The sequence below is a fragment of the Alexandromys fortis genome, unplaced genomic scaffold, assembly GCF_014885135.2.
Source record: "Alexandromys fortis isolate MF-2015 unplaced genomic scaffold, M_Fortis_MF-2015_v1.1 scaffold_97, whole genome shotgun sequence".
Taxonomy (NCBI): Eukaryota; Metazoa; Chordata; class Mammalia; order Rodentia; family Cricetidae; genus Alexandromys; species Alexandromys fortis.
Window position 1 is genome coordinate 4,675,162 of NW_026067981.1, and position 71,228 is coordinate 4,746,389.

The following is a 71,228-nucleotide window of genomic DNA, read 5'->3' on the forward strand; positions in this document are numbered from 1 at the left end:
AAACTGAGACCACCCAGGCACCACCCAGGAATGGACCATCCAAAGGGAAAGTACCTAACATTCCAAAGGAAATTCCTAACATTCCAGCCATTGTAGATAGGATCACATGCTGTCCCTTAGCCCAAGACACATCCACCCCCTTTTACCAAGACACCCCCTAGACAAATGTCAGCCAATCAGGGGTCTTGAATCTTGGAAATTCCTCACCCCAACCTCTACTATGATAAAAAAGAAAACCTCACCCTAACTGAGCTAGGGGCCTCTGATCATGCCAATGTGTTGGACACATAGAGAGTTCGAGATCAAACTTGAATAAAGGCTCTTTGCTTTTACACATGAGATTTGGTCTCTGTGGTGGTCTTTTGGGGGTCCCTGTGATCTGGGCATAACAGCACCCATAGGCTTGTAGCCATACCATAATGCAAAATGCATTTAGTCTGACTTCAAAAGTACCCAATTTTTAAAATCTGTTTCAAAGTCCAAAGTTTCTTCTGAGACTCATGGGAATATCTTAACTATAGCCCCCTATAAAATCAAAATCAAAAAAAAAGATCACATAAATCTAAAGGAGAAAAAGAAGTGTAGTGAGGAAACACTGAGCCAAAGAAAAGACTAAACTCTAGTAGGGCAAAACCCAAATTCCGCATCTCTATGTCAATGTCCAGGAACATAGATGAGCCTTTCCTTCCAGCTTAGGTGACTGCAGCACACTCCTCTCTCTACCATACTGCACCTGCGGTCTTCCCTGGCAGGTATCCCACGGCTCTGGTGTCTCCAACGTCTTGGAGTCTCAAATACAAACCCAGATTTTACCTTCATAGCTTCATACAGTAACCGCTCTAGGCCTCTACTCAAGGACTCCCATGCAACACACCTGTTCTTGGCTGCTTTCCTTAACCACAAAGGAAGATTCCACAACCCTGTTCTTGAATCCTTCTTGACTCTATATTTAGAACCACATGGAGAAAGCTACTGAGTTCTTCTGCTTGCTGGGTCTAGAACCCAGACCCCTCCTTGAATTACATTTGCATAAGCTTTGTTGCTTAGCATTTTTTAAATTCCTTTTCATAAGTTGGAGCTTAGCTGGGTGGCATCTTGCTCAATTAGGTCTTTCTTTAAACTTTTTTTCCCTTGAGCATAGGACTTGGCCCCAACATTACATTTCCTGGTGCTCTTTTTCTTCCTAAACGGTACCGTTTGTATTTCTCTTTGCCCACTGTGGCAGTTTGATTGTATTTGGCCCTCTTAATCTCATAGGGAGTAACACTATTAGGAGGTGTGGCTTTGTTGGAGTGGGTATGGCATTGTTGGAGGAAGTGTGTCACTGTGGGGGTGGGCTTTGAGGTTTCTTATGCTCAGGATACCGCCCAGTAAGTCAGTCAACTTCCTGTTGCCTGCAGGATGTAGGACACTCGGCTATTTCTCCAACACCACACCTGCCTGCCTGCAGGCCACCATGTTCCCTGCCATGATGGACTGAATTCGTAACCTCTGAATTATAAGCAAGCCACCACAATTAAATGTTTCCTTTATAAGGGTTGCTGTGGTCATGGTGTCTCTTTACAGCAGTAGTAACCCTAACTAAGACACCCAGCTTGCTCCTTTTCATTGTAGATTTGTATAAGAGTGACCACTAATCACCACGTGATAGAGTCAATACTAGACTGTGTTGAAACTGGCTCTGTCAATGACATCAATCCCAAACTCTTCCAGTTTAGCCTCAGGCAGATTTTTAGGACAAGGGCAAAATCCAGCCACATTCTTTCTCAAAATATCATAAGAATGGCCTCTTGTCTATGTGCTAATATTGTTCTCCTTTGAAATCTTTTGAGCTGACCACCACAGTCCATATCACATTCAACAGGACTGTCTTCCATGCTCCTATTAGGATGACCCAGGAATCCTTGGTTAAAGTAATTATTGCTTTTCTAGCTCAAAGCTCCACATTCCTCTAAACAACAGGCCTGTCAGAGATGTCCACTCCATGTACCAGCTTCTGTCTCAATTATGGTTCAATTTCTGTGAAGAGACACCATGACCAAGGCAAGTTATAGAAGAAAACATTTAATTAGGGGCTGTTTATAGTTTCAGAAGGTGAGTCTATGAACACCATGTTGGGGACATGGCAATAGGTAGGCATGTGCAAGAGTATTAGCTGAGAGCTACATCTTGATCCTCGGTGATCAGGCACACACACACACACACACACACACACACACACACACACACACACACACGGGGTGGCGGTGGGGCTCTGACTGGGCCTGGCGTGGTGTTTTAAAACTTCAAAGTCCACTCCCAGTGACACACCTCCAACTGGAGACCCAGTACTCAAACATATGAGACTATGGGAACTATAGTCATTCAAATCACCACATCTACCAAAAAGAACATAAATTTAAAGTCATTAAAGAAACAGGAAGTTAGGTTATATTATATACACCAAAGTCTTTCTTCCTCCCCTGTCCTTGCCGTAAATGAATGACTGGCAGTGTGATTTCAGTGTAACTTGTGATATGTAATGTGAGGTTAAAAGATAAGATGATGTAAAAGTTGAAGTTTTTGAAGATTTATATGGTTTGGCTTGGCCTCCTTGGGTTGCATTACCTGTGTTTTTAACTAGAGTTCTATATTGGGATTCAACCTAACATTAACATGAGTTGAAATATAGGTACACAAGTAAGTTATGCAAAATGTAGTTTTGCAGAATTTATTGTAGAGGCAAACATTTAGAAAGAATAGACAAAAGGTGAATAAAAGTCATGAAGTTATGACATATTCTTACTGTGATGTCTTTACATGGAGAGATATGAACAGTGTAAACCAAAAAAAAGCAATTCCCAGAACTATAGATTGTTCCACTTTGTAGCAATGAAAATTATAATTATGCATAGTTAAAGATACATATTTGCATCTTTATTATATGCACAGAGGAGAAAAGCTGAATGCAAAGAGTATCTCTAGCCATTGCAGTGAAGAAAAGGAAGCCTCTTCTGGCAGATTCTGAAATGCTGAGCATGGGCACATGTGTAAAATATTAATGAATGAAAGACACAAAATTACAGTTAAGGCTCTTTCCCTCTTCTTCGTACCAGCATCCAACTCACTGATAACTGTTTCTTGTTCCTTTTTCCAGAAGCTCTTGCAATACACACAACCCCTCATATATGCATCTATTTTTCTGTCCCTCTTGTCTACATTGGAACCGATTTCTTTGCCTGTTGAGAATTCTGAGCCACCTCATTGTCCCATTGTCCTCTCAGAGGCATCATGAGTCCACATCTGAATTTTCTGTTAGGCAAGCTGTCCCTCCTAATGAATACTGGGTATTTTCAGTGTTTCACTTTTGTAAAAGCAATAAAACAAAACCATTCTCATGGATACATTTTTGCTAATCATACGCAGCTGTATCTATGACGTAAACTTCTGGCAAAGGGATCATCAGTAGGAGATATGCATTTTACACCTTGACATGCTTTGCAAATTCTCTAGAAAGGTCACATCAACATCCATTTTCACCAGTAATTTGTGAAAGGCCTAGCTTTGGGCTTGTAGCATTGGGCGTCATCTTGTAGCTATGCTTGTCAATCTGAGAAGCAAGAAACAATTCTTCTGTTCACAGTTTTATTCAATTAATTGTGAGTGAGAACATGCTCATTTTTCTCAGAGGCTTTGGGCCATTCTCCTCCTGGACTGGCCATCCTTTTCACAGGGACTTGTAAAGGCTTTTTTTTTTTTTTTTTTTGATAACTGAAGAAGTCTGACACTTTGTCATTTATTTTGTAGATACCATGTTCCTGTTTGTCATTAGTCTTTTGATTTTTGTGGCATTTTCTCATGTAGCTTTTTTGAAATAGTTTATAAACAAATACATTGATTTAAGATAGAAATACAAATTAATTACAAAATAATCCCTCACTAGCTCAGAATTGCGTATAATGAAGGGTTATTTAGGAGTAGATGCACAGATCACAGTCCTCTGCACAAACAGGGAACGGGAACTGAATCCAGAAGCCAGGAGAGAGAGAGAGCGCGCATGAGTGAGCTTTATGTCAGCATGTATAATATAAGAAGTCATGCCGAGTGGGCTGGTATCTTAAAGGCTACTGACTGAAGGAGTCCCTACAGCAATTGATTATATTTTTATGACTTCTGATTTTGTTCTTAATTTAAAACAATTTATTCACCACAGGGGATACATTCTTGTGATTTAAAGTCTTTTATGCTTAAATCACTTATCTGCCAAGCACTGACTTTAGTGGGGAGAGAAATACTTTTAGCTTTGTAGGCATTTTTATAGATAGTTTGAGTTTTCTAAAATGAGTGTACATTTGTTTCTATAATTTAAAAGTTCCAGGAAATCAAAAAAGACAGTAAGGCATGACGACCCAAAGGATGAAGCCGGGAGACAGAAAGAGCAGCTAGTTTAATAGACGTGTTTATTCAGTACACTGACCACCTATAATTTACCAGGTCTAGTGCTGGGTCCTGATGACATAATACAAGCCCAGATTCAAGAACGGACAATGGTAATCAGGAGGAGGAGAAGCACTAATGGAGTGTTTTAAACTGTAGACCAGTCACCATGACAACAAGAGCCTGCACCATCACTATGGAGGTACAGTGCTAGAAATTAGGACTGGAGAGAGTGTGATTGGTGAGGATTTTGAAAAAGGTACACAGGCATGGTGTAGATGTTTCAAAATCGTGCTTTTATTTGTCAAACAGGTTATTTTTTTTTCTTTTCTCTTCTGGGGAAGCTAAAGACAAAACTATGCAGATTGAAAACAAGTATGAGATTTACAAAGCCGTTGCTATGCACAGCTGTCCCAGCTAGGGAACAACGCATAGCCTTTGACTCAGAGAACTATCAAGCAACATAGCACATATTATATACTCAGTGTCCTTGTGCCCTGACGCTCTGCTTATGCTGTTTATTGGAGAGCCTAGGGCTTCTGTTTGTTTGATTGATTGCTGAAATGGGATTTCTCTGTGGTCCTGGCTGTCCCAGAACTTGCTCTGTAGACTAGGCTGTCTTCCAACTCAGAGATCTAGCTGCCTCTGCCTCCCAAATTCTGGGATGAAAGATGTGTGCCACGTTTTCTTCCTATAGCAACCATAAAGATTTCTGTCCAACATTTAAAGCCAGAGAGAAACCGACACATTTACACGCTGCTTGGTTCCAACAGGGAAAACTGTTCAGGATTTGAATTAGCAGGAGTGTCCAACATTTTGACATTGAAAAAAAAAAACATGTTACCACCTATAAGTTTATTATTGGGTCACGTTTACAGTTACCCAGGGTAACAAGCAGCCCCTGGACCCCAGGTGGGACGTGCATATTTGGTTATTCTGCTATGTGACAGATTTCATTTCTTATGAACACAAGTGAGGTCACATTTATCATGTCCAAATAATAATATTATTCCCCCTACCATACCCCTTCCCTTCACTTAAGACTTCCAACCTCACTTTGGGGGTCACTGGGAGCTTGGACCACTCCGGGGTAGAGGGAATACACACAGGCACTATTTGTCTGAGACAATACTTCTGCCGCTTCATGTTCTGGGCCTTGCTCCCTGCTTGTTCCCATGGTCACTGCTGGCCTATCCCTATGCTGTCCAGCTGCAACTCAGCATGAGGATTATCACTGCTCCTCTCTTGGAAGCCCCTGCTTAGACCTGCCCTGATTCCTCCAGCACAAGCCAAGACCGATCATCGCACTGAGAGCTATCTATCCGAAAGCTCATGTACACATAGGGGAAAAGGTGGAAGAAACCACATGCACGAATTTGTTTTACACCATGTCTCTGTCCACAAATGTAACGAAGGCCCTGCCTTCCAGTGCTGCACAATGCAGCTGTTACAGTGACATACTTCCTGTAATTTTAGAGTGTCCACTCTTACTAGGAAACAGCCAAGTGCATCACTCCTCTGAGGGAGAACATTTCCTCATCTTGGAGTTAACTGTTAAGATCTAATAACCGTGGGGTTTCAGAGAACTGGTACACAGTGAGGGTGGCGACAGATGCCATCGGCTGCACGGATTGTAGCACACCACATCGCCTCAACTTGTACTAAAGGAATCTGTGAGAAGGGTGCCTGGCCATCTCTAAAGGACTTCACAGTAGACCAGAGGAGCTCCGGTGTGGACTCCAGAGCAAGACTGCCTGGACCGAAGCACGGCTCTCCCAGATACTAACCACACACTGGTGGGAAAACGACCTCATTTCCCGCAACTGCTTAGTGTCTCCCTGTGTTCTAGGAACGATGATAATCTACTCCACTAGTTTGTGGTAAGTAAATCAATCACTGCCAAATCCACACACTATCTGGGCGTCAGGTTCCTCCTTCTACAGATTCGATCAACTTGAGACTAATTTTTTTTTTTTAAGAAAATTGTCTGCACTGTAAGTAGGAATGTCTTCTTTCTTATTTATATCTCAGTTTTTTTTCTTTCTCTTGTCTCATTGGGGTAGTGAAGTCTTGGGACACTTTGCTGAGTAAACAGTGAAGACAGGGGGCTTCCTTATCTCAGTCTACATTTTAGAGGAAATGTTCTCACTTTGCCCCCATCAGTACATCGCTGGCTACAGGTTCGCTCTATATAGCCTTTCTTATGGTGAGCTATGTCTCTTCTATTCCTAGTCTCTTCAAGATTTTTATCATGAAGCCATGTTAAAATTCATCAAAGCTCTTTTCGGCTTCAATTGAACTAAATACATAATTTCTGTCCTTAAGTGTACTTATGTGCTGCATTGAATTTATCGATCTGCATATGTTAAACCAACTCCTGCATCCTTGGAATGAAACCGGCCTGGTCATAATGTCTGACCTTTCTAAAAATATATGATATTTTATTTACTGAGAATTTATGTATTCATACAATATAGTTTGATCAGACTCACCCCATCCTGCTCCTAATTCTCTCAGATTCTCTCTGCCCCTTCTAAATTCCCTGTCTTCTATTTTTTATATATATAAATAATTCACTGAGTCTGACTTTGCTGTGGGAACTCCTTCAACCAATAGCCCTTAAGATACCAGCCCACTTGGGTGTGGTCTTCTATACCATAAATGCAGCCATAAAGCTTGTGCACTCTCTCTCTCTCTGGATTTGGTTCGTGTTCCCTGTTTGTGCAGAGGACTGTGAATTGTGAGTCTACCCCTAAATAAAGAACCCTTTATTATACTCAATTCTGAGCTAGTGTGGGACTACTTTATAGCGTCCATCATATGACTTGTGTTGCCGATATACTAACAGGTGTGGGACAAGCCATTGGAATATGGTTGACCTATTGGAGACCCTGTCCTTAAAGAGAACTGACTCCTCCTCCTCTGAAGCCAACTGTCAACAGGTCCTCAGCAAGGGATGGAGGCTCATGGGTTCCTCCTCACTGCTTGCTAGAATGTGAATTGGCTTGGTCTTGTACGGGCCATCACGGCTGCTGTTGAGTTCACGAGTGCCATGGTCCTGTCATATCCAGATGGCATCATTTGCTCTGGTCCCCCTGACCTCTTACTCTTATTAGATTTTACCCTGCTTTTATGATGGTCCTTGAGTCTTGGCACGAGGTGGTAAGGTATAAGACGTGGATGTAGCTGAGCACACTTCAGAAACTTATTCTCTGCTCTTTGACCAGTCATGGGTTTCTCTGTTGATCTGTTGCATAGAGATATTTCTCTGGTGAGATCCAAGAGCTCATCTGAGCTATTGGTTTAGAAATGTAAACTTAACGGGCAATTTGATATTGTTTTCATTTAGCAAACCAATAGAAGTAGGCTCATCACTGAGGTCTATGTATGATCTTAATGTGTTCTTGAATTTGATTTGCCAGAATTTTATTGAGAATTTTTGTATGTAGATTAGCCAGGGAAATTTGTCTAAAGATTCAGTTAGAAACTTTTAGGTCTACAAACACTTTCAACTAAGTAGCAGAATATAAAAGCAGCACACACAAAATTAATAGCTTTTCTGCGCACCAGTAATGACCATGTGAGAAAGAAAACAGAAAAAAAAGGGAATTCCATTTACAATAGCTTAAAAAAAATTCCTAGGAATAAAGTTAGCCAGATAGGCGAAAGATCTGTACAATGAAAACTTCAAGATGCTTGAGAATGAAGCTGAAGAAGCCACTAGAAACAAAGCCATCATGGTACTGTACAAAAACCTGCAGAGCAATAGATAGATCAGAGGACAACTGCTTCCACATAAAGCCTGAGACAGCTTGGGAAGTAATTCTAGAACAAAATGACAGCTTTGCTTTTTTCTTGTTTGCTTAGGTAATATTGTATCTTTCTGGAGTCTTTGATGGAGTTAAGAATAGTTAGTTATAGTTATAGTTTTCCTTAGTTATGATATAGATTATTGTAATTTTTACTTGATAACTGTTTTGTTATATGTAATTTTGCTCCGTTAAAGTTAAAGCCTTCTTTTTTTTGTTTAAACAGAAAAAGGGGAAGTGATGTGGGAGTGTCATATATCAATCTGTTGATTTCATTGGTTAAGCAATAAAGAAACTCCTTGGCCCTGATAAGTTAAAACATAGGTGGGTGGAGTAAACAGAACAGGATGCTGGGAGGAAGAGGAAGTGAGCTCAGACTTGACAGCTCTGCTCTCTGGAGCAGAGAAGCCAGGCTCCGCTCTCCCAGGCAGCTCCGACCCAGGATGGACGTAGGCTAGAATCTTCCTGGTAAGCGCACCTTGGGGTGCTTACACACATTATTAGAAATGGGCTAGTCCAGGTGCAAGAATTAGCCTAGAAGAGGCTAGATAGAAATGGGCCAAGCAGTGCTTAAATGAATACAGTTTGTGTGTTGTTATTTCGGGGCATAAGCTAGCAGGCGACCGGGGGGCTGGGGACGCAGCCCCGCCGCTCCTATTATTTCCACAACATGCAGTACCTAGGTTTAAAATTATGTGTGTGTTTGCCTTTATAGCTATGTGTGTAAGTCACCAAACTAGAAAGGGAGTCCACCCCCAGGGACACACTTCCTCCAACAAGATCACATCTACTTCAACAAGGCCACATCTAACCCCTTCCAAGTAGTGCCGTTCCCTAATGACTGAACATTCAGACACATGAGCCTATGGGGGTCATTCTTATTCAAACCAACACCACTGCCACTACCACCACCACACACACATACACGCACACACACACTCACACACACATACACACACACACAGAGGCATTAAGAAAACCTTCACTGAACAAGTAGAGACGTTTTCTTATTTTTATCCCTTACACAATATAGTAAGAAAACTATTTACATAGTATTTCCATTATATTACATCTTATAAGGAATCCAGATTTAAAGTTTATTTGGTGGATATGTACAGATTATATATGAATATGACTCTAGCTTATTTAATGGACTTCATTCCCAATTTTGGTTCCTATGGGAATGCTGGAATCTGAAGGAAGACGTATTCGGCGTAGTGCTTGGCAGATATGAACCACTGTTGACTTGGTTAAAATGTCAGTCGATGGACTCTGCTGTCATTCAGACTCAGTTTCCCCAGTTTACTCCTGTCACCCAGTGTGTAATCTTGGGCATCTATGGAATGAGGATAACAGAAGTTTAAACCCCACTGAGGTACAGCGGGTTAGTGGAAGAGATGCAGTGGCCCTGACTTTAGGTAGACACTCAGTATGTGTTGCCTCTATTCATAGGGCCTGATGAGAAAGCGCCCTCACAAAGGCCTCTGCTATTTCCCACCACCAGGTGGGGCAACATATGTAAGATCTCTTCCGCCAGCCCCATCTTCCCCACTCAGCCTCTTCCAGGTTGTTTCCAGTTTTGAATAATTATTCAACTTCTTCCTGTAGAATTCAGTTTTGAGTTAAAGTCCAGAAATGTTATTTTTGGAGAGACTGACAAAAATTCATCTTCGGATTGCCGGGTGTGTTAGTCCAAAGGTCAGGGCCTGCTGGAGTTTCACCTGAGATGCCTGATAGCCACTGGGGCCACCCTGGGTGCAGAGTTGATTGGGGATAAAGTCGTCTCCAGGAACAGAGCATCCCGGAGCAAAGGTGAGGAAGCGGCGCCCCCTGCTGGCTTCCGCGGAAACATCAGCTAGTCTTTTCAGAGCTGCGCACCTGGAGTCTCCAGTTCCTTCATTCAGCACGGGACCCTGGACCAGGAAACAAGGTCTGAGTCCCTGCCCTTCCTTCTGGGAAATGGCCGTTAAGCCCAGAACTCCCACTTCGGGACAGGGTTTTCTTTTTGGCAGACAATATAATAAACCACATAAAACATCGCAGGAAATCTTTAGTGGAACTCTTAGGATAAAAGAGTAGGGGGTTATACAATGATTGCATTTTTTATTTCATTTTATTATTTTTATGTGTGCCCTAATGTGTATCTGGGTGGATGCATGTGTGCCCTTGTGTTTGTGTGAAGGTCAAAGGACAGCTTGTGGGGGTCTATTTTCTCCTTCCATTACATGGGACTCAGGAATCGAACCCAGGTCCAGAGGCAAGCACCCTTCCCAGCTGAGCTATCTCGCTCCTCCCACAAGCTCTCATTTTGTGCCAAGAGCTTTCGGGAATGCTTATCTATCCATCAGAATCATTTCTCACAACAACCCTCAGGGGGGCAAAACTATCGTTTCCACATTGCAGTTGTGGAAACTGAGGCGGAGTGAGTGATTAAGAAACAGTAAACACAAGAAGAATCGAAGTCAACCTCAGTCAAAAAATCCCTGCAGTTTGCCTTTTAACACTGTGCTCTTTTCCCTTGCTACATTCCAGTACTCTGCAAAATAAAGTGGACACCGTAACAAGAGAAAGGTAACAGACAGCAAGGAGACATCTTTACGGAAATAATCCAAGAAAAAAAAAAAAAAAGGAAATAGGCAAGAAGCCAACCAGAAATGTAAGAGTGTCTTTTTTATGTCGGGGGGGGGGGGGGGGGGGGGGGGGGGGGGGAGTGCATGTTCCCAAGGACACGGTGAACTCAGTAGCAGACGGATGGTAATGCTGTCTGTACAACTCCAGGCAGCAAACCACCTCCCTGATTTTGACCAATGAGCCTTGATCAAATCTTGTAAAACTCATTTACTATGTTCCTTCCCCGAGGTCAGATTTTCCTGGGCACACCAGACAGCAGTTCGCCTTTCTGGCCAACAAGGGCCTTTTCTTCTCTGGAAGGTGATTTCAGAAGCGCATTCTGCTTCCAGTGAGTCTCCCCACATCACGAGAAATCCTTGTGGCAATGTGAAAGCGTGGACATCTCCCTGTCGGAATGCCGGACATCTTCCAGCACCATCACCACACGGAGTATGTTTGAGCACCTTGTAGCTCTCACCCACACGGTGACCAGTGACTACAGTGTTTCCAGCCTTCGCCAGATCTCAGTTTTAGCTCACTACAGAGGCTGCAGAGGTAGAAAGGGCTCCTTTTTTAAGGCCTCATACATATCTTCTATGATCATGTCCACAAACAACTTTACCTGGAGTTCTTAAAGCCATCTGCTTAGCTTCACCGCAGATGGTGCTGTGCTCCATCATGAGAAGGACGCTTCTGAGATTGACTTCAGAGGAACAGTCTAGAGAGACCTAAGGTTGTGCTTACAGTTGGGGTGTTATGATTCTGGCTCACAACTTTGGAGACATCGGTCTGCACTCAGTTGTCCACTACCTTTGGGCTGGCAGGAAGGGTGGCACATGGTTCACAGGAGAGCAAGACTGTTCATGGCTGAGAACAAAAAGAATGAAGAAGGGGTTGGGTCTCCCATAAGGGCACACACTCAGTGACCTAACTACTTCTCACAGGGACCCCTGTGTAAGAGGCCCACCATCTCCCAGTAGCATGAAGCTGAGGACCACACCTTCAGCATGTGGCCCACTGGGGATGTCTAGCCCCAGCCACAGCAGTTAACTAGTCTGTGTCCTCAGAAGCTACTTGGTCTCCCGGCTCAGCGCACACTCTGCCCTGTGAGCTGAGAAGATGCAAGTGCATGTCCGCTTCCCTTCTATTAGCTGGAAAGAAAGACTTCGTGATATCCTAAAGAACGTAGAAAAGACTAACCTAACATTTGTAGTGCTCTTAGCATGCTTTCTGAATGCATGAGGATTGCATGGCTGCTGACTTCTAATGATTTTGATGTGCAGAAATCGTGCCTTGGCCTTCAACTGCCTAAACGTCTTTCCCTTTGAAGACTCACAAGTCCAAAAAAAGGTGCTTCGCTCAAGCTAACCATGATCACAATGGTCACGGGACAGATCTGGAAGATAGGCCTACTTTTCAATGCTGGGGTTGTATAGTCTTTTGTTTTATAAACCTCTAGGTGCCTTCCATTTCTCAGTTCTAGAAACTGGTCTCTGAGAGTGTCTGAGAAAAGGAAACCGAAACTATAATCATTTCTGTCATAGAATCAATGCATGTCCCCCAACGGTAGATGTTGGAGCTCCAATCCCCTGCAGGGCTATATTCGGAAATGGGGCCTCTCGGGAGGTAGCTAAGGTTACCGGAGGTCTTTAAGGTGGGTCTCTGATACGCTGGGATTAGTGTCTCTCAGTTTCCTCTACGTTGTTGTGATAAAACACCATGACCAAAAGCAACTTGGGGAGGACAGGGTTTATTTAGATCCACAGTGATTGTCCATTGTGAAGGCAAGTAGGGGCAGAAACTCAAGGCAGGAACTTGCTAGGTGGGGTGGGGGTGGGGATGCTCTTTTCTAGGCCTGCAGAGGGCTGATCTTCAGGAAGGCAGTTCAACACAGTTCAGCTGGTGGTGGTGCTGTGAGGACCAGCCATGATAATCTAAGTCTGGGCGGAAAGGAAGTTCTTTACTTCCAACCATTATCACCTGGGACTCTGGCCATGGATAAATTTAAATGGAGTCTAGGGTCTCAATAGTTTACCCTGAGACAATGCCTGGCAGGCCTAGATTACCTGACCCCCACCCAAGAGCAGACCATTCAAAGGAAATTCCTGGCATTCCAAGCACTGTAGATAGAAATGCCTGCCAGCACTTCACCAGGACACCCCTAGACAAATGTCAGCCAATCTGGGGTCTTGAACCTCAGAGACCCCTCACCCTAACCTTTACTACTATAAAAAGCCAATTCTAATTGAGCTTGGGGCTCTCCAGATATTCCAATACATTGAACATGCAGAGAGACCGAGTTTGCAAACTTGATTAAAATAAAGGCTCTTTGCTTTTACATATGGGACTTGGTCTCCTTTGTTGGCCTTTGTGGGGACCCACAGATTTGGGCATAACAGTGCAGTCTTGAGAGTCTGACCCAATGTAATTTGTTTTAGGCATATTTAAGTACAGTTTGGTGAAAGATTTCTTGGTGGTAATAAGTTAATTCTTCGTGCTCAGTAACTGGTATTAGTTCAAACCGTGAGACTCTGACTCCCTAGTAATTTATTTATTTGTTTATTTATTTATTTATTTATAAGAATTTATTTATTTATTATGTATACAGTATTCGGTATTCTGTCTGCATGTATGCTTGCAGGCCAGAAGAGGGCGCTAGGTCTCATTACAAATGGTCGTGAGCCACCATGTGGTTGCTGGGAATTGAACTCAGGACCTTTGGAAGAGCAGGCAAGTGCTCTTAACCTCTGAGCCATCTCTCCAGCCCCCTAGTAATTTATTTTAGGCATAATTTAAGCACAGCATAATTTGGTAAAAACTTATTCTGCTGGTAGTTAACTCAATCTCACGTTCACAACAAAATGTACGTAAATCTCTTTGAGGAACAAAGTAAACTAAATAGAGATTAGGTGTGACTACTCTGAAAGCCTTTGTAAAGTCCACAAAGGCAGGTCCTATAGATTGACTGAGAAAAACAAATTTATGAAAAGGGTCTTGAGGACGGTCTGGTGTTGGGAAAGTCTCCAGTCACACAGTAGAACCAGGCTAGAACAGGTCACCAGGCTAGTAAACATGTCAGCTCCCAGCCTCCTGGGTGGATAACAGGTATCACATTTCTTCCCTTGAAGTCACAACCCTGTGTGTTTAGCATAATAGGTTCCACTAGGGCTTATCTGTGAACACAAAGACCCCTGAGCAGAAGCCATGGAGAAATGCTGCTTATTGGCCTGCTCCTCATGGCTGATTCAGTCTACTTTCTTATACCACCCAGAACCACCTTCACAGGAGTGGCACTACCCACTCAACAGTGGGTTGAGACCTCCCCCTCCTACATCAACCATTAATCAGAAAATGCCCTATCATTTGTCCAGGCAATCTGATGGGGCCCTTTTCTCAATGGAGGTTCCTCTTCCCAGAAACATCTAGGCTTGTTGTAAGTTGACAAAAGCCAACCAGCACAGTATTCTTACAAGAATAATCACCAGAGACTCCTGTTTTCCTCTCATCTTGAGAACTCCCCGGGGAAAGGCTAGGATACAGGGAGAAGGTAGGAGAGAGTACTCACAGAAACCAAATTGACTAGCATCTTGATTATGGATGTCTAGCCTTCAAAAGTATGAGAGCGCAACCTGCCCCGTATGTGTGTCTGTCCCTTCCTCGTTCCTCCCGGCTCCTAGCCAAGGTTCCCGTATCTAAGCCACATGGGATTCTGGCAAGCAGCCTAAGCAGAGCAAGACAAATGTCTGAAAGCATCAAAGGTACACAGTTTCTAAAGGGTCTGTGGCTAGAACTGTGTTTCAATAAAGCCGTGTTAAGTGTAAACATATGTATGTAGGCATTTAAAAATGTTATTCTTAGAATGACTTCAAAGACATCACCATACTGCCAATAAGGCCATGACGCAAACGCAAACAAAACACCAGACAAAAACAACCCCTCCCCCGCCCCGACCTTTTCTGTGGTTCTGGTATGTCTCTCAACTTATTTTAAACCAAAAATTTTACTAGGGCCCAATATAACCCAAGTCTATAACTTTTAACTATATTAGAATCTATCGTTTGATACAGTCATATGGGGAAGAACATTAAACAGAATCCTCTAAAGTATTTGATTTTACCAGGCATTTATATTGAGTATGAGCCACTAAATAACACCATGTAACCTTATGTATAGACATCATATATCTAGTTTACATGTGCATGTACCATATTGCTGTAGCATACCATGTAAGTCTTTCAAATGACAGTTAACATCACAGTACTTTTGACAAGGAAATGGAATATGATTACGGATTGGGCAGGGTCAACTTCTGCATAGCAGAGTGGTTGATGTTTGAAATGGAAACAACCCACACACTTAGTGACAATGTGTAGAGAAGATGGCCAGTAAGGGGCACTAAACTGCTCATGAACAGAGAAGCTGTCTTTTCTCCTGTACCAGGCAGGCACTGTAAAGGGGCGATGGTTTCTAAGGAGGTCTAAGGTAACCAAGCAGCCTTTCTTAGAGACTCCATAGCTAGACCAACTCACAAGTCCATCGGCAGTAAGTGTCTGTCGGTAAGGATGTGGAAAAACTGGAATTCCGATCTTTCGGTGAGAATGTAAAAATGATGTAGCCACTTGGGGAGCTACATTCCACAAAATCTTAAATGTAGAAATAGCATATGGTCAAAGGATCTGATTTTCTGGGCATTTAACCAAAAGAACTGATCGAATAGAGAGCTCAGAGAGAAACAACATTCCTTACAATAGTTAGGATGTAGCCCAGCCTAAAAGTAACCACCTGCAGTAATTACAATAGTTAGGCTGTAGCAGAGCCTAAAAGTAACTGCTTAGAATAGCTAGGATGTGGCCTAGCTTAAAAAGTAACTGCTTGCAACAGTGACAACAGTTAGGTTGTTGCCTCGCCTGAAAGCAAGTACGTAGTTACAATGGTTAGTTTGTATCTAGCCTGAGAGTTTGACAAGTGACGGAGATAAGTATATATATCAAAATGCTACTTAGTCTCGGAAAGGTAGGGCATTCTACGAAGTGTGGCAGCACAACTGAACCTTGGGTACCTACTATGTGATATGAAGACACAATTATACAAAAGACAGCTATGCCGCAACTCCATTCATAGGAGGTATTTAAAATAATCAGACTCCCAGAGTCAAACGTTAGTAGGGACTGGATGCAGGAGAAATGGGGAGCTAGTAATCGCAGTTTCGGCCCAGCAAGATGAACACTCTAGGGGTCTGCTATACACGGTTATGCACGTGGTAACGCACAGTTTAAAATTTTGTTATGAATTGATTTCATGTGGTGTTCTTAGAAAACAAAACCCAAAATAACCGCTAAACCCAAACCCAAACAAATAATGCTACATAAAATTCCAAAAACTGAGAAATAAGCAGAGGTCAACTTTGTGTGACCGTGTAAGTAAAAATAGCTACAGAAACAGGGTGCTGAGACGGCTCAGTGGGTAAAGGTGCTGGCCACCAAGCCTGACCACATGAGTTCACGTGCTGGAATGTTCATGGTAGAAGGGCAGGACTGAGTCCTGCAAGTTGTTCTTTGACCTCACACATAGGCTGTGGCCCTCGAGCCCCTACACACACACACACACACACACACACACACACACACACACACACACACACGTAAATGAATAAAACAATTGTAAACATTGGTGGGAATTTCCCTTTGTATTGTATTGGCTGATGGAAATAAATTGCAGAAAACAGGCAATATGTAAGTAATATCTGCTTCCAATTATCCACCCTAATGAAAGGCGGAGAGTGCCAGGTGCCTGGCAGCCCCCAGTTTTTAACGCACCTAAAGAAAAGCGGGCAGCCAACCAACTCTGCAAGTACCTGACAGGCTTGTGGGTTTAAGTTGGGACTTACTTTTGATTATCTGTAGGATTATTGCAAATTTTGGAAGGTACCTGACCATAGAGACAAGACATTTTTAAATATGTAAATATTCTCATCATTTGGTCCCACGATTCTTTTATGGGATTTTGTTCTCAAGTAATAATTCCAAATGAGGAGAATCTGCATGAAGATGCGTGCCGCAGTATTGCTTTTAATACAGAAAAAATAGTTTAATAATCAGGAAAGTCATTTGCATACTTCTGTTAGCACTGGACTGCAGAGCCAGCTCAGGGTCAAGAGCACTTGCTGCTCTTCCAGAGGTCTGGAGTTTTGCCCTAGCGTCCAGCTCCAGATTCCTCCTCTGGCCTCAGGGGGCAACTCACACACACGTGCAGGCATACACTCATAAAGACATATACGTAAGAATACAACCTTTTAAAAAAATGCTGTCACTAAAAGTATGAACATTAAGGCAAAGTCATAGCCTATTCTATATAGAGAGTTCTAGAACAGCCAGGACTACATAGAGAGACCCTGTCTCAAGGAAGCAAAAGACGAAAACTAATGCAAGTAAGAATTTACATTAGGTTTCAAAAGTTGTAAACAGAATCTAGCTATGACTTTCGTGTGTGAATATATATATATTCATATATATATATATTCATATATATATTCGTGTGTGCATTTGAGCGTGGACAGGGAGGAAGAGCTAGGTCCTTTTCCACTTGACCTTGACTTGAAAGAGGCTGTCACGTAGTTTTCCTCTGCAGGCCAGGCTAGCTGGCCACTGAGATTATTCCAGGATCCTCCTGTCTCTGCCTCTCACCTCCCCCGAGTAGCTTTGGGTTTCCTGTTTGGGAATTATTTTATTTGGTCGGCAAAGGTTGAAGGTCCAGTACTTGAGTAACACAAATCCTGCCTTCAGGGAACTTAGGTTTGAGTGTCGGGAGGCAGAAATCGAGATTAAACCAGCCAAGCGTCAGCACCAAGATGAGCACTCAGAGAATAACTTGGATACTGCACGTGCGTACTCTGCGACTGGAGCTCTTCCTTCTCGAAGGAAGGCGTGGGAATTCAGAGCTCGGCTGTCAATCAGGGCGGGGTCTGGCGGCCAAGGCCGCGGTCCCAACGCCGCCGCGGGCGGGCGGGCGTAGTTTGGGCTCGCGCCTACTAGGTGAAGCGGATCACGTGACCCGAGAGGAGGGAGTTGGTGAACGGAGTTTAACCGGGTGCTCGCCCGACCGTGAGACGGGCGGGGCCGAGAACCAAACAAAGCCAACGTCTCTCGAGCGGCTGGGGGCGGGGCCGGCCAGTCGAGTCGAGCCTGCCGGGGCCCGAGCGCAGGCCTTCCGCCGAGTTGATCTTACGGTTGCTGGTCGCTGTGGGCCGCGCGGTCTGCGGTCGGCCTGAGACGCGCGGTGCAATGGCGACCTTTGTGAGCGAGCTGGAGGCGGCCAAGAAGAACTTGAGCGAGGCGCTGGGGGACAACGTGAAACAGTAAGAGCCGCTGGGACCAGCCTCGGGGCCTGTGCGTGGGTGTGCTTCTGGCCCGGGGCTGCCGTGGTCCCTGGACTCCCTCCCCTCCCGGAGGCCTGAAGGCGCCTCGCGGCCGCCGCGGCTCCCGTACGGCTCCCGACCGGGACTCGAGGCGCTGGAGGATTGCCTCCCGGGCTCGCCGGAGACCAGGGATGCCCGCGTGGGGCGGGAGCAGAGCCTGGATGCCAGGGATCCGGCGGCACTGGGGCGCGCCGGGGCGGGGAGCCGGGAAGGCTTCCTGGAGGCGGAAGCCTGCGGCGCTTCGGGGCCAGCGGGGCTGCTGGTGAGAAGCGCTTTGAGAGCGGGTTGGGAAGGGACGCAGATGTCAGGGGAAGCCGGTCACCCAGCACCACAGCATCCACAGGGACGGTAGCCCAACCGGCCGTGGGACGCCCTTTCCAGCTCTCTATACGGATTATCTGATTCTCCAAAGGGGTGTGAGATCGACACAGTACTACTCGGATTTGATAGACAGGGCACCGACACCCCGAGAGGTTAGTTACTCCCCAGAAGCCAGCAGCTAAGGATGGGACCAAGGCTTCTGGTTCCGGCCGTGGGATGCTTCACGGGGGCTGTAAAGGGACCCTCAGGCGCCCAGCCAGAATGTCAGGGGTGACAGCTCCTTAAACTGCAGCCTACTGCATCCCGAGGAAGTGCCTCAATCTTTTGGGGACCGGCAACTCTGTCAAACCCATAGTTCCTGGCGTCCATGCAGAAAAGATTGTTCGGAGACGCAAGTGAACGAGAACTGGGGTCTGCTGATGGAAAGGCTCTCAAGACAGGGCACTCAAGAGCGTAGGTTCAGGCTTCTCACCCGGCCTCCGTTTTAGTAAAAGGCTTTAAAAAAGAATAATTATTACTTGTACATTTTAAGCACCAGAGATAAAAGAGATGCCCAGGAAAAGGGCAAGACAAACCTGTATGCATTGCAGCTGGGATGGAGAGGGATCCTGGCAGTCGGGGCCCAGGGAATACTAAGTGCTACAGCTCGGGTGGAGGAGCATTCTGGCAGTCGGGGACTAGGAACAGCCCAGGTCACAGTCAGCGTAGCAATTTACAGCCCTGCTGTAGGGAAGGTTTCCCTAAATGTAACAGCTCTGCTTCTGCAGAAGAGGGCTTCCCCAGCAACGTTGTTACAGCCGGTGCTTGAGTGTAACAACTCTGATCTACTTCTAGGGGAAGGTTTCCCCAGCCAAAGTCTTAAGTCTTTTTTTTTCTTTCCTTTACATTTTTGTTTTTCGAGACAGTGTTTCTCTGTGGCTTTGGAGCCTGTCCTTGGAACTAGCTCTTGTAGACCAGGCTGGCATTGAACTCACAGAGATCCTTCTGCCTCTGCCTCGTACTGGGATTAAAGGTGCGGGATACCGCCGCCTGGCTCCCAGCCAAAGTCTTACAGCTCTGGTCCACTCTGCACCTCCTTCTCTGGCCTCCCCAGCGAAGTTGTAACAACTCGACTTTGTTAGGGTAAGGCTTCCCCAGCAAAAGAGTTACAGCCCCACTACACTCGGTCTCTGCTCCAGGGTAACGAAGGTCTTCACCCAAGCCTCTGTTCGAGAGATTTATTGGGAGGGAAGAACCCTAGAGAGTGGCTGCCTTTTCCAGCGTGGAAGAGGAGGAGCAGCAAACGGAACAGGTGCAGGGCTTATATAGGGCATCTTAGGGGCGGTGTTTTCCCAAGGAGAAGAGGGATTGCTTAGTTTTCCCTGCTCAGGACTTGGTTAGCTGGTCAGGGGCAGAGATGGCTGATTTCAGGGCCATACTGTGTTTTTTTCACTGGCCTTTGGGGGGGGGCGGGGCATGTTTCCTTCATTGGCTCTGATTTATTTTTTATTTATTTTTTTTTATTATTTTATTTATTTATTTGGTTTTTCGAGACAGGGTTTCTCTGTAGCTTTGGAGCCTGTCCTGGAACTCCCTTTGTAGACCAGGCTGGCCTTGAACTCATAGAGATCCGCCTGCCTCTGCTACCCAAGTGCTGGGATTAAAGGTTTGCGCCACCACCGCCCATTGGCTCTGATTTTAAAAACTGTTTCTTTGGCACTGGTTTCAGGGTCTGGGTTAAAGGCTAAAGCATTTTTGCTGGCTCAGGTCTCAGAACCAGGGTGTGTTCTTTTACTGGCTCTGGTTTCAGGGCCAGGGTGGGTTCTTTGGCTAACTTTTTCCCCTACAATACCCAGGTGTGGGCATAGGCTTCTCAATGGAGAGTCACAGCTGTTTTAGCAAATGCATTTTGGTAGCTGTCTTTTTTTGGGGAGGAGGGGTATAATTTTCTTTTCCCCTTTGCTGGTGAGTCACATGGGCTTATATCTGATAAAGAAAAAAAAAAAAAAAACAGGAGCCATTAAGGTTGCACAAGGGATTCCTGTTGGGATGACTAGAAAAATCGCAGGCTTGCGGCTGGAGGGGAGAAGGAGGTCTTAGGCAGGTGTTGTGTTGGAGGTTTTGGTTTCAGCCAGCGAAGGGAAGCATGGTACCCAGAATGGTAATAAGTACAGGTACCCCCCCCCAATAAAAGTGCACATTTAGGAATGAAGCTGCCATGCAGCTTCTGGAGGGCAGCCTTTGAAAAGGTGACCCCAGAGAAGGGAAGGCACATCTGTGCCTGTTGTGAGTCAGCCCCGGGCCCACACCAGCCTCCTTTTAGGGAGAAAGGATGTTTCTTGTTGCTCTTCTGCATCTTGGGTGTGTCCATTTGCTAAGCCTGCTGTGACAAAATGCCACGGGCTTGTTGCTTAGACCACAGAAATTAATTTTCTCACGGCTCTGGAGGTTGCAAATCCAAGGCCAGCATGCTGAAGGGGAGGGTTTCTTCTGAGACTTCTGCGGCCTCTCTGCAGGAGTTTGGAGTGTCTGCCCGCTTTCACAGTGCTGACTAGATTAGAAGGTGATTAGCAATCACCTTCATGGGCTCATCCTAACTCAGTTATATCTTTATAAAGGCTTCAGCCTGGGTCTGGGGCTTCCCCAGAGGAACTCTGGGAGTCTTCCCACAGCTCAGCCATTGACACTGGTTTATAAACTTCTTCCTTGGGAGTTGGAGCAGCTAGAATGACCCTGGGGACAGAGGCAAAAGCCCGTGGTTTTAGTGTTATTTCTCCATCTGCAGATACTGGGCCAACTTGAAGCTGTGGTTCAAGCAGAAGATCAGCAAGGAAGAGTTCGACCTTGAAGCCCACAGACTCCTCACACAGGACAACGGTAGTCCTTCATTTCTCCAAGTTTCTCCAGACTTACAATAAGTACTTTTGTTTTTGATGTGTGTAAGGTAATCTTAACAATATTAGTTTTAAAAGTAAACTGTAAAGAATGGTAGAGAGTGGGGGAGCATTAAAGTATTTATAAGCGAGGCTAGAGTTTTTCTTACGTTGAAAGTACAGTGACTTGTGACAACCTTCCTTTTTTTCAGTCCACTCTCACAATGATTTCCTCTTGGCCATCCTCACGCGTTGTCAGATTTTGGTTTCTACACCAGGTAAGGGAGTGGGAATGTTTCCTGTGTGGCTCACTTGGCAAAGCCGGGCAGCACTGGGACTTAGCTTCCTTCACGAGACACCACTCAGGTTTGCAAAGGAAATGTTCTCGAATTCCCCAAATTATCTTAACAGATGACTTCCCCACATTTATGACTCTTATTCCTCACTCAGCTTGTTACATTAGAGATGAAGTAGTCAGAGGGTGGACTCAGGATTCCTTCAGGAAATGAAGGTAGGGGAGGGGATGTCCAGGAGCTGAGCTCAGAGCAGAACAGCATGGGGGGGGGGGAGAGTTCAGTGCTTATTTAGCAAATTGTTGGTAGGAGGGTTGGTAAAGACTAAGTGTAACTGGTTGTAGGTAGAAATTGGCCTTCTAAAGTGACATCAATTGGCCTTCTAAAGTGACATCAATTGTTTATACACTTGTCCTTCAGCCAGCTGTAGTAAGGCAAAGGTTAAGTAAGTGCTTGAAAGCTTCACTTGTGATAAAGCTGTCTTAGACCTTGTTAAAAACCGAGGATCTCAAAGGTGGCGCACGCCTGTAATCCCAGCACTTGGGAGGCAGAGGCAGGCGGATCTCTGCGAGTTCGAGGCCAGCCTGGTCTACAAAAAATAAAACAAAACAAAACAAAACAAAAAAAAACCCGAGGATCTCAGTAGTCCTCATTGTCCGCCATGTTCAGCGAGTCCGGTTTTATCCCAGGCTTTTTTAGACCCTGGCCAGCTGGCCTTGGTGAGTTCCCGATAGAACATCCCCATTGTCTCAGTGTGTGGGTGCACCCCTCGCCGTCCTGAGTTCCTTGCTCGTGCTCTCTCTCCATCTGCTCCTGATTTGGACCTTGAGATTTCAGTCCGGTGCTCCAATGTGGGTCTCTCATGGGTTTTTGATCCTACTGCACGTATTGGCTTTGTGGGAGTCTAGGCAGTTTGGATGCACACCTTACTAGACCTGGATGGAGGTGGGTGGTCCTTGGACTTCCCACAGGGCAGGGAACCCTGATCACTCTTTGGGCTAACGAGGGAGGGGGACTTGAGCGGGGGAGGGGGAGGGAAATGGGAGGCGGTGGCGGGGAGGAGGCAGAAATCTTTAATAAATAATTAAAAAAAAATGAAAAAAAAAACAAAACCGAGGATCATGGGCACTCGCTGCCTCTGTGGATTAAGTCAACTTTTTTTTTTTTTTCTGTCAAGCAAAGTGTGAGTCTGACTATCTTAAAAGTCAGCCAGGAAATGGCTGGTGTTTTGTATTATCCCTTAAGAGTTTTTGCTTTTATTGCTTTTACTTATGTGTTTGTGTGCAAAGTGAATATAGTTAGAAGTAGCACGTCCCCTTGGAGCTGGAGTTCTGGGCAGTTGTGAGTCACCCAGGTCTTCTGCAGGAGTAGTACGTGCTTTTGCCTGCCGAATCAGCTCTCCAGCCCCTGTATCATACCTCTTTATCATTAGAACTGACTTGGATTATTTGTTGCGGTCTAACCATCTAATTCTCTTAGAGAAGCTGTGAGTGTTGAGGGTCGTGGATTGTTCTTCTGAAAGGTCAGTGCTGGAGACGGGGTGGCTCCCCAACCCTTTCTCACACGGTCACCACACATACTCTGTGGTTCTGTTGAACTTAAATAGCAGTGGACTTTAGCCAGATTTTTTTTTTATGTATGTCTAAAGTTGTATCATAATGGTAATCTCCTGTGCCTGAACAGAAGAGCCAACCTTGTGAGGACCGGCGGTTTCTCGGTAGACGTGTTGAGAGCGCACACTCCCAGCAGACAAGTGCAGAGGGCAGAGATAACACAGGCTGGTGGGAGCAAGGAATGGACTCAAGATTGGATTTTGTCACCAGTATAATTGATACTTGATGATTATAAGCTTTTACACTTATGAAATAGGTACAGGAACAAGAAAAACAGGTGAAAGTATATGTAAAGTAGTACATTTCCTAGTGAAAATGACATTAATAAGCATATACTTGGCTGATTAATTAAATAAAAACTCAGTATTCTTGAATATGTATTGATTATGCAATTTTAATAATATACATTAAGTTAGATAACTTAATCTCCACAGCCACTCTTCAGGGCATTGTTAGCTTCTTTAATAGGTACAAAAATAGGCATCAGAACAAAACAAAAATTTAAAAATTTACCCAAGGCTCTGTCTATTTAAATGGTAGCCTTGGCTTAAAGCCGGTCTTCAGGGCTGTGGGAACCCCCTTTCTCTGGGCTGTCTTTTTCCCTTTGTGTCCTTACCCTGCTCACCGTCTACACAGCAGCTTCTCCACATCCCTGCAGTCAGCACTTCCTGCCGGCACCTAGGGTCCAGTTTTAACTGCAGGACTAGGTTTCTTTGGGAAATCATTCAACTGTAGAACTCAGATTACCATTAAAATGGTAATAACTGAGGCTGGGAGCTGCTCACTGGTTAAGAGCGCTGGCTGCTCTTGCAGAGCAGCAGTTCAGTTCCCAGCACCCAATGGAGCTCACAGCCATCTGTAACTCCAGTTTCAGGAGATCTGACACCCTCCTCTGGGCTCTGCGGGTACTGGGCATATTTGTGATACATACATGAGCATTCAGGTAAACATTCATACTCATAAAATAAAAATAACTAAAGCTTAAAAGCATGGTATATCCCATTACTACAATTACGAGTATTTCTTTTCTTATTCAAGGTTTGGTGGCGAGGCTTGAGAAATGGCTTGGTGGTTAAAAACACATACTACTCTTGGAGGGGACCCAGGTTTCATTCCCAACACCCATGTCAGATGGCTTACAGCTAGCTTCCTGTAACTACAGTTCCAGGGAATCTAAAGCCCCAGCCTCCTCAGACACCTACAGTCATGTGTACATCACGCCCCCACCCCCCAGAGACACAAGTACATATTAAAGAAAAATTTTAAAAACTGTTTTGGAGGAGTACTTTGAAATTACTATTTTGGAGGTACTTTTTCCAAGTGTAATACACACTCTCTCACACATACACACATGCATACACACACATGACACATGTACATAACACACACATGCACATTAAACACTGTTCATAGCTCTGAGAAAGTCAGCACAGACAGTTGGTAAAGGCTGCTCCTGACTAGATGCTGCACCCTAGTGCAAACCCTGCTGTGCTCTGTTCTTATGGGGAGTCGTCCATTGTCCCTCGTTGTTGCTTACACCTGTCTCTGGTCTGTCAGCTTCAGTGTCTGTCTCTTTACTACATTACCCTTGTCCTTGTTCCTCAGCTTCTCTAGGCTTTCTGTTTAATATACTCCCGAATTCAGCGGCTTTTGTAACATTTTCTTGTTTGATGGATACATGTGTTCTCAGACTTTACTGGAGATACCACATGCATATGGGTCAGTCCTTTTACTTTCTGCCTAGAATATCTGCTCTGATTTTTAGCTGATTTGTTTTTGTTTTTAACTCATGTGCTATTGTTTGGATGTGGTTTGCTCCCCATGGGTTAAGTATTGGGATCTTACATTTCAGTGTGTGGACGGTAGTGAGGTGGTGGGAAGTTCTTAGGCACTGGAATAGCCATCTTCAGAAGCAAGATGAGATGAATGTATCTTGTACTCCTGATTATTTGTGTTTTTCTCTTTGGATGAATAATTTTGCTGCATGAACTCCTGAGTTTCTTCTTGGGGAGGTGGAATAGTATGCCAAAGTTTGGCTGTGCAGCCCAGGCTGGTCTTGAACTTGGAATCTTTCTGCCTTCTCAAGTGCTGGGATCATGTGCCACCATGCCAGTTACTGCTACTCTTGGGAGAGTAATCAGGTTGTTATAAGAACAAGCCAGATCCCTGATTATATCTTTTTGACTTTCCTACCCCTCAAAAATCTTAAGTATGTTTCTTCCATTGGCGAATATTCCACAGTACCAAATATGATCAAGTGTCTACTCAGTGCTGTTCATGTGGAGATTTTGCTGTAGAGTGAGCCGACAGAGCCAGCTGCTAGGAAGGGGTATGTGCTGAAAGCGTTGATCTAGGAAACCAGCTGCCTACCTTAGCAGGTACCAGACATGCTGAATGTGGCTTGAGAAATTGTCGTCATTGTCGTCCCCTGCCAGCTCACCTTCATGTTGTGTACCTGTTCCGTACCATCCCGTGCTTGTAAGTGAGCAGAGTTGCTTTGTCGGCATGGGAACTGCATCTGCACAGAAACCTGCACGTGGTTTGGTGCTTCATTGCTGTCTTCATAGTACAAGGAGTTCTACATTTTAAAAATGATTTTTTTATTGTTTGAGAATTTCATACTGCATATGATGTATTTTGATTAAATCTACCCCCATGTTTTTATTTCATACTGATCTAGTCCATGGGAGTGAGGAAATGCACGCATGTGGGTAATTTTTGAACATAGACCTTGCGTTAATAGTGACTTTTAGGCTTTCCAAGCCCTCCTTACTTCTGTGGGTCTGTGTTAAGCTGCCTCTGCCTATCCTTGCAGACTCACAGCCTCGCTGGCTAAGCTTTGTAAGACTTCGTTAGTCCACCTTGGGACTCGTTGAGACTTCATTTCTTTATTTCTTGTGGGTTGCCTTCCTTTACTTTTGGTTTTAGTCAGGTTTTGAAAAAGAGATATATAAATGTGTTCAGTTCACCAGCTTGGACTACAGCCCTCTAAAACATTAATTAAAAATAAAGGACTGAGCGACGGAAGCAGAAGGACCTGAATTTGGTCCTCTTGAATCCATGTCCAAGGCAGGCGTTGCAGCATCTGCCTATAATCATCTGCCCGTAATCTCCATCGGGAAGGCAAGGAAGGGAAGAGCTTGCTGGCTAGCTAGTTCAGCCAGCATCCAGCTCTAGGTTCCGTGAGAGATCCCACCATAATAAATAAGGTGGAGAAGAGACTGAGGAAAATACTGGACATCCCCTCTGGCCTCTGAGTGCATGTATGCATGCATGCACACAAACACCCAAGCACACACACATGCTTAAACACATTAAAAGAAAGAGTTTTGCTTTTCTCAAAAATATAGTTAGAAAACAATGTGATATGGAATTTGTCATTTTATATAAAGAGAAGATTAAGATTTGAGCTTCATTATTTAAATTTTCATTACCCAAATGGGCCATGCTTTTAATCTCCAAATGAAGAAAAAAAATGGTTGTTGTGATTTTTTTTCACTCTGGCTATTGTCTTTTACACTGTGACTCTTATTTTTTTGTCTTGTAGAGGGTGCTGGATCTTTGCCCTGGACAGGGGGCTCTGCAGCCAAGCCTGGAAAACCCAAGGGCAAGAAAAAGCTTTCTTCTGTCCGTCAAAAATTTGATGTAGGTCATTCTTCAATAAGGCCCTGGCAGCTACAGTTATCAGTACTAGTGTGATAAAGCAGCTATGGCATTGGGGGTAGGGGCAGGGTTGATGAGACAGGGTTTCTCTGTGTAGACCTGGCTGTCCTGGAACTCAGAGATCTGCCGGCTACTGCCTCCTAAGTTCTGGGACTAACTGCACCACCACGCCTGGCTAAATAGCTGTGATTTTAAATATTACCAGTAGAGTTGAAGAATAAAAGATTGTAAATATATCTTTAAAATGCTTTCTTGTCAGTGTTTACAGATCAGTGTGTCATTAGCATGTCAGAGTTTCCAGTGATTGGAAGCTGGGCTTGTGTTCTCTCATCATTCGAGGCTCAGAGCAAAGGCATCTGGGAGCTTCTGGTAGGCTTCTGTTGAAATCTAGCTTTGCTCTGAGCCCTTAGAGATCTACTGTATAGAGACTGTGAGGCATTTGGCTATAAAACTTGTAAACCTTTGAAATATATGTTCTTAGGTAGGAAGGGAAGTTTTCCAAAAGTTTCTCATCCTAGGCTTGCCAGGATGCCTTATGTCAGTAACACTACTCAGCCTGGGGTCTTCCTGTCTCTAGAGGCTTACCTGGTTTGAAATGTGTTGGCTCTGTCACAGCTTTATACTTAGGAAATGGAAAAATGCTGGTATTGTTTTTATAATATATACATGCAAAAGCAAAAGTACCAGGAACAAGTCTCCCAGTGATGGTAGAGTATATGTATTTCACAGGGACACTGACGTGTTGACAAGTGAATAAAGGTTAGGCTGTGTGTTAGGAATGCAAACAGACAGTTACAATAAAGAGCTGCATCTGTCCCATAGCATTAGCTCAGAGTATTTGTCAGAGTTATCATTTGGTTTGTAAGGTTTTGTAAATCCTAACTGAAGCATTAATTATATGTCTATACTTTCAGAATCTAGTTACAATTAAACTGCTGTGATTCTCTGAATACAGTTCTGTGTCGTCTCTTCCTATTGTTATTTTTAGTATAAGGCCACCCATTTTGTCATCACCAAGGTACTGAATATAACAGTGGCTGTGGGCGTGGAGGTACACAGCTGTATGCAATCCCAGCTTTTGGGAGGCTGAGGCCTGTCTAGGGTATTACGTATAGAAAGACTGTTTCAAAAAAGCCAAAGAACAGTCTGATGCGTATACAGCCATTGCTTTCTTGACTCACTGTGTAATGGTTTGAATTTACAATCATTTGTATGTGATTTATTTTTTGTAACTTTGGTTTGAGCCTAGCCTTTCATGACTGAGCCATTTCTCCAGCCCACGATTCACTTTTTACTTTGAAGATTATAATACCCTGTGGTGTAGTTTTGGTGGGCTTGCTTTGTAGGTCCCTGTTTCCGGCAGACGGGTGTTTTCTGTTTGTCCTGTTACTTGCTATTGAAGTAAATAATTTTGAGTCTCCTTATTCAGCATAGATTCCAGCCTCAGAACCCCCTCTCTGGAGCTCAGCAGTTTGTGGCAAAGGATCCCCAGGATGATGATGACTTGAAACTCTGTTCACACACGATGATGCTTCCCACACGGGGTCAGCTTGAAGGGAGGATGATCGTGACAGCCTATGAGCACGGGCTGGACAACGTCACCGAGGAAGCCGTTTCTGCTGTCGTCTATGCTGTGGAGGTGGGTTTGCTGGTGGTAATGATTTTTAAGAGATGTATGTGTTTTAAAATGATACTGATAGGAAGGAACTGAATGCCACTCAGTTTCATATCTGTCGTCATTAAGAGAAACACGTCATACTTCGCAACCGAAGAATTACCTTTAGTTGACAGAGGTTTTCCAGAAAGATTCCTTGCAGCATTCGTACTTTTGCTTATCTCTTTTTAAATTTGTTTTGTCGACACACAACAATTTTTAAGCAAAAACAGAAACAGAAATTCTAGCGGTTCAAGTCACTTGTGTTTGAGGTAGTGCTGCATTGAAAGAGTGGGCATTTGAACAGTGGATTGTTTGATCCACTATTTCTTTATCACTTAGTATTCGACAAAATGTACATTGTACTGATTCCAGACAGTACTCAAGTACTATAGGTAATTTTCTGGGTCTCATTTTCCTCATAGTCATTTCTGACATAGTAATTGCACTAGAAAAATTGAATGAATTCTATATGAAAACCTGTATTAAATTGCACAAGGATGTCTTGATAGCAGAAGCCATACTGGTATAAGTGAAATGCTGAGTCTACTCCTGGCTTCCCGTGCTAACATATGCTGGAAGGGTCCTATTTTCATGCTCCCCAACCAGCTCTAATGCACTTGGTTCTTCTATTTGTTCCTTTGTTTGAGACAGGGTTTCTCTGAACAACAGGTCTGGTTGCCCTGGAACTCTCCTTGTAGACCAGGCTGCCCTTGAACTCATGGAGATCCACCTGCCTCTGCCTCCGAGTGCTGGGATTGAAGACATGTGCCACCACTCCCTGCTACTTGGCTCTTCTAGAGATGATGAGAATTGATAGATACGTATAGTATTCTCTGTTTGTAGAGCTTTTGAGAGCAAAAGATTTTGGTAACCAGTGCATACCAGATCTTAAAACTTTTGTCTCATTTTAAGTCAAATTCAAAGTTAAAGCCTTAGAAAAATTACTTTACCAAAAAATCTTTTCTGAGAAGCATCCACTTAATGCATGCGGAGCGGTAGAGAGCGCTCACCTCGCACAGGAGGCCCCATGTGATGCTCAATGTCAGCACTGCAGCCTGTGAAATAAAACCCATTGCAAAGAAAAGCAGTGCATGGGGAGCAGCCTCTTTAAAGAAGCAAAGTGAAGCTAGCACACCCTTCCCTCTCCCATGCATTGGCCTGGGCTCTTTTTCATGAGCGTTTGTCGTTCTACATCACCAAATGCAAGGACTGTTTGGACTGGAAGGACCGCTTGGCAATGGACGTCTTATAGTTTGCTTTTGAGCAGCTCTTGCTATTTTCTTTTGTTTTTCAGAATCATCTCAAAGATATACTGACATCAGTTGTATCGAGAAGAAAAGCTTACCGGGTACGAGATGGCCATTTTAAATACGCCTTTGGTAGTAACGTGACCCCACAACCATACCTGAAGAATAGTGTGGTGGCTTATAACAACTTGGTTGAAGGGTGAGTGGCTTCTTACTCTTGTAGTGATCCTTTGCAGCTTGGTCACTGACCTTATGTGAGAGGCCACTGTAAAGAACTGGTTATTGTGTTTCTGCGAGATTTAACATCAGTGCAGTTATTCTTAAGTTGCATACGTTATAGTGAATTATTTCAGTACCCTTTTAAAACCAGAAGCGAGTGTTTGATTGTCTCTCTCTGAGTGGGATGGAGTAGTCCCTCAGGTAGTGTTTCCTGATGGTGGCCTCTGCCTGGTGAGGGGGTGGCCTGCTTATGGCCTAAAGCTGGGTTTCTGATGTTGGGAAGAGGAGGAAGAGTGGTGGGTGTTTGTTGTCCATGTCTGACGCTCATGGCTGTAGCTCAGTCGTGGTCTGCGCGCTTTTCTGCTTGTTCTCAGCAGAATGACCTCTGTCCACCATCCACTCGGCCCCCCAGGGCCATCTTCAGTTCTCAGCCACCCTTTTGTGAGTTGCTTCGGGTTATCTTTATCCCACAACATTTAGTGTTAATTTTAGCCTTTTGGAAAAGAGCTTGCAGTGGTTTTCTTTGTGGTTACTGCAGTGGCTATACACATCTCTAGAGACTGGCTTTCGTCTGTCTGGTGATCTGGCTAGTGGCTGACAGGAGGACAGAAGTGACAGTAAAGGCACTGAAGGCTAGGAGTGCTGGCAGGAGCAGCAGTGGGGAGGTAACAGGACAGATACTGACTGCGGGGGCGCTGGCAGCACGTGGAGAGGGGGCGCTGTGGCCGCTGTGGCCGTCCCAAGGCTAGAGAGACATGGTGATGAATGAGTGTCATTTCAAATTAGGGTTCCCTGTTTAGGTTTTCCTCTGTGGCGACATACCTATTTGGGATTGTTTCATATTTAAGTCATCCTCTCAGGAAAAATGAAAAAAAAAAAAGGTGGTTCCTTGTAGTGAGGTGTGCTGGGAGTTGGCGCTGACGGCTTTGCCCTGAAGCCCTCCATTCCTGTCCCAGTTCCAGAAGGTGTTGCTCTAACAGAGCTGCTCCCATCTGCTGCTCTAAGCCACAGCTGCTGCCCCACTCTTTGCTTTGCCTCCTTGTATATCCCTGGCAACTGTGTAGTTACTTCATCTGTACAGATGTAAAGCCAGGCCTGACTTCTATTTGGCCTGTTTTGGGAGGTTAGCAAGATCTGGGTGGCGTTTTCCCCATACTCCCATTTTGCCTGCTACTTTTCTAGCTGTGTATTTTTTAAGCTTGCTATCAGTATGATTTGCCTTCTCCATAATTCTTCAGTTTCATATTCCTTCAGTTATACTGCTTTTGTTGTTGTTGTTTATATGCATGTTTTGTTTTATTTTTCCAAACTGGAAACTCTTGAGGGGAAACAAGCAGTTTGGTTCAGTACCCTGAGCTAAGTTAATCTATTAGTATTGTGGGAAGAGGGAGTAAATATGGCTGCACTATACTGTTTACTCCTGATACATGGGACCCTTTAGAAATTAAGATCATGGACTCATATTTATATAGTGGTGGGTTTTTGCTTAATTAAAGATATTCAGAATGAGGTGTGTTCCAGAGAGCCTCTCTATTCTTGGTTTCACTTATCTCTGTTCTAGGGACTGAAAATATTTCTTTAAAAACTTCTTTTCTAGCCCTCCAGCCTTTTCTGCTCCCTGTACCAGTCAGAATCCAGCTTCTCAGCCACACCCTGACGATGCTGAACAGCAGGCGGCGTTCCTGTTGGCATGCTCTGGGGACACTCTCCCTGCGTCCTTGCCTCCAGTGAACATGTACGACCTTTTTGAAGCTCTGCAGGTATTTCTTGGCTCCTGGTTTACCTAGATTTATTGATACATTACTAATGACTCTACAAAGATGCTAGCTTTCCCACTTTGACTTGTTTTTATGCTCATTTCAAAATCCCAACCCTGTAGTCCTCCTAAATTATCTCTCATCTTCTACCTTGTTAAAACAAATATCTCATTCCCATAGTTTTTTTTTTTTAATTTTAAAATTTAAATTGCCATTGTGTGTGTGCACGTGGATGCAAAGTGTCATGGCTTGTGTGTGGTCAGAAGACAGCTTTGTGGGGTCATTTCTTTCCTTCCACCTTTGCTGGACTCATGTCATCAGGCTTGCATGGTGATTACCTTCTTTCTGCTGAGTGACCCCCAGAACCATCTAGTTTTGTTATCTGACGAGGGATTCACTATGTTCTGATTTAAAGTTTATAGGGTACCTAAGTCATGAGAAGTTTTTAAAAATACAGGTTATACTTTTGAATGCTGGAAAAATAAGTCTATTGAAGTGTAATAGGAAACGTGGTTTTGAACTCTCAGGTGCACAGGGAAGTCATTCCTACACATACTGTGTATGCCCTCAACATCGAGAGGATCATCATGAAACTCTGGCACCCCAATCACGAAGAGCTTCAGCAAGACAAAGTCCACCGCCAGCGCTTGGCAGCCAAAGAAGGACTTTTGCTCTGCTAATAAATCAGGGATGGAAGATTTAGGACCATCACTAAATTAATTGGTTGCTGAAAATTGAAAGCTTTTGACTCCACATTTCAAAACTGAAGTGTATAATGTATGTATGACCTTTCCTATGGAAATGTGACATTGAGTGCATTTTGTGTTGCTACTGTGAAGCTATTAATAGATGCCTGACTGATGATAACCTGGGTGTCTGTGTCCCCAGGTATAGGAGCAGCCATTTCTTCTGTACCTGAATAGGGAGATTGAGGCAACTGAGGTGTAGTGTCTCTGGTCTATGGTAAGGTAGGTGACATCCTAAAATAAAGATGCTGTTTGTAGCACAGTCCCTATGGTTAGGAGGGGGGCTGCATGTTCAGTGATGTATGTGCTGTATCTGACAGTGGAAAAAATCTGCTTTCCCTGAAGAACTATACTCTGCATATTGGTGGAATAACCTAATGTTAGTCAGAATCTCCTTTAGTGACTAGTTAGCAGCTAGAGAAGTTCCCAGGCAACCCAGTTTTCACCCCAGAAAACAGGATTTGGATTTGTGGTGGTTTTTGTTGTTGGTTTTTTTCCCTTTTAATACTCTAGTCCAATTCTTAGAATGCAGTTATCCTTGTAATTCAGTTGTTTTAGCATTAGTGTGTCTAAAGGCTGGTGGACAAGCCTGTTAACCCTTTAGAAATGTTTTCATGAAATCTTACAAACTGCTGATTTTCATATTTCTACAAAATGTTTTACTCTTTCAAGTGGTACTATGATCTTACATTTGACAGTGTTACTGGTAACCAACTTGTTTTAAAGCGATGTTACTTTTCATTCATGTAGTATTGATGGATAATTAGACGTACAGATGGGTTATCAGAGACCTAAACAGTAGATACATGTATTTTTGTGTGTTCCTATTTCTGAATCTGTGGATTTGATTTTGTATTTTAAATGTGACAAATAAACATTTTGGGAGAAAACCTGTTTATTCAAATAAGCAGATATATACTATATAATCTTATACTGGTTTTTTGAGACATGCTCTGTAGATCAGGCTAGCCTGCCTCTGCCTCCCAAGTGCTCAAGTTAAAATCTGTGCCACCACTGCCCAGGCAGGTAAGGAATATTATCTTCCATAGAAACAGGAAAAGTCCAGTCATGATATCTTGGTTCAAACTTTAAAAGAATATTATTAGGCAACTGACAAGGCAGGTTCCCATTAAGGTATGCATTTAGTGGTATGTGTCCTAAGATTTAAAAAAAAAAAAAAAATCAATAGCTTAAGTTGTTCTTGGTACAAACCTTTTCGAGTGTTAGGTGGGTGATACTCAAGAACTTTTAGGGATTGAAAGGGTTTGGAGTGATAGGTACACACATAGTGGTCTTGTTTTGAACTGCTGCTATGTGAAGGGCTCATGCTGCCTAGTGGGTGGTGTGTGTGTCTGGAATGGAGGATTCCAAAGGGTTCTGTGTAGCAGAGGAGGTTCTAAGCTGTAGACTGTTCACTGTGTTAGGCCCTGGCCTTCACTTAGTCACTAACCAGTGGGACCACAAACTCAAATGCAATGATTTTACCTTAATTATTTTGAGGTCTACACTCACATCTGTCTTCCATGCCAGTTGTCAAGGGATTTTCTGAAGTGGGGGATAGGCTTGGCAGTAAGGCCAGGACATAAGAATAATTAGGATATTCAAGAGTTTCTACAAAAGATTGCAAACTTTGTGTTCCACCAAAGGCTGGCTCCTCTTAATACCTCTGCCAGTCACGAGTCTATGTGCAGTCTCCTATAATTAAGAAATTACGAACATATATTGTCAAGGATCACTTAGGAAAAATCCTTGGAAGAAGCAAGCTGTTAGAAACGGAGTAGTTATCTCTACCCTGAGGTTTGCAGTCGTGTGTAGCCACAGTGTGACTGCTACAAGTCTGCCTTGCTTGCTTGTGGATCAGGCACACACAGGAGCACTCCAGCACTGCTGTCACCCCTGCTGTGACTGAGTCCACCCAACACTCCCTGCCTAATAGCAAGTAAAGGCCCGTGAATGATGCTCTTACTTGAGAAATTTATGAAAAAGGGCGATTTCTGCCCATCAACTTGTTAGCACATTTTGACTCATCTGTAACTTTTATGGATGCCCTTCTTAACAGTAAGACATGACTTATTGAAGAAACCTATCCAAACCCCTCCAACTTTTAAGAACTAGTTTTTTTTTTAAATATTTATTTATTTATTATGTATACAATATTCTGTCTGTGTATATGCCTGTGGGCCAGAAGAGGGCACCAGACCTCATTACAGATGGTTGTGAGCCACCATGTGGTTGCTGGGAATTGAACTCAGGACCTCTGGAAGAGCAAGCAATGCTCTTAACCACTGAGCCATCTCTCCAGCCCTAAGAACTAGTTTTAAACCCCATATTCCCCTCAATTAAAAAAAAAATGCCTGTAACACAGTACATTCCATGAGGCCTTTGCTTCAAAGGTGTAATACAGTGCTACCAAATCTGATGAATCAAGTATAGGCAATAGATTAAAATTTAACTTTTGACAATACCAATAGATAAACAAAACCACCAGAGCCTATTGTCTTTGTTATCAAAGTTTATTACTGTGATCAGCTTCTATTTAGTGGGGAGTAGCAGTCTCAGTGTGCTATGGTAATTTTCTGGTTAACTGTTATTCTGCTAAACAGCTGTACTGGGGCTGTTCAGCATAGATCGTCTTCAGCCAGTGAAGGAGAACTCCCAGAAGACCCTGGCAGCAGAACCATCACTCTAGGAAAGTTCCAGTGCTATGCAAGCTGTAAGGCATCTCAGCTGATGAGAATGAAACAGGAGTTAAGTCCATTTTCTACTCTTTAAGACACCTGGCTTCTATGTGGAAAGCCCAAGATGGCATCTTTTAAGCTCCCAAGCAAGAGAAAGAAAGTTGGGAAAGAGGACAGGGAAGGAGGGAAAACCTGATGGGATGGAGAGTAACAGATGTCATGTGGGGATGACAGGACAGCACAGACAGAGCCAATCAGAAACAAGATGTCTTCATTCGGATCTTAGAAGTCATTCTCATGTGTTTGGAACTCTGACAAACTGGTTAAAACAGATCAGAAAAGTGGACAGCAAACAGGAAAATGCGCACCCGAGCAGAAACTGGTAAAGATGCCATGCGCAGTGGACAGTGTCCACACGAGCTAAGTGGAGAAGGAAAAGTGGTTACAGCAACCTGTTGGGCAGACGGAGTATTTTGAATGACAGACCTAGCAACAGCTTTGCCTATGAGGTTCTGGTAGAATTTTTGTAGCATAGATAGCTTTGAAGGAATGTTTTTCTTAACAGTTGACTTACACAAGAATGCAAATTACTATGGTGGAAAAAGTCAATGACTCATACCTATTTTTGCGAAGTCTGAAAGCAGCTGTGGCTTAAGGCCCAATCCCTCCCATGCCTTTTAGATTAAAATATTAAAGAAATTAACCAAGTAAGTATGAGTCAGTGGGCCTCGTTCTGTGTAGACAGCAGATGATTTAGAGACTTCTGCAAGCAGCCTGAAGAGCAAAGGCTCGTATCCCAAGGGTTGCCTCATTAAAGAGGCTAACAGGGAAAGTAGGGTCATCAACCCTAAAAAGGTCTAGCTGCCAACCAGATTAGGAAGGTAAGTCTAACAGCATCATTTATTTTAAACTCTCATCTTCCATACTAACCTAGGTTACCTCTAGAAAAGCCATCTTCCAGCACCAAGCCAGTGTCTCGATTTTGTGGTTATTAATCTCATTCCCTCAGTGACCTGTGTAAGAACAGCAGTACAGGAGTGATGGCTTTCTACCAGCTTTTCTGTGGTCTTGGCCTGTGTGGAGTCAGGCTCTCCTGGAGCGTCTGCAAAGGTTTATACTTGAGGTTTCTGCTCCACAGAAGAGACACGAGAGCTATGGTGACGTGGCGCATCTTGGTGATGAACAACATTCTCTTCTCCAGGAAATATCTTTGTCCATTTGTGTTTACAGGCTTCTATAACGAGCAGAGGAGGAACGGGACAGAATGCTGTTCTAAGCTTGTTGGCTTATACCGGATGAGATAGGGTGGGTGGGGCTGTCTTGAAATGGGATGCTCAGGCTGCTGTCCAGACCTGAGATGTTCAGAACCTATTGCCCTTTTGCAGCCATCTTCTTACAAGTGCTTTTTTCTTCCAGGTGCTTCTATCAGTTTCATTTGCTGGAAAACAAGAGAACCTAAGTATGAATTAGCTTAGATTCCTGGATATTTCCTAACTTTAAAATATAGCATTCTATTCCATGACAGGAGGTTGTTTTAATGCCCGTTGTGTATCCCTGTCTATTTCCATCACTCCCTGATGGCATCTGGAGGAGCAGAAACTCATGCTGACTGGGCTGAGTACCTGTGTGCATAGCTGTGGTTTAGCATCGTTTCCTGTCCTCTCCTTTTCCAGGACAGGTTCTGATTGGGTTCCTCGAGTGGTACATTGCTTAGAAAATTACAAATGTCTTCTAACAGAGGGAAAAAGCAAGAACGAGAAAAGACAAAACAACTACAACTACAGCTGCCAGTGGGGGCAGCAGAGTGGGCAGTGGGGGAGGAGCCTGACTATGGGACTTTACAGAGTGGGGGCAGCAGGAGGAGCCGGACTCCATGGGACTTTACAGAGTGGGGGCAGCAGGAGGAGCCCGACTCTATGGGACTTGTACACAGAGTGGGGGCATGGGTAGATAGATCTGTCATCTTGAATGTAGTTTTATAACTGCTCTACCCTAGGTTTAGGGCTCTGTGTCGAAGGTAGGATGTCAGGGCAGGAAGGTGGTGTATGCCACTTGGGTGGAGATTTCCATTAGGATTTCAGTTGGATGGTGGGTGGGCAAGTAAAATGTACACTGATAAAAATGTCTTTTTCTTTTTATAAAGGGAAGGTATGTTAAGTTTTAGGTCTCCTGTTAAGAGACGGGCCACTTTCCTTTTCAGAGGCTGTAGGTGGAAAATGAGAATGGGTGAGGTGTCTGTGCTTCCCATGTGCCCCCTGTTCTGGTATTCTCCCGCTCACTCAAGGTGTATAGGGCTGTGTGGGCTTTCCAGGTGGGTTCTGCCTGGCTCCCATCCGTTTTTTCTAATGTCACTCCTCTTCTACTTCTCCCTTATCACCTGATGACCTTAGGGCCTTAAACTTCACTCACTATAGTACTATTTCTAGAGATCAATTTTCAAATAAAATTTATTTTTGTGTATATGTGTGAGACTGCACAAAGATATGTGTACCATATGCAGAGGCCAGAAGAGGGCACTGTATTCCTTGGAACTGGAATTCCCCTGGTTGTGAGCTGTCACGTGGGTGCTGGGAACTAAACTCTATAGTCTTCTGCAAGAACGAACAGTAAGCACTCTTAACTGCTGAGCCATCTCTCGAGCCCAAAGATTTATTTTTAATTATATATACTGTGTTTCTGTGTAGAAATGAGCATGTGACTACAGGTGCCTAGCAGGTTAAGAGGTCCCTGGGTCTCCTGATGCTGGAGTCACAGGTGACTGTGAGCTGTATGATACAGGTGCTGGCAACCAAACTCTGGTTCTTTGCAAGGGCAGCCCATTCTCTTCACTGCTGAGCCAGCTCTGCAGCACTTTCAAGACCGAATTAACACTTTTCAGACATCTGTTGACAATAGGAACTGACTGTAATGGTTCACCCCAGCTAAGTTCCATGAGACTAAGGTGATGTTTTAAAACTCTCAACATTCCCTAGAGGAAAGCAAACAATACATATTATCATCTCCCTGGTGGGCATGGGATGATCACCCCAGGACACAGCTGAGGCTCAGAGGTACTAAAGCAGACTCCACTCTCTCCCTGGGTCATGGTCCCGCACATCAGCAACAGGCAGTGCAACTATGTTAAGTAATGCAAGCACACAGACCAGCCATAAAAGTTGAGAATTTTTAAGAGAAGAAAGTTATCTTCCCAGACAAACTGTGAATGGAACACTGTTGGACCAAGTAACTTTCTGCAGTAGTACTGCTTTCATGTGAAGTGTTCCGGCAGCTCCTTGTTCACCTTACCCACTACAGAGGTGTTCCTGGATCCAGGCCACAGAACAAAATACCAAAGAGAGAATGTTGATGACCTGTTGTCTACACTGTGGCACGGCAGGCTTTTTTTGAACAAAACTGGAAAAGAGAGACTCGTGGCCAGAAAAAGGGTGAGTGCTAGACATGACACTCAGTGATGGTGAGAGCTACTGCTGGCCAGTTACCTCAACTCTTTCCTCAGTTGACTGCCACACTTTCAGGATCACATTCTTTTGGTGGTTCTCTGGGTAGCTCACTCTCAATTTCCCACAGAACGTCACCTTCCTCCTCTAAGTTGCTGGAGATGTGGCACCTTCTGAACCCCTGGACAATTGATTCACTTGAGATGCTGTTCCATGCCATCATGATCCACTCCAGGAAGAGGCCCAGCGGTGGCTTCTTAGCATTTCCAGTGGGGCTCAGTGCCAGGTTCCCCGCCAGAAGCCAGTTGTAATACTGGGCCCGGACACTGTCATTCAGAGGCTTGTAGACCACCATATCCAACACCTGCAGCTGTGACGTCAGACCACCTGGGATGATCACCATGTCTGTGTTCATGCTTTCCATGGAACTCTTTACCGAGTCAGTGGCATGACACCGGAAGCCATTCAGGATCAACATCCATCGTTGTTTGGGCACAGCTCCAGTCCTCCGTTTCCACACAACTTCCAACCAGTCTTGCATCAAGTCCTCAGTCATCCACCCATAGCGGTGGCAGCGGATTTCCATGCCACTGGGGAACTTCCCAGGGGGAATATATGTTCCCCTCAAAATGACGTATGGGGGTAACTTCCTCCCATCAGCCAAGACACCCAGCATGGCTGTGACCTTCAGTTTCTCCCTACCTGGTGTCTTGACCAGGACAGGCTTTTCACCCTGGTTGTCTACAGTCACTCTAGAGGGCACTTCTAAGCAAATGGGTGTCTCATCTGCATTGCCCATCTGTGCTACTTCATAGTCATGCGTCCGGCGCAGAGCCAGCACGCTCTGCTGATAAGTGATGAGCTTCTCAGTCAGGTCCTCGGCCAGGTGCTGGGGAACCGGCACTTTATGCCTCAGAGATAGGTCATACCTTCTCATCATTCTTCTACACCAGCCCAGACTTGCCTTGAATCCTTTCTCTGGAATGTTCATTTCCTGGGCAATTTCAAGAGCTTTCAACTGCATTGCTTCCCTGGTAATGGGGTCCCCTTTGGCCTGCATATATCTGACATACTCGGCAACACGCTGGTCCACCAGAGCAAACCTTCCATTCTTAGGGCCTCGGAATGCCCGCCGCATGGCATGGGCATTTTGGAGCTGTGGCTTCACTTTTCGCCAGTCTCGAACATTTTTTTCCAATACCCCAAACTGCTTGGCAGCCTGACAGTTGTTGGTGCTTTCAGCATACTCCACCACCATCAATTTGAACCCGGCATCGTAGCTGCGGCGCATGCCCCTACTGAACTGAAACCTGCTTGCCAAGTCATCAGCTGAGAGGTCACACCCTGGGAAGCCCAGGGCCATGTAGAAGGGGTACCCCTCACTCCATTCAGGCAGCTCAGCGATGTCCCGAGGCAGATGCCAAAAGCTGTTGAATTGCTGAGGTTGAGGGAAAGGGGAGGTGGCAGTCACTGGGCTTGTCCAATGTGGAGTGTTAAAGTCGGATTCTTCATTTTCTAGAAGATAAGAAGGGCAAAAATAATGTTTAATAATTCTAATGTTTAATCTGGCACTCATAAAAGCGAACCAAAAGTTTAACAAATAACCCAGACTAAGTCCTTATCTATGTCCCATTAGCATGGGCTACCGAATCTTATTTTCACAGTACTCGAGCAAAGAGACCACAGATGCTATGAAATATAGCACAGCCACCAAGCTATGAAGTGACGAGAGAACTTTCAGTGGGAACTGAATACAGATACTAAACCTGGAGCCAAAAATATCAGGACCACGTTTGGATGAAAACAATGTTTATGTGTGGGCCTGGTGGTGTAGCCCTGTAACCCCAGCTATTTGGGAGGCAAAGCAGGAGGAGGATTCTCAAGTTCAATGCCACACTGTCTCAAAATATAAAGGAAACAAAAAGACAGCTGGGGCTAGAGCTTGCTTATCAGGCTCCATCCCCACTCACACCAGTATCACCCATTGCTAACGTGGATGGGAGCCAAATGTCTCCATATTCCTACCTAATACCACAAATATCTGGACGCACCATGCGCTGACTCACAGCCCTGCAACTGAACTGAACCAAATCAAAATAATGCAACAAAAACAAACCTACAGCAAAAACCAAGTTAGCAAAATGAAGCCTATACTGCAGACGCCTGGCTCCTGCACGGCACAGACGGAACTGGTTCATCGTACATTTCCATGTGGAAGGTAGTCACAGGAAACGGTTTATTGTGATTACCGTATCTTCCAAAACATAATGTATTATTAAAAACAGCTATCACATGCCATTCATTTTAAGAGGCATTCTCAACTGTAACATTAGTAAAACGAAAAGAAAAACATGTTGTGGAATCAGTGAATATAGCATTTTAAACCCATCACAGAGAAAAGCAAATATATTTTGGTAGTCTCAAAATTATGATACATATGCACACACAAATGTGTATATAAGTATGTGGGTGTGCGTGGGTGCACTAATACACATACTTTCCCCCCTTCTTTTGAGGTTGTCTCATGTAGCTCAGGCTAAGAATGACCTTGAACTTCAGATCCTCCTGCCTCTACCTTCCAAGTGTTGGGACTAAATATATTTTTCCAACAAAATAACTATCCAAATGTTTACTACAGCTCTATCTTTCCTACCCAGAATGGAACAGGAAGCCTAGAGTAACTAAATCTAGCAGTGTGCTTTGTCCCTCCTCTCATTATGCCTAATTTGTAGAGGCACATGGCATGCTGACAAAGCAGCCATGCTCTCTGGTGTGGACCAAATGCTGTGTCAGCCTCAGGTCACTTCATCCATACACCATGTGCACATCAAAGTGGAAACTCACAGCCAGTAACGAGGAACTGGAGGCCCAGGAGACAGATCACCAAGTCTATACAGTGCTAAAAAGGGATCTTTGCATTCCAAAGCATACATACAACATTTGTGCCTCACTCCTAAATACACTACAGAATACACACTGAAACCGAAAACCTGGCTTGTTTCCCTTGGGTGTATGTTGAACTGGTTCACGTAGTACCTGCAAAGGTTACTCCCTGGAGCCGCCAGTAATCAGAATTAGGATACTCCTCTTCTCTTTCCAACCGACTGATCATGTCTGGCTTAGGGAATGGGAATTCTGTTCACAGGAAATAAAGCAGGGAAATAATTGTGTATTATGGAGTAAAGAACACCCTCTCCCCCACTGAAGAAGACAGGAGCAGAGCTGGGTGATCCTTAGAAACACAAAGGATGGGAAGCACAGTCTGGGCATTCCTGGACCTCTGCTAATGGGAACTGGTACAAGCAACAGCAAAGTACACTGACTAGCAGGGAGATGGGTGGATACAGTCGTTGAAACAATCAACATTTTGGAACCCAACTGATCAAAACTGGAAAATTCTTCCAAATGCTTATACTCTGAGAAGAGGGGTGATACCACTCTGTGTGTTAGGGGGAGTAAGTACTCTTTGGTGCACCCTCAAGTGTCTGAGGACAACAAAGCTTTCCTTCCCAAGGATACAGTCCTAGATCCATGATGAGATTTTGAAGGCTACACTTTTTGTTTTATGTTTTTTTAAGTAACGAAAACACTTGGGCCAAAAGAGGACTGTTTTAAGAGCTAACGCGAGGTTTCAAATAGAAAGGCGCCATCTGTATGTCCTGCCCAAATCAAAACCAGGGAATGAAGCTGGCACAGCACAGGAGGAGAGTCCCATTCAGATGAGGAGACTAGATGCAACAGAGAAGACAGAGATAATGATACAGGTCTCTGGGTCCAGAGCTTCCCAGAGACAAAGGAAAACAAAGCATTACCCAGGGACAGGACAATCTCATAATTCATCCTCATGACTTCCCGGTAGAGGGCTTTTTGTTGCTCTGTCAAAACTTCCCACTCCTCATCCGAAAAATATATGGCCACCTCATCAAATAGGACTGGTACCTGGAACACGAACAATACTTTCTCAATGATTAGCATGTACAGGCACAGATGTTCACATCTGATGGGCTGTCACAGGTCAGGTCAGGGCTCTCACCCAGGGGGAATGGTCTGTCTATTCTCACTGCTCTTGGGGACAGGTACGTGTGAGATCTCCTGTGTCCCACCACCACAGCAGCTGCCATCATCAGGGTGGGGGACTCTGGGCATTGTCTCCTCAGATACTGCATGAGATCTGCTCACAGTTCACCTGGGACTCCAAAATCAAGACTCAGCCATGCCCTGAATAAATATCCCCATAAAGCTGTCCATCTCATCTTACAACTCTCTATCTCCTAGCCAGAGACGCTAAACTGAACTGGATTACTGCTCTCCATGGCATCTTTGAGGATCACACAGTCTCTCTTCTTCTGAACGAGGCAACACTCTACACCAATGCTGTCCCGAGGAGAGTCATCTGGAGAAGGCACCTTACTAGGCCCTTCCAATCTAGGAGCAAAAATAGCAAAGAAGGGATAATTTGGGCCTCACATACAGAATGAGATCCCAGCAAAATGGTAGGTAGGCTTTTATGTAAGACTAGGATGCCTGTTCCCTCCCCCATTCTTCCATCTCTTTTTCTGGGTCCCAGAAGGAGGGCATGCCTTCCTAGCTAAAGGCCAGCAACCAAAACCTCTTTTCTAACTGATTTGCTTTCTTTTCTACTGCATTTTCTTTTGGGGTCATTAGAAATCCTACTCCAAAGCTCATATTTAGTGTTAAGAAATCACCAATGACTTATTTCTGGCATTCTCTCCTTCAAACTTATTTCTCAAAGCTCTATCTTGGGGCTGGGTGATCATATTGTTTCTCCTTAGGTTAGAAAAAAAATCAACGGGCTGGAGATGGAGAGATGGCTTAGTGGTTAAGAGCATTGCCTGCTCTTCCAAAGGTCCTGAGTTCAATTCCCAGCAACCACATGGTGGCTCACAACCATCTGCAAAGAGGTCTGGCGCCCTCTTCTGGCCTTCAGGCATACACACAGACAGAATATTGTATGCATAATAAATAAATAAATATTTAAAAAAAAAAGAAAAAAATCAAGTGTATATATGGCTAGCGGCCTCTTCAAGATCAAGTTGTCTGTCAGTCACTCACACACCACGGCCTTTCTTCCCTTGTCAACTAGACCCACTTACTACTGTTACCACCAAACTCTCTTCTATATGCAAACACTTGCTGGGAAGGGCCCTAGAACTGCTCCTTGTTCTCCCCCAATAATCTCACAACAGAGCAAGATTTCCAGTTTAGTAAGGGCCGTGGGGATGGGCTCAGGGGATCCTCATTTCTAGGCAAAAGACACACAGTCAATAGTGGCAAGGTTGAGACGCGGGCCCAGCATTGTGAATCCCAAAGGACTCTCCATCCATCTTACAGCTGTATTAACTGCTCATTGTTCCCTGATGCCGATCTATCTCTGCCCACTATCCTCAGGGCCCTTGAGGGCCTCTTCTTTCACACCCACCCATCTTCCAAGACCGAGCCCAGGCACACCATTCTCCAGGCTGTACACACACCTGCACGGCACCTGGATGTCCTGCTTGCAACTTTCTGGCTTGTCACACTGTGCATTTGTTTCACTTCTCTGCTCATCACTTAAATCTGACTCTGCTGAAAACAGCCTGCAATTACTTTGTTTCCCTAAGCCAAGATGCTTCCGATAGCCCAGTGGTTCTCAATCTTCCTAACACTGTGACCCTTTAATAATAGTTCCTCATGCTGTAGTCACTCCTAGCCATAAATTTCATTTTTGCTACTTCAAGAACTTCAATTTTGCTACTGTTATGAACTGTAAATATCTGATATGCAGTACATTTGACCCCCAGAGGTATCACGATCCATAGACTGAGAACTACTTCTATAGCTAGTATGCATATACTATATATTGCTGAATGAGTTATTGAGGCAAACATATTACCTCTGGATTTCTCTTCTCTTGTCATACTTGGAACTGTTTTAAAAATTAAAATTTTGTCAATAAACCAAGTCAACTCTTTGGAGTAAAACTGAACAAAACTTCTTCACATGTGGAGCAGCAGGAGATAAGAATGGTGTGGTTCCTAGGCTTTCCTCAGACGTCCTCAATCTGAAAACCAGGCAGCTCAGACAATTTCCAGTCTACTCTATTCCTATTAAGCAAGATTTTTTTTCTTTTTTCTTTCTTTCTGTTTTTGTTTTTCGAGACAGGGTTTCTCTGTGGTTTTGGAGCCTGTCCTGGAACCAGCCTGTAGACCAGGCTGGTCTCGAACTCACATAGATCCGCCTGCCTCTGCCTCCCGAGTGCTGGGATTAAAGGCGTGTGCCACCACCGCCCGGCTCTATTACCCAAGATTTTAAACAACTCTCTCTTTGGCCTTTTCACTCCCTTACAAGTTCTAGATCTAGGCCATAACTATTTATAATCTCCTTCTGTTCACTGACAGAAGAATGCAGGCCTAGTTACACCAATCCCTGCAGAGCGGGTAACACATTCTAGACCTGGATAAATGTTGACTAGAGCTGGTGTGGAGACCCATCTTCTAATTAGCACATGGTTAAAGTATCTTCAAGCAAGTCCAAAACAAGCACACAACCCACAATAGAGAGGCTTAGAAGTCTCCCCAGAGCCCTATGATGTTGGGGCAAGACTTTGGGTCCTGCTATGCAGGTCTTTTATTTGCTCAAGCACAGCTTACACAAGGTAAGCAGCACTGGCTGCAGTTCACGCTTCAGTCATCCCCCTTGGCCAACAGTAAGAACCTGCAATTCCTGTCCTTCCTCTCTCACGTGATTAAGGACTCCTGAGAGGAGTGTTCTCCAGTTTGTGTGCACTATCTTGCTCTTCTGGGAAGCTGGAGTCCCAATCCTTATCTCCAAGGGTAACTGTTCTGTAAAGCACTTTCCTACTTGAGGCTTACTAGAGAGGCAGCACCTGAGAGGAGCTGGAACCTCAGTATCAACGGAGCCCTGCGAGGTTAGGCACTGCCCAGGGTATTTCCAATCAGGTAAACATATTATCTCTTTGAATTATTAAATTAAGCTACGGATATGGGGACTGCTACTGCTTCCTTATGGCTAAGGAAGCAGTGGCTAAGTAGCTTAGCTGAATTCATACAGCTAGAGTGTGATTCCAAAGCCAGTATTGTCTCAACAGGATACTCTGGCCTTACCAAGTTGACTAGCATGTAATCCTTCCCAACTCTGCTCTACAGAGGCCTATTCCTGTAGACTGATAGGTTTAAGATTCATTCCTTAAAGTTACTCAGGCCATCACTAACTACCCAGCACAGCACACCATGTCCCATCCCTCGACTTTACCTTTTCACACTGCCTGTTTAGGTTCCAGCTTCAGGGTGTCTCCTAGCTCCACCCACAGTCTCTCTTCCATGCCTCTGACCATGCTGTTCTCTTGCCTGGAGATGAGCTCCCCCTTCCCTCTGCTCATCCCACTCATTATAAGGCTCAGTTCAAAGTATATTTATTCTACTTGAAATTGTCTTTCTATTCCCATTCTATTACAGAGCATACTTACATGTGAGTACTTCTTATGAACCATCTTAATTATTAAAAAATATGATTTAAAATAGATTCTATTTTCTCTTCTCCTAATGTGCTAGATCAGCATCTCAACCAAATGCTACTGACATTTTGGACTACCCAGTCCAAATTTGCACTGCAGATGTATAGGGAGATCCGTGGCTCAAACCAAAGATGCAATAAAGGCCTACACCCCAACGTCTACTTTGGGTCACAACAACTAAAATTACCTCCATATACTGCTAAATGCTCCAGAGTGGGGAGGGGCAAAACTGTCGCCTGCTTAAGACTAGGCTTTCTCTAAGAAGCACACTGTCAGGCCTGAGTGAGAATCCTGAGCTGCCCTAGGCTGCTTCTTTCCCTTATGAGACTGGGGGCTGCAGGAAGGCAGGGATTTGTCTTAATGCTGTGCAGTGGCTGTGAATGGACAACTGACTTCCTGGAGCTTCCAAATGCCCAAACCCAAGCCCACCTCTCAAGCTGCCAGGCCCCCTCCTCCAGCCTCCAGCTACTCTGCTCACTTCTTTCCTGGGCAAGGCCCGCTTTTCTCATTTCAACACAATCAGATTTCCATACTGCTTCAGCCTCTTTAGATATCCAGGGTTTCTGCTGCTTTGAGGTCTTCAAGTTCCAGAACTGACCACTGCACCAGTCAGAACTGGGGAAGACAGGGTGACAGACGCTAGCGGGTAAAAGGTAGCACAGCTTCAGGTCATTGAGCCCAGAGCCTGGCGACGGCCGGCAGTTTACACACAGACGCGCTCCGCTGGTAGGGCTGCGGCTCAGGAAGCCAGTGGACACAGGGATCTGGGCAGTAAAGCAGGTATCTTTTGGTACCTGAGGTCCTGTAGGAAGGGTGGACTAGGTAATTTGGAAGAAGAGTTTTTCTAGTTTTTTGCCTGCAGTTCTGTGTTCTATGATGAAAGGCTTCCCTTTTATTGGGCATAAAGGACATTATGTATTGATGATATTGATAATGTTTATATACAATATAAAACTAAGCAATATCCATTTATTACTTACTAAAAACATTTACAACTCATGCTTAGTTTCCAGGCCTCCAGTAACTACTGTAAGCAAACACATGTATTAGATATGGTCGCACTTACCCTTGTACATTCCCTGGAGCTTAGCATTTCCACTGACACCTGGGGGACACACAGCACTCAGCAACCGGAGTCTTAAAGGTATTTGGTGCCTACAATATCTACGATGCTATTAAGTCAGGCACAAGGGAAATGGGTGAATGACAGAGTGTCAGGCAGACAAGGTCTCAGTTTCTGAGACCTGAAATCAGCCTCGGTGCTGGAGGCCCCGTACCCATCACCATTCCTCCCTCCACCATTTGCACTGCCTTTTGAAGCCACAGGGTTTTTTTTCCTCAGGAATGCAAACACGAGTCTGGGCTATTTTTACTTCCCACACAGGAGGAGACCTAAGGCAAACCTGGCTCCCAGGCTGGATTCCCACACCCTCTTACTTACCCACGAGCCTCTGGAACCAATCAGTACTTTCTGCATATTGATGGGGGGGCCAACCGCCAATCCCCGGATCCGACCGGCCTCCTCTTGCTTTTCTTTCAGAGTCCTGTCTTGAGGGTAGGCTGGGGACTCCATCTCTGTGCGCAAGATTTAGCAGACAAGCCAGGTGTCAGTGTGAACTCTCAGACCAAGAGGGTGGTTAAGGCGCACACAAACCGGCAAAGCACTGTCTGCTCCCAGCGAGAAGACAGGGATTCAGGGAAAGCGGCTATTTCATCATTATTAGAGGGGCTGTGGGTAGATAATATATATGGCTAGTTTCAAATACTTAAAGCTTTCTGTGGTTCGGGAAACCAGACTAGTTATTCCAAACCATTTGTGCAGAAGGACAGAAGTGAGAGCAGCGGACGGGCAAGGAGAGGTTTCAACAGTGCACAGACAGGCCTAAGCTTCCCATTGCCAGTACCACTGAACCCGGAACCGGGGCCAGAGGAGAGCGGTGCTGATCTGCTACCAGGCCAGAGTCTGAGTCTAGATAGGACGTTTGACTAGTTAGCACAAAAACTTATCACCTGGATTTTCCAGATTCACAGGCGCTGTCCACAGGCCAGTCCAGAAACTTAACAGTCTTTCTTCCTTAAAGGACCCCCCAAAGCCAAGTCCGTGACACGGAGTGGGGTGTGCCTGGGGGGCGAAGGCCAACCCAGACCTGGCAGGACTCCTCGCCTCTGGGTCGCAAATTCTCTGTACTCGAAGCTTCCTTAGGCCGGTACAAAGAGCTTCCCCTTAAAACACTGCCGACAACTGCTCGGTGTGTAGGGAGTGTGCATCTCGTGCGTCCCATCTTCCGGGACTTTCGAAGCCAAGATCTTTCCGGAGTTCGGAGTCAGCGTCTCCAATGTTTCCGGAGGCGGGAGGCGGCCTGCGGTGGCAGGAATGCCCGTGAGGTCCCGGGAGCCAGGGCCTGAAGTTGGCCGCGGCCTGCACCCGGCGGCGGGGCGGGAGGTGGGAGGGGCCGGCGCGAAGGTGCCCGCCGCCGCCGCCGCCGTCGCTCCTGCTCACTCCAGCCATGTTGCCCGACCCTTCCCCCGCCGCCCCAGCACACGCTCCCAGCTCGGGTGCCCCGTGCACCTGCGGGGCGGCGACACCCCGCACCGCCCACCTCCCCGGCCGGCCCACAACAAAGGCGGCGGCGGCGGCGACAGCTGCCATCGGCGGCCCCCACCCGGCCGCGGCCCAGCCTCCCCCAGACACCGGCCCCGACGAGAGGCCGCCCAGCCCCGCGTCCTGCGCGCACTCACCCCGGCCGAACGGGCGGTGTCGCCGCCGAGGGCGACTAGGGCTGCGGCCCAGCATTCACCGCGGCACCGGCTCCGCCGCTCCAGCCGCCCCAGCGCGGCCCCACGCGACCGTGCGAGGACACGTGGTGGGAGGGGAGGGGAGGGCGGGGCCGAGGGTGTTAGGGGGCGGGGCGTAGGTGATGACGTCGGCGGTGCTTCCGGCGACCTTGGTGCTGCCAGCCGCCCTGGTTCACTCCGGAGCAGAGCGAGCGGTCTTCCTCGGTGGTTGGCTCATTGTCGCCGCTGAGGTGGGCGTTTGCTTGGCGGGACACCGGTGACCGCTCGGCACAGGCGTCCAGGAATAATGCACTGTGACCCTAGCCCACCGAGGAGGTGGAGGGGTGACCCGACTTCGCGTTCCTGTTCTGCCCAGAACGCTGTTCCTGGCGTACCAGAGACGCGATTTTTGCAGTATTGACCATTAACTCCCAAGCATGTAATCCCCTGGACGAAGCAGCGGTGTAGAAGTTCTTTCGGGTTGTTTGCCTGCAACTCTGTGGAGAATATAGCAACAATTGAAAGACCCCCGGTGCTGGGGAGACTCTCAATCAAGTCTCGGGATAACACGACCCTCCCCTCCCCCCAGTAACTCACGAGAGACCGTCCTTGCTGCAATCACAGGAGGCTTTAATTGATGAGATAAGAGGGGAACCAGTGCACTGGGGCCGAGACTCGAGACTCATAACCCACGCAGGGGAAGAGTTTGACCCCGAGTAACCCGGAGAAGGAGTTTTTAAGGGAAGAAACCACAGTCCAGTAATCCAAAAGGGTCGTAGAAAATTCCAAAAATCCAGTGGTGGTCACAAGGGGGCAACTCCCTGCCTCTCTGGACCACTCCCAAGGTTATAATCAGCTATTTCGTAAAACACAGCCCGTTGACAATCACAAGGGGGAAAACTCCCTGTCTCTCGTCTCTCAAGATTATAATCTAACTTTATCTTCAGCTAGTTCCTGAAACACAGTCACTAAACTGGCTAATGTTAGATTCCTGATTCTTCTCTTCCTGGTTAGATTTTTGGCTATTTTCTTCCTGCTGGAGGGGTGGGGGGAGGGAAACCTGGATTTCTCCAGGTCTTTCACAGTGTTCCAAGAGACCCCGCAACCCTCATTATTCTAGAAGATTCTCCGGTTAGATTTATGTTGGGAGCCGGGCAGAGGTGGCGCACGCCTTTAATCCCAGCACTCGGGAGGCAGAGGCAGGCGGATCTCTGTGAGTTCTAGGCCAGCCTGGTCTACAAGAGTTAGCGCCAGGACAGGCTCCAAAGCTACAGAGAAACCCTGTCTCGAAAAACTAAAAAAAAAAAAAAAAAAAAAAAAAAAAAAAAAAAAAAAAAAAAAAATTATGTTGGGAGCTTGGGAGCTTGTTTGTTTTTGTTTTGTTTTTAAACAAATACCCTGTTGATACTTATTAAACCCCTAGGAGAGACTGAGTTCTACTTGGGGGCTGATTCATAGCTGAGAGGAAGGGGTGTGGATGTGAGGGGATGGAAAATTACCAAGAGGAATTATCAGAGGTTAAGGGATTCTTGCTAAACTCACTGAACAGGATTCTTGTTGAAAGCAGGCCAGGATGATCAGATATCAAGGGTGCTAAACTGACTGAGGAGGTTTCTTGCTAAAAACTAGGCTGGGCAAGCCGAAGATGGGGCAGGCACCAAGCCAGAGAGGCCTCTCCCAGGAGAGGACTCAAGCCTAACTGATCTAAGAAATAACTTTTTTTTTAAAAAAAAAAACAGATTTATTTTATTTTAAATTAAACGTGCGTGGTACATATTTATGCCTGAAGGAATAAACAGAATACCCTTGGAGTTGAAGTTAACAGTTTGTGGTGAAGCCCCCTGAAGGAGATGCTAGGAACCAAACTCTGATCCTTTCCAAGAACAGCGCGCTCAGCCCGTGAGCTGTCTCCACAGCCCCAAGGGAAGCTTTCTTTATATATTTTAAACACATTGCTTATGCACAAGATATGTGTGTAAGCACAAATTCCATGGCATAGATGTGCTGTGCTTTTAACACATAAAGTACAGTACCATGGATACAGCTTTGAAATGTTACCGCTGGCAAGAGGGGAGAAGGCTTAATCATTGGATAGAAATTACAGAATTGAGAGCAGAGGTTAGAAATTCCTTGCTGTTGTCTTAATGGACAGCTCTTTTGATGTGTAAATTTAATCTTTTAGAAGCAGGAGTGACAGCTTAACTTGATTGCTATTCTCATTTTAGTTTTTCTGAGAGAAAGGGCAGTTTCTAGTGGAAAAGCAAGACGGTGTCAGCAAGAGAAAAGGGTACTCTGTCATTGTTGGTGCTTCAACTTCCTTAAAAAATGAATGTGCATTCTGATGTAAGAAAAGAAAAAGCAATACTAAGTTCTAGTCTTCAAGAGCTCCAATATTATTTAAGTATCCGTAAGAAGAGGCTCTTCAATGACCTATTTGATTCTTTTAAACTTTTATCAAAAAGATTTATTTATGTGTGTGAGTGTTTGCATGTATGTCTTAGTTTGTTCTCTATTGCTGTGATAAAACACCATGACCAAAAACATCTTAGGGAGGAAAGGGTTTATTTCAGCTTAACAGTGGTAGTCCATCATGAAGGCAAGTCGAGGCAGGAACTCAAGGCAGAAACCAGGAGGCAGGAACTGAAGCAGAGACCAGGAAGGAGTGCTGATTATTGGTTGGTTCCCCAATGTGGGGGCCGAATTATGCCCATATTCCACATTGTCTGGAGGTCAGAGAATCTGAGCAACTCCCAAGGCGCAATTAGCACCTTCCACACAGGAGGGGATCTCCTGGCTCTTTTGAAGCAAAGCAAACAGGACACCACCTCAATAGGTGCCAGGATATGCTAATGACATTCTGTTCCTTCTATTGTAAATTAGGAGGTCACCTGGGAAAGAGGTATTTTCAGTCTATATAACAAAATAGGTTTAGGCACGACGTGACCTGTGACCTAAATCATCCCCCCCCCACACACACACCTAGGAAACAATGCTAATAAAGTTTGTGTTACCTCCCCCTCAGTTTACCTTGATGTAAAAGCTGTTTGGAAAAATAACCAGTGGAGCCGGGCTGTGGTGCAGGCCTTTAATCCCAGCACTCGGGAGGCAGAGGCAGGCGGATCTCTGTGAGTTCGAGGCCAGCCTGGTCTACAAAAGCTAGTTCCAGGACAGGCACCAAAAACTACAGAGAAAAAGTGTGTGGATTTCAGGATTTGAATGATCACTGAAAGTCCCCCCCAATACTGCTGTATGGATTGTGTTTTCATTCCCGTGCCTCCATTCTGGTATGAGAAATGTTTTATGTTGGGGCTGGACCCCAACACCCCAAAGCTTCCTCAGACCACTTTCTTATACCACCCAGAACTACCTCCCAGAGACGGCATCACCCAGTAGACTAGGTCCTCCCATGTCAATCATTAATCAAGAAAATGACCCACAAAATTGCCTATAAGCCAATCTGGAGAAGGCAATTCCTCAATTGACATTTCTTCTTCCCAGATATGTCTAGTTGACAGAAACAACCAGCACAATGTATTTATGCACACTACGTGCCTATGGAGGGCTGAAGAAGACATTGGATCCCCTGGAACTCTAGTAACAGATGGTTTGTGAACCACCATGCGAGTCCTGGGAACTGAACCCAGCCAGGTCCTCTGCAAACAATAAGCACTTAGCTGGGCAGTGGTGGCGCATGCCTTCAATCCCAGCACTCGGGAGGCAGAGATAGGCAAATCTCTGCGAGTTCGAGGCCAGCCTGGTCTACAAGAATTAGTTCCAGGACAGGCTCCAAAGCTACAGAGAAACCCTGTCTCAAAAAACTTCATCTGAATCGGGAGTGACTGAAACCAACCTCTCTGTCTTCAGTGATTTGACAGATGGATTTCTGCTAGTAGTTGCTTTACATATCAGCAGAATGCCTATGTGACCAACGTAATCAATCTTTAATGGTGCTGCCGGTCTGATTTCATCCTTGCCCCTATTGAATTATAGCAGCACCACACCATAAGATTCCAAAAGGCAGGGCTGGAGAGATGGCTCAGTGCTTAAGAGTAAATATGAAGACAGGTAACAAGCTGGACGTAGTTATGGCCAGCACAGAGGTGAGTGCAAACAGGAAGGGCACTGAGGCTTGCTGCCTGCCAGCCTCTAGGGAGAATTAGGACACACACACACACACACACACACACACACAAGTTCAAGATCTAGAGAGAGACTCCACCTTAAAAAGAGTGAGGTAGAGAGTGGTTGAGGCAGACATTGGACCTCCTTGTCTACACCCAACTTCCACAAATTCTCCAAAGCTTCGAATCCCACACAATACTTACTTTTAACTGTCTCTGAAGAGCATGCCTTTCTGACCTTGTTCACTGGAGACCCCATAGTCTTCAGATCAGCATGGCTTCTGTCACACTTCCTCTTTTCTCTGGTACTTTGGCAGATTGAACTAATGACTCTGTTCTTTGTGTACCTGTGGTCCCGTTACACGCTGTGTCATTGCTGAGGTGTCGTGTGTCGAATGAACTCCAGTGCCCCATTCACTTGACATGGCCATGTGGTGCACGCTGGCAAATAGAATGTGAGTAGAAAGAGCCCCGTGCGACTCCTGAACAGAAGTTCTAAGAGGTTTGTCTGTTTCCACATGAACCTCTGAGAGCTGATGTCCCCTGCCGTGACAAAAACACTGAACTTCACTTTCTTTCATTCTTGGTGTCTTAGTTTCTTTTCTGTTGCTATCAGGAGATTTCAGAACTAAGCTGACTTATAGAAGAGGTAGTTTATTGGGCTTACTGTTTCAGAGACAGAGTCCATGACCATTCATGGCAGGGAGTATGGCAGCAGGCAGGTAGGCATGGTGTGTGTGGTGACTAAGAGCTTCCATTCTTATCTGTAACTAGGAGGCACAGAGCTGACTTAGAATTGTGCGGGTTTTTGAAACCACAAAACTGCCCCTAGTGACAGACTGCCTTCAACAAAGCCACACAAATCCTTCCCAAACAGTCCCACCAACTGGGAACCAAGAATTCAAATATCTAAGCCTATGGGGACCATTCTCATTCACTGGGTATCGAATGAAATATGTTATGGATGCATCCTGGATGACCCAAAGGCAAATAGCTATACGTAGGAATCATCGCTATTTCCAAAGAACTGAGTGCTGGCATGTCATGTTTAAGAGGACGCTCGTCATGGTAGCCAGTTCAGACAATGACAGATCACCTTGGGCTGAGAGTGTTCAACATCAGCTTTCACAGTCATGCTCTGGGGTAGGAGAACAGATATCCTCGGGTACCCTTGATGAGCAGGGAAGAAAAGGCTAAGAAGAATGTCACTGATGAGCATATTCTCTCTGCTGAGATTCTGGTATTTCAGAGGGAGAGGAAAGTATGATTCCTCCTTAGAAATTACCCGTTAAGGTATTCATGGGATGATGTGGGATTTCCCTCTGTATGCTGTGAATACCATTGGTTAATAAAGAAACTGTCTTGGGCAGGATTAAAGAAAAATAAACCATATAAAGGTAATACACAGAGAGTTTGAATTATGTATATTATTGTGTTCTCTTTGATTTTTTTTTTTTTTTACTATGAAGGAGCTAAGTACAGAGAGGCATTTCACTGTATGGGCTACTAAACTAAACTAACATATAAAGGTTTCTTGACTTCAAAATTTGAGTCTAAGAATATATTGCATGGAAAAGAGGATGATAACCTATAGAATCCTTCCAGACTAATGTGGTTTGATGGACCAAGTCCCCTGAAAGGTTGCCATAAACACCCTTAAAAATTACTTTTCCCAATAAAAAGAAGGAAGCAGTTTGGAGAGAACTATGCCCATATTCCCAAGTATTTTTTTTAATAAATGTTTGTTTACATTTAAAGGGGGATATAATATAGAGATGAATACTTTGCATTGGTATGGATCTTGGTTTATTAATACAAATTTAAGGTCAATTTTGTTATATGTCTATTTATGCTCTCAAGGTATTGTGTTTGTGCAGCTTATTTAAAAATGCAATGTATAATTATAAAAGATAGGTTAATAGATAATCATCTGTAATAATCTTGAAGTTATGTTAGTTAGGTCTTCTAGATATATTAGAGATATTTCAGCTAGATAGGTATTCTTCTGATCTTTCACAGACCTTCAGAATATGACATTTAAAATGTTTAATAACTTAGGACTTTTCATGACAATGAGACACATCTGCTCTTTGCAGCACCAATCTACTTCAAGACAATGATGGACAATGAAGAGGCTCCTTATGGAGTTTGTTAGCTATTTGAGCAAGAAACTGATCTTGCCTGGACTGCTTGATATCATGCTGTATGAACTGGACATGCAGGACCCACAGAAAAAAATGACAACTGAAGGTGCCCAAGGAAGGTGAGACAGTCCTTCAGGGTTCCTGTTTCATGAAAGAGTCTGCTAGACATTCTGCAGGACACAGAGGAAAGCAACTGATGGACTTTGCCATTACAAGGCAGAACAGATCTTCAAATTTCCTGCTGCAAAGAAAGTCTGCTGGATACTATGGGCCTGTAGGCTGAAGATGGATGCTCCAATGATACAGAAGACCTTTGGATACCTCTGAATACCCTGTTTTTTTCAACAATTTCTCATAGGACATGGTTTAGAATTTCTCGTCCATTAAAGTAACTAGAAAATAATTTAGAAATGATATTTTCCAGAGAACATGAGAAGAAATATTATAAATATTATTTTGGGGGGATTAGTTACCTAGTGGAAGCCTCTTGCTACTGATTGTTGGAGCCCCAGATGTTATCCTGTTGTGTGGCAGTTTCCACTGAGATTGAAACATTGTATCCTACAGGGAAGCACTTTAAACAGGAAGGTCTCAAAATAGCTTCAGGAAGTCCTTGAAACTGACTAGATTCCCTAGGCCCCTCACTACCAGAGAAAGCAGAGAGCTAAGATGCAAAGACTTTCAGGCCCCCAAAGTACCAACAAGACTCAGAAAAGCCCAGCTGCCTGGGAGAAGCAGAAACCAGCTGAGCTGCCTGGAAGACGTTTTCTCAAGGGTCATTAGGAAAGGACATGCTCCAACCTGTTGAGCTGTATGCATGCTGTGACAGTGTGCTCCAGTTTTCCCAGCTTTTGTGAGCTGTCACTCATGCTGGGGTGGGCCACGGTGATGCAGCTGTCTTTGAGTAATTTCCTATAACCGCTCACTGATAATCCTGTAAGTAACCCCAATAAAACTCATGGTTCACCAAGTAAGACTTTTGTGGGATTTGAAGGGGACTCCCACACCGTGGGGGCTCCCTTCCAGATCCTAGATTAGGCACCAATCACACCCAAACACTTGTTTTCATGGAGAGATCCTCTGTTAATCAGGAGAGGAAAGTTAAAGTGGCTACTTTCTGACTCAGGCAGAAAAACAGCAGCAAATGACCTTGCAGGTGCAATTTTAATAGTCTGCAAAGGGGAGGTCTGTATTAGAATGGGATAGGATGCAGTGGTAAAGGGGAGGGGGTAAAGGAAAAGGGGAAGGGGACAAAGAAAAGGGGGCAGGGATATTTGTCCCAGAGGGGCAAATGACTTCTTCAGGATAGAGGGGAAGACAGACATGGCCCTTAGGTAAATGGCAGTTTAAAGGTAAAGGGGGAAACCTTGGGTTAGGATGAAGTGTTTAACATTAATTGGGCATATTAATTAGGTGAGTCAAGGGGAGCTTCTGATTGTTGGACTTTGGTAGTCAACCTCAGGAGGAAGAAGTGGCCTGCCTATTAAGGGACTAGATCTTGGTGGCTGCCTTTCGGAATGCAATCTAATGGTTTTTAGTAAGGCAGAAGGGATGGGGAGAAGGATAAGACCGCCAGAGCCACATGTTTAAGTGGACTAGTGACCCTTCAGTATCTGCAACTTGGTCTTTTGTGTTTTCTCTGTCTGGGGTAAGTAGAAGTGTTTGCTGTGTCTCCCTAGGAAAAGTTTTGTCATAAAACAAAAACCCCACTGTGCAAAAGCACTAATCCTTAGCTTTTACATATCAACTGTGGGGAAAAAAGTTCCCAGGGAAAAGGTACACCTTCTGCAAGGCGGATTAATTCATTAGAAATTCAGCGGCTATGGATTGGGGTGTGGCAGATTTAGAGTCTAATGCCAACGATCTTTGGGTATCTTTAACCCTCCTATAGACATTTATTGCTATCCTCTGTACCCGATTTTACAGCTTTGTGGCTATTAGGAAAGTCATTTGGAATGTACAAACAGAGCACTGGTTTTCCAACCAACCAAAAGCCCAATACAGTGTCAGATAGCACCTGACAATTAAACGTGCCCTTCAAGTTCCCTCTGAATGCCTCTGTTTTCCTCAACAGTTCCTCACAGGCCCTGTGACAGGCTTCCACTTTTGTTTAGACTCTCCTTAGTGGTTCCACCAGGGCATTTGAAACGTGTCTTGATCTGTGACATATGTTCTGTTACTATGAAAACTTCCCAACACTGTTATCATGTTGGAACATGGAATCTGGAGTGCCCTAAATCCAGTGTTTCCAGAGCATAGTCACTCATATTAGGCTTCAGGATAAACTATTTCTTATCGCATTGGAAGTGAGAATTACCTTTTTGTTTTGATACTACTGATATACCACTGACCAAATACTTTCAGGGTCAGACTTGAAGTCAGCAGACATAGAAATTGATTATGCCCCCATAAGGTCATGACAAGGGTGCCAACAAACAGTACTGTCACAAAGAAATATAAACAAAAAGTAAGAGCAATAATTTGGTTTCAACATTATATCTGAGCTCCTTCATGCAAACAAAGAAAGGACCCATGCCCATTCCAGTATCTCCCAAAGCCTCATCTAATCATAGCACCAGCACAAAGTCCAAATTTTAATGGCTTTTATCAGGTTTACTTGATCAGATTTATGGGTTAAGAAAATGACTTAGAGAAAGGATAACAAATAATGATTTTATATGAAAAAATGGGGGATGGTAGCTTAAATAGTCATATTTGTAACAAATCTGAGTTTCCAGTGGACAAATGTTGGCAGATTGCCTTGCTCTGGGAGTATAGACTGTCCTGTGGGCCCTGATTCAGCTATGTTCTGAGTGACAGCAAAATAGACTGCTCTTCAGTGCTTGGCCTAAGTGTTCTGGGAGGTCCTTTTCCACCATTCTCCTTTGCTCTTCTGAAGAGGTCAATGAGGCGTGCATTGTTCCTGTTGACAGAACAACCTCAGCCTGCTTCCTTCCTTCAGGAGTGATGTGGGATTCCCCTCTGTATGCTGCGAATATGTTTTATTATCATTGGTTAATAAAGAAGCTGCTTTGACCTGTGGCAGGGCAGAATAGAGCTAGGAAAACTAAACTAAATGATGGAAGAAAGTAGGCAGAGTCAGAGACACCATGTAGCTGCCGAAGGAGAAAGATGCCCCGGAGAAAGAACCTTACCGATAAACCACAAACCTCGTGGTAAAATGCAGGATAATAGAAATGGCTTAATTTAAGATGTAAGATGTAAGAGTTAGTTAATAAGAAGCCTAAGCTAATAGGCCTAGCAGTGTTGTAATTAATACAGTTTCTGTGTGATTATTTCACATCTGGATGGCCGCGAAACAAATGAACAGTCTCTGCCAGCACAGAACTTTGAGGCTTGCAAATCCTTTTAAATATTGAACAAAAGTCAATTTTAAATATTTCTTTTTATTTTTATGTGTATGGGTATTTTGCCTGCATGTATGTCTGTATACCACATGTGTGCAGAGGCCAGAAGAGGGCATCAGATTTCTGAGACTTGAATTTCAGACAGTCGTGAACCACTCTGTAGGTGCTGGGAACTGATCCTGGGTTCTCTGGAAGAGCTTCTGAGGCAGCTCTCCAGCTCTTCAGTTTGCTTTCATAATTAGTTATTTCAGGCTTCTGAGACAAGACATGTAATGTTCCCACCAATCCCCAGATGCGGCTGAAAGGACACACTCCATGGCATTTGATTCCTCTCTGAGGTCTCATCAAAGAGCACACTTTTGATCTTTATCTCTAGAAAGTACCTAAAGTGTCTGAGCCTTTGTGTTAGTCATTTTTTCTTTCCCATTGGAGCTAGTTTGGGCTGGGGGTGGGGAGGGGAGGGTGCAGAAGGCACTGGAACCGAAGTCCTCAGGCATGCTAGGCAAGTGCCACGTCTCTGAACTACATACCTTGTTGCGCAGCTCAAGTCTTGGCTTTCCGCATGCTGAATTACAGGTGTATGTCACCAAGCCAGGTGGGAGCCTGGTTTTACTGACAGTTCTTGCAGTTTAATGGGAAATAGTTTCATTTTTCTAACTCTGCACTTTCTGTGCACTTGGGGTCTATTTATATTTACGCACAAACTATTTCCCCCTCATTTTGACTCTTTGCCCTGGTACCTCATCAAGTGCATCCAGTAGTGGCTGGGTTCACCATGAACAGTCTGACGTAAAGTCATTTCCTTAGGTCTGATGCCAGTCTTTCTGGCCACCGTGGGTGACAATTTAACCATTTCCTAACAGAACATCACTCACTGGCTTCTTGTAATGGCTACTGGGACACCTGCTACCCAGTCAGAAATACACCTTAAGGTTTTAGTCTCGGCACCAGCTCACTTCTAATTATACTCCTCTGTGTTTGCCAAGCAAACCTCCAGCGTGGCATATGGAAGCCATTACAAAGGTCATGTTCATTTACAGAGCCTTTATTTTCCTCCTGACGGGACTGGAAGTCCACCATTGCCTAGTCCATCTGGCCTTGGCTTACCCATGTAGCTAGTTATACCACTTGCAGATGGCCGGCTGCTTTATGATTCCAGCTTTTGGGCTGGACTCAGGTTTGTCTGTTTTGGGTTTCAGAAACTTTTCTCATACAAGATAATAGAACACGGGGGGGGGGGGAATCCCCTCCTGTAGGTGGAGACTACTTGTTTGTTTCCTGACTGCTCCGACCCAAATAATCACACAGAAACTATATTAATTACAATGCTGTTTGGCCAATGACTCTAGCATATTCCTAGCTATCTCTTACATCTTAAATTAACCCATTTCTATCAATCTGTGTATCGCCATGAGGCTGTGGCCTACCAGTAAGGTTCCTAAGCTTCCCTTTGGCAGCTACATGGTGTCTCTGACTCTGCCTACTTTCTCTCTCTCTCTCTCTCTCTCTCTCTCTCTCTCTCTCTCTCTCTCTCTCTCTGTTCTGATTTCCAGCCTGGCTTTACTCTGCTAAGCCATTGGCCAAAATAGTTTATTCATCAACCAATAAAGCAACACATATACAGAAGGACCTCCCACATCACCCTCTGTCCAAACACATTTTAAGTCTTCTGTTGTTTACTAATATCCTATTAGTTATGCTTCAATAAGGAACTTACTGAATTGTTACTGATCCAATTCCATTACTTGCTATTGCTCTTACCTGTTATTGTTATTATTACCTATATTAGTCCCCGCTTTTCTGCTGTGATAAAATGCCCTGACAAAAGCGACTTGTGGGAAAAGGGGTTTATTTTGGCTTACAGTTTCTAAAGGATATAGTCCATATGGTGGTAGGAAAACGAGGCTTGTCCCTCACTTGGCTGTCCGGAAGCAGAGCAAGAGCAGGCAGCTGGGCCAGGCTTTAAACGCTGAGACTTGTCCTCAATGACATAGTTCTTTTAGTAAGGTTCCACTTCCCTAAGGTTCCACCTCACCTTCCTCAGATCAGACAGCACCGCCAGCGGTGATCAGGGGCTCAATGCACGGCCTCTGTGGGACATTCCACAGTCAGACAATAACACGGAGCTATGGAAGTGTTGTTTCTTCATGCTTCAGTCTTGTTGGGTGTTTGTGTCTAAGAGCGCCCGTGCTTCTTCTAGATTATTAGATTTCTGGCGTGCAGTTTCTCATAACAGTCTAGTGGTCATTTGTATGTGGCTGCAATATCTACATTTTCATTTCTGACCTTTACATATCTGCGTCTTCTGTCTTTTCTGCTTGGTCTTGCTATGGGCTTGTGCCTGCCTGCCTTCCTTCCTTCCTTCCTTCCTTCCTTCCTTCCTTCCTTCCTTCCTTCTTTTGCTTTCTTCCTTGTTTTGTTTTTGCTTTTTTGGAATCAATTCTTTGTTTCATTGGGGTTTTGTACTTTGTTCTCATCTGATTGATTTCTTCTCTGATCTTTATTATTTCTTCTACTAATTTTGGGTTTGGTTTGCTCTTAGTTTTTAATTCCTTTTGGTGCAATGATAACTTGTTCATTTGAGAACATCTCTTTTAAATACATTTATTTCCACAAGCTTCTCTCAGTATATGACTTTTGTTGTGCACTGTAGTTTTTGGTATGTGAGGTCTGCATTATCCTTTATCCAAGAAATCAGAAATATCTTTATTAACTTTACTGCATCACTTAGTTACTAGGAAGATGTTTAATTTACACATATTTGTATTGTTTACAGAGTTTTCTTGCCATTTGTTTTCATATTTACTGTCTTTAAGTTAGAAAAACTAATATGGTTTCAATTTAAAAAGCATTAGAAGCTACTGTTTTGTGACTGGTCACGTGACATGCCCTAGAGAATGGTAAACATGATATTTAGAAGAATTTTTTTTTTCAGCTTTGGGGCAGAATCCTTGTAGATGTCTCTTAGGTCCATTTTGCCTAGGTGCAATTACCGCTGGTGTATTGATTTTCTGCCTGGATGATCCATCCATAGTGAAGGTGATGTGTGTAAGTACTATATTGTTACTGGGTGGGCTTATCTTTCCCTTCAGATTTATTGAAATTTGCTTAGATATCTAATATTGTTTTCTTGTTTATAATTGTTCTTCTCTCTGGTTAAATCAACACCTCTGTCATTAGATAAAGATCTCCCTGTGCTTGCGTTTTATTTAAAGTCTAACTTTATCTTATGTGAGTGCGGCCGCTCCGGCTTTGTTCTGATACAGAGAACATGCTTCCACATCTCTCCACTTTCAGATTTTGTCCTTAGAGATCACGTCTCTCATGAGCAGGTAGTTATTTGTGTTTTTAAAAATCCATTTGAACGCTCTACATCTTCTAGGTGGAGATTTTAATGCACTTCCATTTAAGGTAGCTATTGGTAGGTAATGTGCTGTGTGCCCGTGTATTCCTGTTTTCTGATGTGTCTGTAGTTATTTTCCTTCCCCTCTTAGCATAGTTTTCCTATGTGGCTGTTTTTCTCTAGTCATGCTTTTATTTTTATCAAAATTTGTATGTGTGTGTGTGCGTTTGCTTGCATATATGTTAGGATAGCATGTATGTGTGACCGAACATGTCCACAGAGTCCAGAAGAGGGAAACAAATAACCCGGAACTGAAGTTACAGATAGTATTGAGCCGCCACGTGGATGATGGGAATGGAACCCAGGTCCTCTGGAAGAGCAGCCGGTGGTGCTCTTAACCACTGAGCCATCTCTATAGCTCCTAGAAGTGTGTTTGGATTTTTACCTCATAGATTTTTAATGTTCATTATATACACTTTTATGTTTTAAACATATTGGATTGTTTTCTTTTTGATCTTCATTATAAAGACAACATTCTTCCGTGTGCATGTTTATGTCATCAGAACATTCGAATCTGTCTGAGTAGTTCCTCCTAGCAGTAAGTTTCACACCTTCTGACACCCCCCCCCCCGTTACTGTTTCTGTCTTTCAATGAGAAGATTCCCATTAGCATTTCTCAGAAGACTGAGTGCAAATAAATTCTCTCAGCTTTGTTTGTCTAGGGATGTCTTTACCTCTCTTTCATTTCCGATGAATATCTTTGCTGGGTAGGCTGGAAACTTTTGTCTCTCCACACACTATGAATATCTCGTTCCACTCCTTGCGGTCCGGTAGGGTGTCTGCTGAGAAGTCTGATGTCAAGGGAGTTGGAGCACACATGTAGCATTTGGGAATTCTCCCTCTTTCTTTGTGTATATGCTTGTGCAAGCACATGTGATCATGGGTGTGTGTATACACGCGATTGTGTGTGTACAGTCATGCATGTGTGTGCACATTTGATTGTGTGTGTGTGTGTGTGTGTGTGTGTGTGTGTAAACCAGAGGATGACACTGAGTATCTTCAGACGCCATCCACCTTTTTGGAGACAAGGTCTCACTGGCCTACAGTTCCTCCTGTAGGCTGGGCTGACTGGCCAGTAAGCACCGGGAAATTGCCTTCCCAGGTCTGGGATGAAAAGCATCTGTCACCACACCAGGCATTTCTTTGCATGGGTCCTGAAGATTGAACTCAGGTCTTTGTGTTTAAAGGCAGCCACTTCACCAAGTGAACCACCTCCTGCGCCTGAATTGAACTGGTTATCTGTACCACTGCGCTGTCTGGATGTTTGCACGCTCCTGTCCGCTTGGGAAGTTTACTGCCATCTCTTTGCATGAGCTTTCCGTCCTCTGGCATTCTCAAAGCCCTCTTGAGATTCCAGAAGTATGAATATTAGTTCTTGTATTTTTGTCCTGTAGCTCCCACAAGATTTATTCAGTCTGCCTCCTTCATTTTTGTTTCTCAATTATGTGTTGTCAAATAGACTGTCTCTGAGCTCACTTATAGTCTTCTCTTTGAGTCTGATAATGCTGTCTTATGTAATGTTTTTATTCAATTTTGAGTACTTCTCTGCTTGAAGCTATAATTTAAAATATTGCTAGCTGCTGTCTCTGATAAATGTGTGTGTGTGTGTTTTATCTGCATGTACATAGGTACACCACATGTGTGCTTGGTGCATCAGATTCCCTGGAACTGGAGTTACAGATGACTGTGAGCTGTCATGTGGATGCTGGGAACTGAACCCAGGCCCTCTGCAAGAACAAGTGCTCTTAAACCCTAAGCCATGTGTTTACTTAACATTTGTTGAGTTTATTATAAAATAGCCATTCAAATTCTCTGTCTGAGTTTGCACATATGTATTACTTTCTGATCTGTTTTTGATGTCTCGTCTGTTAGGTAAGGTCATGGTCCTGTAAGAGTTCTTTGAGAGGTTAGGAGTCTATTCCAGAGTCCACAGTATGGATTTATCTGTGCCTCTATCCATCCAGAAGCTCTACAGACTGTCCCCTGCCTCAGTTTATTGTCACTGCTTTTTCTCTAACACTAGATGGTGTGCTCAGTACAGATTTCCTAAAACCATGGTTGGTGTATTATCAATGTCCGAACACTAGAGGGCACCCCAAACCTATATTTGTAGCAACCAGAAGTTGAAGTCGGGTTTTTTTTCAGGATACACTGCTTGCTAAAGTGGTTTCTACTTATTAATTTAGACAATTTTAAAGAGGGAATTCCTACGCTGGCAGGATGGGCTCAGTTGGTAGAGGCTTTTGCTGCCAAACCTGACCCCCTGAGTTCCATCCTGGGACCCACATGCTAGAAGGAGAAAGAACCTACTCCCTGAGGTTGTCCTCTGATCCCCCCCCCCCCGTTCCCCCTACAGACGTGCACACATGTGTACACACAAACACACTAAGTGATTGTAAAAGAAATTAAAAGAAGGGATTTTCAACTATTAAAAAGTGACGCCTTGGTTTCTAATTCAGCTGTCAGAAGACACAATGTGAGAAGCTGTGTGAAGTGAGCGGCCGATCACCAGCTTATCTGAAACAAGCTCTTCAGAGGATTGTGGGTAACTCTCCATCTAGGAATCCCGGCTCTTCTCTCTTAACCACTCACTTTTGCCTAAAGCATTTTCATAGTTGAGCAGTGTTGTTCTGCGGTGTCGACAACGTACTGCCAGTCTTTAAGTCCTTGTAAATAGCAAAAACTCGTTGTCAGGCGAGTTCTGTTGGACTTGCACATGGCTATGGCTCTTGCAGAGGCCGAGGCTCCAGCCTCCTGCAACTGTGTTCTGTCCTGGGCGACAAACCGGCAGAGAAGGCTGGAGAATTGAGAAAGGAATGTTGGCATCTCACAGAGGCTGTCATTAGCACTGCTTTACTGACAGGAAATGGAAACAGAAACAGGAAGTAACGGATCTGGGCTACTGATGGCAAGATTAGCTTTATTCAAAGGAAGTTTGTTTGTTTTCCATTTCTCTTTTATAGCTGAAATTGGCACATCACTGCTTGCGTTTGGGGTGACTCAGTAGGTGGCTCTTAAATCCTCCTTGGTTTGGGTCCTTGTATTATCATCTTAAATTTGTCAAGACGTTTTAGGCTCTTGAAACATTGCCGAGCGATGTAAAGTGCTGAGTTTATGCAGGATATGACATCCCTGCTTTCCCTGCGTAGGGGTTTTCCCCACATTGATCCTGGTGAGTCAGATGTACAAAGGCTTTGGAGCTTTAAAGTCTTAGGGCATCTCAATATCTTTTTTTTTTTTTTTTGACTGCTGCCACAATCCCACAAGTACGTGTTACTTTTGCTGCTTTATGGATAAGAAGTCTGACATGTTGGTAGATTAAGTGGCCTCCCAGTGGTAACACCAAACAACACGAGGCCAATGTGGAGCTGAAATCCAGTCCCCTGGCTGCCCTGCCCTTCAGGAGCTGCTGCTCTCACTGGGAGGTGATGCTTTCTGCACCCGGGGAACACTCTCTCTTTCTCATACCCATTTATCTCCTTTTCTAAGTTTATACATTTGAGAAAGGCGCCTTGGAAAACAAAATAGCACCGTGACCCGAGCACACGCCCCTCGAGCAAGGAAGATGGCTGAGGGCTTCGTCTGCTTTGCAAACAAAGGCTGGCTCTGGGAGCTAGATGGGAAATTCATAGTAAAAAGGAAGGAAACAAGCGATGGAGAAACTCTATTCTTTACTTCTTTTTCAACTCCCTCCACCTCCAAATACTATGAAAATTAAAATGGAGTTGTTAAAAATAATAAAGAAATTATTAATAAAGTGCATGGTACTTACAGTAAAAAGGCTCTGGGTTTTAGCATCGGGTCCATCAAAGGTCTAATCCTCACTCTGAGATTTTGGTCGAGGGGAAGATTACCCTTCTCCTTTTAAGCCTCACTTCTCTCTTTTGTGCAAACTAAGTGAGTCAGTGTGTCCAGTGTGCTAAGCTTCTTTCACGCTCTGCAACACATGGCTACTCCTGGGAAAATGCAGGAAATCAAGAGTGACACAAGATACGGGGGCATTAAAAATGTCCAGCGAGAGGCTGCTTTAATGGGAACCATGTCCACTCTATAGTGAAGGACGTAGTTAACTATTTAACATCTTACCCTGAATTTTGCTACTTTTATATTTTCAGACGCATCTCAATTATTTAAATATTCAATGTGAACAGTTACATCCAGTGTGAACCGTGACAGTTATATTCAATGTGAACAGTGACAGTTACTACATCCAGTGTGAACAGTGACAGTTACATTCAATGTGAACAGTGACATTCAGTGTGAACAGTGACATTCAGTGTGAACCGTGACATTCAATGTGATCAATGACAGTTACATTCAGTGTGAATAATGACAGTTACATTCAATGTGAACAGTGACAGTTACATTCATTGTGAACAATGACAGTTACTACATTCAGTGTGAACAGTGACAGTTACATTAGGTGTGAACAGAGACAATTACAGAGCCATCAGTACATTTGAAAGCTTAGTTAATACAAGTGTTGTAGAACTCTGTCCTCTGGGTATGACAGGACCACTGCTCCTTGCTGCGCCCAGCACAGCCTGGATGCTGAGACGGGCGGTGGTGCCAAGATTGAGACATGGAGGCTTCTTTTCAGGTGGAAGAACAGCAAGCTTTATTTTGCCTCAGTTAAAATCTTTTATACCTCTACTGCTTCTGTGGAGACCCACCGGCCAGAAAGAACACAAACATCCTTGTCAATTATAGACCACAAGGAAGTTCCGCTGGGTCAGGGGGAGTGAGGGCAGCTGGATCACAACACTCCTGAAGTCAGATCAGCTCTGATTATCATGATAGACCCTCACAAGAGTGGGCTCATCAACATTTCATTGTGGAAGGGCCACATGAGGCCTCACAACTCTCAAGATACAGAAATAGTTAACAGTTGTGGGAGGCAGAAGTGGCTGTTCTTTGGGGACCTCAATCTATAAGTTGCTTGTGATTTCTAAAGAAACCTAATAAACTCATTGATTCATCAAGCTAGACTTGCTAGATGTCACTTTTTAAAAGTTTATTAACACTGGCAGTGGTGGCACACACCTTTAATCCCAGCACTCAGGAGGCAGATGCAGGTAGATCTCTGTGAGTTTGAGGCCAGCCTGGTCTACAAAGCAAGTTTCATGATAGCCGGAGCTGTTACAGAGAAACCCTGTCTTGGAAAACAACAAAAGCAAGCAAGCAAACAAACAAGTTTACTTACTTATATATTTAGATGTGCGCGCGTTATGCACGTGCTTGCGCGACGCAACGTGCTTGTGGAGGTCAGTGGACAACTTACTGGAGTTTGTTTTCTCTTTCTATTATGTGGTTCCCTGGTACTGAATTCAGGTCATCAAGTTTGGCAGCAGGCACTTTCTCCTGCTGAGCCATCTCACAGCTCTTGAGTGAAATCATTTCTTTGGTCCATTGTGGTTCTGTCTGGAGTGTAAAAATAATGTTTATTTTCACCGAGCGATGTCGTAAGTCCGTGATCCATTGTGAAATCCGCTAGAAATGCTGAGATAGGGAAATGAAATGTGTGTTGGGTAGCTCGACCGCAGCTTGACTGTTTCAGAGAGTGAAGTGGGAGCCTCTAGTTTCCATTAATAATGGATTAGTTCAGCGAATTCTCAGGAGCTGCACAGCGCCACTGTTACCTCTGAAAGGAAAAATGGAGGATATGGTCAACCCCCAGAGAGAAACATGCCTTCTGGGAATTCTGAGCATCTTGGTGACGGCACTTTGCTGGGTGAGTGCAGAGGGCTGCTAATGGCTACCACCCAGCATCCTGAGGGGCGGGCGAACTCCTGAGGGCCACATGCCCCACGCAGTGACATCAGCAATGACAGTAGCAACCAAGGTAGCTGACAGGAGCAGACAGCCCCCTCCCGACTTCCCATTTCTCCTGTCCCTCCTCCCAGCTCCTGAGATGGTTTTGTCCTAACTAGCAGGTGTGATAAACTTAAAGGCACAGATAACCTGACTAGTCTAAGAATTATACCGAATGTACTTTATTTCATTATAATTTTTAAGTACTTTGACAGCTGTAACTCATCAGTTTTCTTTCATGAGCTGGCAAACGGTGGGGGTAAGAATCAGGTGCTGGACATCTATAGGAAAAAATAGGCTTGGAGTTATCCAATGGGAACAGGTTCGCTAAGAAAAGAAATACATGACTTTTATTTAGCCACTTAAAATAGAAGAAAAATTATACAATCTAGTTCCTCTACATATGTAAGGTGGATATCTTAAGATCTATCATTGACTTCATTGTTTCCCTTGCAATGAAGTTGAAGAGATGGTTTGGGGAAGACAGATTTATATTTATATTTTTCTTCAATATATGGGACAACCAAGAGACATTTATTACCAAGTGGTTTCCTTTAATGTTAGCCCCAGACTGACGGTACAGAGAAGAATAGAAGGCAGATGGAGCCATGTCTATGGATTACAAATCCTAGAATTCACTCTTCCAATAAAATAACCGACTCTCCCTGAGATTCAGGAGCTGTCATCCATCACCCTCTGTGAGCAAGGGAAGTGAATAAACAGTGAAAATGGGACACAGCATTGAAGTTAACTAGGAATATATATATATACATATATATATAAAATGTATATGATGTAATAGAATATACAAATGGAACAGGATATATATATTTCTAGTTCATTTGAGTTCTGTGTTTTATTCTATATATATATGCATTACAATAAAATTATTATTCATTATGGTTTGCATGTAAAATATTTATAGAATCTCCTGAACTTGTTTCCCAGATAGTGGGTGCTGTTTGGGGAGGTTGTGGGGTCTTTGGAGGAAGTGAATCTCTGTGGGTAGGCATGAGGTGGGAATGTAGTGAGGGTAGGGATGGAGGGGAGACATCTCTCCTCCTGGACCTCTCTCTGCTTCCTGACCTTTCCAGATGTGATCCAGCAGCCTCATGCCGTTGCTAATTCGGTTTTGGTTTTTGATCCTTGGTTTTAGATGTATTTGCTTTTCTTAGTGCTTGGGAATGTTTTGACCGCACGCACGCATGTGCGCCGTGTGCATTCCTGTTGGATCACCATGTAGGTTCTGGGAGTCACACCTGAGTCTTCTGCAAAAACAATGAGTACTCCTAACCTCTAAGCCATCTTTTCTGCTCCCAGCATGAGGCTGGGCGAGAGCTATTCTAGCCACCATGCCTTTCCCTGGAGAGTGAATGCAGATAAACCCTCGGTCCCTTGAGTTGCTTCTCATGAAATCCCTTACTGTAAGAAGGAGGCCAACGAGTCTTAGAGTTTCTCAGCATTAGTGGTGAAGTGGGTAGCTTGGTCTACAATAATGCGGTATGTTATCATATCCTGATACATCAGGTATCCTCTAAGCTCTAGGAGGGATGGTGGGATGAGGAAAGTAAACCATATCCAGAAAACTCAGCAAGGACAGTCTACTGCCTCCTCTGCAGACAACAAGGTCTGATGTCATCAATTCACTCGCTTATGAAGAGCTTGCCCTCTCCTTCAGGGGTGGTGCCACATCAAAGCCGAGGTTGGCCTCTGTTACCAGCACACTGAGCATCCAGCAGGAGAGGAACTAGACCTGTGTGTACGGAAGGGGCGCCACTATTAGTTAGGTGGATGGGTAGCACCCAAGCCTGGCTCAGTATTCATCACAGATCCATTGTAATAACAAAAGGGTGGATGAGGAAGGAGCCTACCCAGTGTGTGTGTGTGGGGAGGGGGGATGCACACATACCTAGTTTGTCAGCGTGGTTATTAGAACTTAGCTTTTTCATCATACTAGGGGTGTAAAGTGGACTCCATGAGGAGGCAGAGGAATAGAGGGGCTACAAATGAATATGCCAGACTGGATGGAGAAAAGTACACGAGGCCTCAACACTACACAAAGAGCTAGGCAACTGAAGAACTCTGGGAGCAGGAGAGTGGTCCTCCCCAGGGAAGAGCACACCAACTTGTTGTCCAGTGCCAAACAGTCAGCTCTGAAAANCTTCCCGAAACCATTATCCAGTACTGAGTGGTCAGTCCTGAAATCATATACATACAAGTAAACATTTCAGAAATGGAACAGGTTATATTTATATATACATATATGCATGTGATAGCAACTAGTGAAGAAAGGAGGTCATGAACTTGAAGGAGAATGGGAAGGGGCTATATGATAGGGTTAGGAGGGAGGAAATGGAATAGAAAAATGTAATCAAATTATAATCTCAAAAAGAAAAAAAGGATGGTTATGAAATACTCTTACCAGGGGAAAAATCAGACAGATCGTAACAATATTACAACCCACCGCATTCCTGAAGCTTTCTTCCACCCTTCCTCCATCATTATCTTTTTCAACATTACCTGCCTTCTACAATGTACAATTTGCTGCATAATTATAGTTTTTATACTATTTGATTTATATAGATATATTTCTCTTTCCAGTACACTGAAAATATGATGCTTTATATTTCCCTTAAAATTCTAGCACAGTGCTAAAAGTTTAATAAGTGACTAAATGATCGATACATCTGCATGATAGAACACTAGCCACAGCTTCCATCTGCATGATAGAATCACCAGCCACAGCTTCCAGCGGCAGCTCCATGATGCCTGCAGATGCGGATAGGACACGTTTGCCCATTATCATTTTATTGACATGAGAAGCTGCCCTTTTTTTTTTTGAGAATGTTTTATAGCCCAGACTGTCCTTGAACCCCATGGTCTTCCTAATGGTGCCTCTGAGTGTTGAGATTATGCACGAACATCACCATGCTCCGACTGAGCGAGTTAGTAAGTTCAGAGGACAGTTAGTTCTTAGATCAAAGAAGGCTCCTTGATGCATTCAGCACATATCTGTGACATGCATACAGACACCCCTCCTGCACAGAGTGCATACAAATCCTGGGGTGTATTTTAGTTATCAGAGAAAAGACTCAGCTATGATCTCGGTCGGGTGGTGGGAAAGGCTACCACAAGCATCTGTCACCTGATTCTGTCATAATATTGGGGTGGGAAGTTAGCTTAGGTGTAGTCACACGGTGTCAAGATGCTGTATTCAGACTCTGCGTTTATCAAAACATCCCAGTCAGTGGTGACCAGCAGGTGCTTGGCAAATGAGACCACTGGGAAATGATTCCATTGTTTTTCCATCACTGGGTACCGTGTTTTCTTCTTTTCTTTT

At 44.4% G+C, this 71,228-nt stretch overlaps 2 protein-coding genes across 5 annotated transcripts; one reads left to right on the forward strand and one right to left on the reverse strand.

Moving 5' to 3' along the window:
* Positions 1-17,986: 17,986 nt before the first annotated feature.
* Tada1 (transcriptional adaptor 1) lies at positions 17,987-33,520 on the forward strand. Its single transcript, XM_050158316.1, has 8 exons — positions 17,987-18,189; positions 21,335-21,426; positions 21,635-21,700; positions 26,876-26,973; positions 28,421-28,630; positions 29,943-30,094; positions 31,712-31,874; positions 32,399-33,520. The coding sequence occupies exons 1-8, from the start codon at positions 18,116-18,118 to the stop codon at positions 32,549-32,551; spliced, it is 1,008 nt and encodes a 335-aa protein (XP_050014273.1). The 5' UTR covers positions 17,987-18,115; the 3' UTR covers positions 32,552-33,520.
* A 1,591-nt stretch (positions 33,521-35,111) lies between these two features.
* Positions 35,112-49,155, reverse strand: Pogk (pogo transposable element derived with KRAB domain). 4 transcript variants are annotated; one of them, XM_050158315.1, is made up of 8 exons: positions 49,006-49,155; positions 48,277-48,626; positions 47,708-47,841; positions 47,333-47,371; positions 42,545-42,671; positions 41,769-41,867; positions 38,775-40,247; positions 35,112-36,733 (listed from the first exon to the last, which is right to left on the reverse strand). In XM_050158315.1, exons 3-7 carry the CDS (start codon positions 47,837-47,839, stop codon positions 38,788-38,790), a joined length of 1,857 nt encoding a protein of 618 aa, XP_050014272.1. In that variant the 5' UTR covers positions 47,840-47,841; positions 48,277-48,626; positions 49,006-49,155; the 3' UTR covers positions 35,112-36,733; positions 38,775-38,787. The 4 variants fall into 4 exon arrangements, with proteins under 4 accessions (XP_050014272.1, XP_050014269.1, XP_050014270.1 ...); XM_050158312.1 differs by lacking the exon at positions 48,277-48,626 and having other exon boundaries at positions 49,006-49,153; XM_050158313.1 differs by lacking the exon at positions 48,277-48,626 and having other exon boundaries at positions 35,112-36,750; positions 49,006-49,153.
* Positions 49,156-71,228: the final 22,073 nt, after the last annotated feature.

Bases quoted from the DNA above. Each gene is read 5' to 3' on its own strand.
- Tada1 (XM_050158316.1), top strand. From the start codon at position 18,116: ATGGCGACCTTTGTGAGCGAGCTGGAGGCGGCCAAGAAGAACTTGAGC. The intron at 18,190-21,334 runs GTAAGAGCCGCT...CTCCATCTGCAG, and splicing joins CTGGGGGACAACGTGAAACA to ATACTGGGCCAACTTGAAGC. The intron at 30,095-31,711 runs GTGAGTGGCTTC...CTTCTTTTCTAG, and splicing joins TATAACAACTTGGTTGAAGG to CCCTCCAGCCTTTTCTGCTC.
- Pogk (XM_050158312.1), bottom strand. From the start codon at position 49,060: ATGCTGGGCCGCAGCCCTAGTCGCCCTCGGCGGCGACACCGCCCGTTC. The intron at 47,372-47,707 runs GTAAGTAAGAGG...TGTGTCCCCCAG, and splicing joins TTGGTTCCAGAGGCTCGTGG to GTGTCAGTGGAAATGCTAAG. The intron at 40,248-41,768 runs GTACTACGTGAA...CTTATCTTCTAG, and splicing joins CCAGGGAGTAACCTTTGCAG to AAAATGAAGAATCCGACTTT.